Source organism: Dermacentor variabilis, chromosome 6, assembly GCF_050947875.1.
Source record: "Dermacentor variabilis isolate Ectoservices chromosome 6, ASM5094787v1, whole genome shotgun sequence".
Lineage (NCBI taxonomy): Eukaryota > Metazoa > Arthropoda > Arachnida > Ixodida > Ixodidae > Dermacentor > Dermacentor variabilis.
In genome coordinates this window covers 96458580-96530668 of record NC_134573.1, presented here as the reverse complement: position 1 = coordinate 96530668, position 72089 = coordinate 96458580, and the positions used below count along the sequence as shown (strand labels likewise).

The 72089-nt window shown below is 46.3% G+C and overlaps 1 long non-coding RNA gene across 1 annotated transcript; it reads right to left on the bottom strand.

Annotated features, from left to right (window-relative positions):
* Positions 1-27840: 27840 nt before the first annotated feature.
* LOC142584277 (uncharacterized) lies at positions 27841-68170 on the bottom strand. Its single transcript, XR_012828747.1, has 3 exons — positions 67990-68170; positions 37278-37433; positions 27841-27957 (listed from the first exon to the last, which is right to left on the bottom strand). It is a non-coding gene; the product is annotated as an uncharacterized LOC142584277 (long non-coding RNA).
* Positions 68171-72089: the final 3919 nt, after the last annotated feature.

Sequence of the window (72089 nt, the reverse complement as noted above, 5' to 3'; positions counted from 1 at the left end):
GTTACGACGCGATGACACGAAGCTATGAGACAACAAGTCGACGAAATGCTGCGCGCCGACATCATCCAGCCGTCGAAAAGCCCGTGGGCGTCTCCGGTTATTTTAGTGAAGAAAAAGAACGGAACCCCACGTTTCTGCGTCGATTACCGTTCGAATGAACAAGATCACGAAGAAGGACGTATACCCTCTTCCGCGGATAGACGACGCATTGGATCGGCTCTGCAACGCTAAATACTTCTCGTCGATGGACCTCAAGTCTGGCTACTGGCACATTGAAGTCGACGAGAGAGATCGCGAAAAGACCGCCTTCATCACGCCAGACGGCCTCTACGAGTTCAATGTCATGCCATTCCGACTGTGCTCGGAGCCTGCAACGTTTCAGCGCGTCGTGGACACGGTGTTAGCAGGATTGAAGTGGCAGACGAGTCTTGTTTACTTGGATGACGTCGTTGTCGTCGCCGAAAATTTCGGCGACCACCTTAGGCGGCTTCCGGCAGTATTAGAGGCCATCAAATCATCAGGGCTCACTCTGAAGCCGGAAAAGTGCCGCTTCGCTTACGATGAGCTTCTGTTCCTAGGCCACGTCATCAGCAAATCCGGAGTACGCCCCGACCCGCAGAAAACAACTGCCATCGCAAAGTTCCCGCCGCTCACCGACGAGAAGGCAGTGCGTAGATTTCTTGGCATGTGTGTCTACTTGTCAAGGACTTCTCACGCATCGCTGAGCCGCTGGCACAGCTAACTAAATGTGACGTCGAGTTCAAGTGGGAAACGCCGCAGGCCGACGCATTTCAAGAACTCAAACGACGCATGCAGTCGCCGCCCGTACTTGCGCACTTCGACGAGCACGCCGATACCGAAATACACACTGACGCCAGTAGTCTAGGCCTCGGTGCCGCCCTAGTCCAGAGAAAAGATGAACATGAACACGTGATAGCTTACTAGCCGTTCGTTGTCAAAAGCGGAAGGCAATTATTCTACAACCGAAAAGTAATGCCTCGCCATCGTTTGGACCACTGCGACATTTTGCCCTTACCTATATGGCAGGCCATTCAAAGTGGTCAGCGATCATCACGCGTTGTGTTGACTAGCTAACTTAAAGGACTCTTCAGGACGGCTGGCACGGTGGAGCCTCAGGCTACAAGAATACGACATCACTGTAACATACAAGTCCGGACGAAAACACTCAGTTGCCGATTACCTATCACGCGCCCCCATTGACCCGCCGCCGCAAGATGACGAGGATGACGACGCCTTCCTTGGAATAATAAGCGCGGAAGACTTCGCCGAACTGCAACGAGGATACCCGAAGCTAAAAGCCCTAGTCGAGTATTTGGAAGGGCAGACCGACGTTGTCCCTCAGGCATTTAAGCGTGGATTATCTTCGTTGACGCTTCAAAACAACCTACTCGTGAAGAAGAACTCACCAGCCCGCGCCAACTACCTTCTTTTTGTTCCGTCGGCGCTGCGGCCAGAAGTACTGCACGCCCTACATGACGACCCGACCGCTGGACACCTCGGTTTTTCCCGGACGCTATCGAGGATACAGGAAAGGTATTACTGGCCGCGCCTAACCGCCGATGTCACCCGTTACGTCAAGACATGCCGCGACTGTCAGCGACGCAAGACACCACCGACAAGGCCAGCGGGATTACTACACCTGATCAAGCCTCCTTATCGACCATTCAGCAGATCGGGATGAACTTGTTGGGACCGTTTCCGACATCAGCTTCCGGAAATAAGTGGATCGTCGTGGCGACGGACTATCTCACCCGCTTCGCTGAAAATAGAGCTCTTCTGTTAGGCAGCGCAGCCGAAGTGGCGAAATTTTTCGTCGAGAACATCCTGCTGCGACATGGTGCTCCAGAAGTCCTCATCACGGACAGAGGAACGGCTTTTACAGCAGAGCTCACCCAAGACATTCTGCAATACAGCCAGACAAGCCACAGGAGGACAACTGCCTACCACCCGCAGACGAATGGTCACACGGAGCGCCTCAACAAGACCCTCGCCGACATGCTAGCAGTGTACGTCGACGTCGAGCACAAGACGTGGGACGCGGTCCTGCCGTACGTAACCTTTGCTTACAACACAGCGGTGCAAGAAACAACACAGGCACGCCATTTAAGCTGGCTTACGGCAGGAACCCGACGACGACGCTCGACGCCATGCTGCCGCACGTAACTGACGAAGAGAATGTTGACAGCGTTAGCTATCTCCAGCGCGACGAAGAAGCCCGACAGCTCGCTCGCCTACACATCAAGAACCAGCAGCGTACCGACAGGCGACACTACAACCTCCGACGACGCTTCGTCGAGTACCAGCCCGGTGACCATGTTTGGGTTTGGACACCGATACGCCGACGAGGACTCAGTGAGAAACTACTTCGACGCTATTTCGGACCCTACAAGGTCATTCGATGTATTGGCGCACTGGACTATGAGGTCGTGCCAGACGGCATTTCGCATTCATAGCGGCGCCGCCCACGATCCGAGACGAACGTGGTGCGTCTTAAACCATTTTTCGGACGCTGACGAACTTTCCTTATGATGTTTTCTTCGCTAAGAGTGCTTCTTTATTAGTTTCGTTTGTTTGCGGCATCGGGTCGATGCTTTTTTAAGAGGGGGGTATTGACACGTGTACTTATCTTTATCGGGCGGCCGCGTTTCGTGGCCTGACAGGTGTTGTCGCACGGCGCGGCACGCGCCTACGTGTGTCCGAAGTTTCTGGAAAGTTATCGATGCTTCTATCCGCTGTCTGTTCTTGCCGAAGCTTGTGTTATATGATTTCATCGCCGGACGCGAATGGTGTAGAACTCTGTGGAAGGCACGCGGGTCCCAAAAATTAGCCTGGAATATTCGACGACTATTGTATAAAAGGCGACGCGCTTGACCCGCTGATGAGATTTTCGACAATCGCCGACCGTGTTCGCCGCTATCGTTGTGCTATAAGTTTAGCCTGTTTTGTTGGCACAGATTCGCCCAATAAAAGTTAGTTTTGTCGTTCACGGTATTGCTACTGTGTTATTCGGCGTCACCACCCCGTGACAATATGAACTGTAACGTTATTGTTATTAGCTAAATCGGAGCTAAATAGCTAAAAAATCTGGTGCCAGGATTGTGCCCTGGCGCAATCCCTATACGACCTAGATAGGAGGACTCACATTTACATCGGACCAACTTCCAGCGGTTACTAAAGTAATTTTTTAATCAATCTGTTATCTCAGCAGATCTAAAGAAATGACAAAGCTTGTAGTGGATTCTTTGGTGTGATGCACACTCAAAGGTCTTTTTAAAGATGAAGAAAAATTACGTTGATCAGTTGGCCTTTGTATATTATCCGAAAGTGCCTTGTAATGCTTCTATTAGCTATGGCATACCTTTTCTAAACCAGTGGTGGCTCGGGTTTAGTGTGTTTTATCTTCGTGAAATGTTATAACGTGTTTAAAATAAGTCGACCATTATTTTCGAATGAGTGCTAGTAAGCGAAATTGGCTGGTAATTACGTAGCGGGGTAACATTACAGGTTTATAAGCAGGTAGAAAAGTGTAAATTATTCACAGTTCATGAACAGAAGCACGAATAAGATAGCCTATACGCCGACGAGGACTCAGTGAGAAACTACTTCGACGCTATTTCGGACTCTACAAGGTCATTCGACGTATTGGCGCGTAGTGTCGTCTTTTGAACGTGTGTCCGTTCTTTTTAGCGCTACCATCAGTTTTAAAGAATAGCCACGCGATCTACAATTTCCTCGGAATGCATATTGCAGAAGGGACCCTGTTTTATCACGGAAAGTTGGAGAGCTTTGTCTTCGTCTTCGATCTAGAAAGATACAACATGGGCATTACTGCTCCAAGAAACCAACGCTCTCCCACCTATTTCAGGGATTACAGCGAATTGCCCATCGCTCCATTTTGGGTCGTAGAAGGCCTGAGAAATTGTGCCATAAGTTTGCTCTATTGTGTTCTAGTCCTGTATCGTCGTGTCACGGTAGTTCGCACCACGTCTCGAAGTTCTCACGATTATGGTTTGCCCCCCGCCCGCATTCAGGCGTCATTACTGTGTCGTATTGTGCTTGCCCTTATGGTAGTAGCGCAGCTCGCATATTCCTAGGATTGTTATGGCACCTACGCCTACACTATCATGGAGGCCCATTCTTGGTCTCGGGAATCTTTAATGCTCCACAAGGGGATTTGATACATTTGGTGCGTCGTTTAAATGCTTGAATGATAATTTTATAGACGATAATTTAACTTTCGCAAATGTTCTGTCTTTGCCTAACCGCCAGTTCACACTGCGTAAGCGCCAATGCAGTGACCAAATTTATCATGGAAGCTTGGAAGCACGATGGTGTGAAGACTGCGAACCTGACTGTTGTGCTGGCGATCACGATTAACTTCGCCTCGACCTCTATTGCAGTGAGTCGTGTCTTCTTTGTAGCCTCTGCCATGGAGTGGACCAGAATCGCTAGCTTTCGGTATCTGAAACTCTCACTGGCGGACCCATCACTTCACCTTCGCACGCCACTTAGTGCTGCAACTAATACATCTGGGATCGACGAAGCGCCGATCCGCGCCGCATTACGACGCTAATATTATTCCACATGCGGTTAAGCCGAATTTGCGTCGGAACTGGGTTGAGCGTCAACCACAGCATTAGAGAGATTCAGCCACGTACGGCAGCATTTAATTCTCATGAACGCCAATTTGAACGAGGCCCATGACTGTATTTGTGTGCTTCTCTCGCCACTTTGCCGTCAAATGCATCGATCGGGCGTACATTCTGAGTAATTGCGCTCTCTCCTTGTGCATGTCCTGCGGCATGAGCTATGCTCGCAGCTGGAAACACACAACCTGCCTTCAACATAGCAGTGACCCCCACCTTATTTTGAGTTTTCAACATTCCCTCACCCATATTTATGACACACGCGCGCCTCCTAACCGATTCTAGCATTGCACTAACCCGGAAAGATAAAGACAATATTCAAACGCCTTTTTAGTTGCCAAATTTACGGCTGCCATAGAGGAAACCAGAGTTATCATTGCACGGCGCGTGACAGCATCCGTTATTTTCTGTAAAAAAGCGCAAAAGGCTACCCCCTTCACTTCTTTCTGGTAACAATAAAGAAAGCGCGGACTACTGGTATCATCCCTAATAGCTGGCGTCATGCGGAGGTGCTCGCTCTTCGGGAGCCTGAAGCGACTGACGAAGCTAATGCTTGATACCTACCCAAGATGGTGACGCGAGCTGTGATAATGGTACCGCCCTGCCCAAATTGGATTCTGCCCGCGTTTGGGAGCCAAAGAAGGGCTAGGGCACCTGTCGCTAAGATTGTCGCGGGAAGTCGCTCCCCGCATATTCAAACCATAGTGGCGATTGACGTACGTAAAGCTTAGAATAACGTCAGCCATGAAGGATTGGTAGCAGTCCCCTGGCTTCACCAACAAATGCGCGTGTGCACGTTCGCCAAAGCCTTCCTACACACCCGAACGCTTCTGTCTATCTGGCTGCGCATGCAGAGTGGTTACTCATCGCAAGCTGCGGTGTTGCAAAAGACTGTCTTTGCAGCAACATGTTTTTACATCACTCTAACTTTATTAATTTGCCCACTGGTGACAATTCCTGACAGTTGCTTCATCATGTAAGCCGATAATATTTCCGTTTAGACAGTCTGTCTTTATTTCTTCCACTGAGACCAGATTGGTCGCCATGTGTGTTAGTCATACCTCGTGTAGCCATTTAAAATCCCAAATGTCAAAGGATAAAACAGCATACGCAACTAGAGCAAGCAAGTAAAGTCTCATTCTGCTTTCAAAGCAACCCATTCATCCCTCCTTTACTCAGGATCCTATACAGGCCACAACTGTTCTAGTGCTCAGCCTCAAAAAAACTCAGATTGCTTCTGTCATGTATAGGTAAATAGCGCAAGTATTATAGTATTAGTCTTGAGTATTATAAATTAGAAGCTATGTGTGAGATAACTGAGCTACCACGAAAGATCTGTTTCGAAGCTTACAGGCAGAGGCTCAACTAAGCATTATTGATAAGCTTCCGCGTTAACGCGATTTGTCTTGCGTGCTCAAGCTTTCAACATTTTGCCTCAGAGCTACGCTCACTCGATACGCGGGATGCGTATTTCTTACTCAAACCTTTATTCTTATATCTGAAATAAAAATAAAATGATGATGCAGACAATAATAATAATGAGTATACAAGGACCGCTTTTCGACATTAAGGTTTAGAAGACGAACTCAAGTTGCAAACCATCAAATAATAACGGAAGAGTACCAATCTACTACTAATCTACTACTAATGTACTACGGCGTTTGGAAACGAGAACTAGAAGTCATAATGCAGCAAGTGGACGTAATGCAGTGTGCAAAATCTCCCAACCATCCATGACTATGTGGACTTCTCCTGTAGTCTTCGTAAAGACGTAACGAACTATGAGTTGTGTGTCAATTAGTGTTGTCTAAACAAAGTCACTGAAAAGGACACATGCACCTTTCTACGAATAGACAACGCTCTGGGCCAACTATACGATTTATGCTATGCCATTCCTCGTTTGCTCGGCACCTGCAACAATCTAGAGAGATATTTACACATTGTTGGCTTGCCTAAAGAGGTAGGCCTCACTAGATTACTTGGATGATATTGTGGTATTTGTCGCTAATTTTTATGATCACCTGTTGGTGGTTGTGGACAGCATACGAGGCGATGAAGTTCTCCGGACTCACCCTAAGCCAGAAAGAATGCCCCTTTGCTCACAAAGAAGTCGGGTTTCTGGACCCCTTCATCAGCAATTCTGGTGTCCGTCATCCAACTCTCAGAAGGTCATTGCAAGAGCGTAGTTCCCGCTACAGTGGCTGAGTGGCTGAGCGGCTAAGGTGCTGCGCTGCTAAACACGCAGCCGCGGCAACCGCAATTAGATGGGGGCGAAATGCAGAAACTCCCGTATGCTACCCATTGCGGGCACGTTAAAGATCCCCTGGTGGTCCAAATTAATCCAGAGTCCCCCACTACCACGTGTTTCATAATTAAATCGTGGTTTTCGCATGTGAACCACAAAAGTTATACGGTATAGTTGTGAGCTCTGGTCATCAAGAAGGCAGTTTTTTTATTTGTGCGCACATTGTAGGCGCTTTGCCAAAAACGCTTCCGGGACTCAAGAGATCAGACGTCGTGCTTATTTGAGGAACACCGTAGGCCTGAAGCATTTCAAGAACTGAACTGACGCCTGCATTTCCCAGCCAAACAGCGTGAACAAGGCGAGCGGGATTGGTACAGCCCATTACACCACCTTAACGACGGTTCAAGAAGAACGGGACGGGAGTTATCGCGGCCCGTTCCGGAGTTAAACATCCAGGAATAATGGAATTGCTGTGGCTACCAACTACCTAAACAGCCCTGGCGAAAGAGCAGTCCTCCAGAAAGCCAATGCCGGTGGAGAGGTGAAATTCCTCGCTCAGAAGATCCTGCCAGGAGAGCTTTTATATCGCAGCCTACTCAAGCGGTTCTGCAGTAAAGCCAGACATGTCGCCGGAGGACAACCACCTATACCAGCCGCAGACGAATGGTCTCACGGAACATACTGGCAAAGACCTTCATCGACATATTAGCAAGATACATCGACATCGAGCAGAACAGGTGGGATGCTATGCTTGCCTAAATAAACTTCACTTAAAAGACGGCAGTACAAGAAACAAAGAAGATAATGCCGTTCAAGATCGTATACGGTAAATACTAGGCGATGACACTTGACGTGATGCTGCCGAATGTAACTGAAGGGAACTTCGACGTCAGACGTCATCACCTACCTTCAGCGCGTGGAATAAACATGACAACTTATTCGCCTGTGCACGAAGACACAGCAAAGTATCGACAGCAAACACTATAATGTTTGACGACGCTATGTGGTATACTAGCACGGTGATAGGGTTAGGACGCCAATACGCCAAGATTATTGTTGTATTCATACAAGAGGTTGTGGCCAAGTACTGCACAAGGGCGGCCAATCCTGCTCTGGTGAGGGAGTGCGTTACTGGTTCTGGTTACCGGGATCAGGCGGAACTCCAGGCTTGTTTATGCAATTTATCAACACACGGATTATTTTAATGCGGTGGAGAATTGCACGGCAGCAGGATTGAAACCATGGTCCTCTTGCACGCGAGGCGGATGCTCCACCTCTACACCAGCACTGCTCCTGATGGGCGACTCCTGTGCCAGGGTAGGCAAGAAACAGGCTGGAGACACGTCAGTGGGAGAATATGGCATTGGCACTAGGAATAACAGGGGAGAGCTATTAGCAGAGTGTTAAGAACAGAATAATATGCGGATAATGAATACCTTCTTCCGCAAGCGGGATAGCCGAAAGTAGACGTAGAGGAGCCCGAATGGCGAGACTAGAAATGAAATAGACATTATATTCTGCGCTAACCCTGGCTTCATACAAGATGTGGACGCGCTCGGCAAGGTGCGCAGCACTGACCATAGCATGGTAAGAACTCAAATTAACCTAGACTTGAGGAGGGAATGGAAAAAACTGGCATATAAGAAGCCGATCAATGAGTTACCGGTAAGAGCGAAAATAGAGGAATTCCGGATTAAGCTACAGAACAGTTCGGGTTTAACTCAGGAAGAGGATTTTAGTGTTGAAGCAATGGGGTCTTATGGGCAAGGTCTTATGGGCATCATTAAGGAGTGTGCAATAGAAGTCGGCGGTAACACCGTTAGATAGGATACCAGTAAGCTATCGCAGAAAACGAAAGACCTGATCAAGAAACGTCAATGTATGACAGCCTCTAACCCCACAGCTAGAATAGAAGTGACAGAACTTTCCAAGTAAATCAGCAAGCGTAAGATAGCCGACATAAGGAAGTATATTATAGAAAGAATTGAACATGCTCTCAGGAACGGAGGAAGCCTAAAAGCAAAGAAGAAAAAAAAAAGACTAGGAATGGCCAAGAATAAGATGTATGCGTTAAAGAGAAAGGCGGCAATATCAATACTAATATGGATGATATAGCTCAAGTGGCTGAGGAATTCTATAGAGATTTACGCAGTACCTGTGCCACCCACGACGATAATGGAAGAGAGAATAGCCTAGAGGAATTTGAAATCCCACAAGTAACGCTGGAAGAAGTAAAGAAAGCCTTGAGAGCCATGTAAAGGAGGACGGCAGCTGGGCAGGATCAGATAACAGCCGATTTGTTGAAGGGTGGTGGGCAGATTGTTCTAGAAACACTGGCCACCCTGTATACGCTATGCCTCATGACCTCGTGCGTAACGGAATCTTGGAATAACGCTTACATATTTCTAATCCATAATAAAGGGGACGCCAAAGACTTGAAAAATTATAGACCGATCAGCTTACTGTCTGTTGCCTACAAAGTATTTACTAAGCTAATCGCAAATAGAATAAGGGAAACCTTAGACTTCTGTCAACCAAAGGACCAGGCAGGATTCCATAAAGCTTACTCAACAATAGACCATATTCACAACATCAGTTACCGCAATAGAAAAATGTGCGGATTATAACCAACCCTTATATATAGCTTTCATTGATTACGAGAAAGCGTTTGATTCAGTCGAAATCTCAGCAGTCACCGAGGCATTACGGTATCAGGGTGTAGACGAGCCATATGTAAAAATACTGAAGTATATCCATTGCGGCTCCACAGCCACCGTAGTCCTCCATAAAGAAAGCAACAAATTCCCAATAAAGAAAGCGTCAAGCAGGGAGATACAATCTCTCCAATGCTATTCACAGCGTGTTTACAGGAGGTATTCAAAAACCTGTATTGGGAAGAATTGAGGATAAGAGTTAAAGGAGAATACCTTAGTAAATTGCGCTTTGCTCATGAGATTGCCTCGCTTAGTAACACAGGGGATTAATTTCAATGCATGTTCACTGACCTGGAGAGGCAAAGCAGATGGTTGGGTCTAAAAATAATCTGCAGGAAACTAAAGTAATGTTTAACAGTCTCGGACGAGAACAGCAATTTACAATAGGCACCGAGGCACTGGAAGTCGTAAGGGAATACATCTACTTAAGGCAGGTAGTGACGGCGGATCCGGATCATGAGACGAAATAATCAGAAGTTTCAGAATGGGTTTCGGTGCGTTTTGCAGGGATTCTCAGATCATGAATAGCAGGTTGCCATTATCCCTCAAGAGAAAAGTGTGTAACAGGTGCGTCTTACCAGTACTACCGTACGAGGCAGAAACCTGGAGGCTTACGAAAAGCGTTCCACGTAAAGGAGTATTGACACAAAAAAATCCACGTGGTTCTTTCTGCTTTAATGAGCATTTAATGACCCAGTAATCACGGCACGAAACCTCACTTACTTCGGAGTGCGACAGGTAATTATTTTCAGTCTTTTTTGTAGCGACCAGTAGAAGTTTCGGTTCCAGAGAGCAACGAGACGGGAGAAACGGGAATGCAAACAAAGTGGTCACGTGTTCGCAAAAAGCCATGACGTATGCTCTGACGCGCAGCCAGCGTGCGCGACCAACTTGCTGAATATTCGTGCGACTGCGACATCGGTCGGATAACCGCAGCCAATGACAGCGTCGGTAGCGTGAACGTCATGGCCACGTGTAGACCCGCCGGGGCGGGGCCGGCAGCGGGCGCCTCGCCGCTCTGATCACGTCTGTTTTTTTTCTCTCCCTGGTCGAAACGCGAGCCTCTTTCGCCGCTGACGGGGGCACATAAATCGGCTACAATTTGTTTCTGACACGAAATAACTCCCAGAATAAAGTGACCTCGAAAGACTGCGAGTTACAAAACGTTGTGCGAAATAGTAAATCGGCGCGATTTCTACTCGGACGCTGTAAGCGCAGAAGCGCCAGCAATCGTCTGGATACGAAGAGGCTTGCCTGACTGGCGTGTTCACTCATCGCTACTAATGGCACTGGGAAAGCTAACCGTATTTTCGCTTAAGAGAAACATAAATGTTCAGGCATTGATTGCCCTGACGAATTTAGGCGCTTTATTCCGAGCTGCGTACACATCACAAGGACCCTCGGCCCCGGATAGACAGCTGGCGAGCTAGGCCTACATCATCTCCCGGCGATCGTAAGCTAGCCTGGCATGCTCGTTCGGTTCTGTCGGTGCCAATGAAATCAAATGTGCTGCAATGTACGTGCACACGTTGTGCCGACTAACATAGGCGCTGCGTTATAGGAGCTGCAAGCGATCGTGTCACAAGCACAACCGGTGTCGGATTCGATGGCCCAGCGAGCTATGCCTGCCGGCTGCTGGCCATCGGCGGCTGTCAACGGATCCGATACTGCTAACGCACCCATTGGGAAACACGTCTACAGTGCTCGCATAGACGTGTTTATATTGGCATCGTTTGTTTCAAACAAGATAGCTGTGCAAATACGGTTGCTTTCACATTCTGTTCGAAGTTACGCAGCATTCCAACTTCTACGAAGGGGCGCCGATTCTAGGCGGAGCTACCCGTCGCTCGCTCATTGGTACCATGTGTCCCGAATCGTCACATGTGGCAAGTCGCACACGACGCGCCGTACGGCAGATCGCACGGAAAATCGCACCATGTGTCTCGCGCTTTAGACGTGGCCAATCACTTAAACTTAAACTTAAACTTAAACAGGTTGAACTTAAATTGAGGACGACGCAACGAGCTATGGAAAGAAGAATGATAGGTGTAACGTTGAGGGATAAGAAAAGAGCAGATTGGGTGAGGGAACAAACGCAAGTTAATGACATCTGAGTTGAAATCAAGCAGAAGAAATTTGCATGGGCAGTGCATGTAATGAGGAGGGAAGATAACCGATCGTCATTAAAGGTTACCGACTGGATTCCAAGGGAACGGAAGCGTAGCAAGCGGCGGCTGAAAGTTAGGTGGGCGGATGAGATTAGGAAGTTTGCAGGGACAACATGACCATACTTAGTACATAACCGGGGTAGTAGGAGAAGTATGGGAGACGCCTTTGCCCTGCAGTGAGCGTAACCAGGCTGATGATGATGATGACGATGAATGACTGAGCGACTCAGATATTGCGGCCCGCGATGGCGAGGTCGAACCTCAACAAAACCCTCGCATCGGCCACGATCAATGGTAAGGCACAACAAATCGGCGTTGAAAGTTGTGGCAGCGCAGTCAAGCGGATAGTGTGGGAAATATCCCGATCGACACGACAAAAACTGCAGTTGCAGCGACACGGAGAGCGTCCCACTACAAGTCCAACAGCTAGAACAAGCAACAACAGAGGAGAAGAGCACATGTAAGCCGCATGGCAGCCAACAAAAATTCGTGAGGTAGCCACATGACGTAACGTTTTGTTGGGTATTTACAATCCCGCTTCATGTCAATGTCGCGAGGTGCTCTGTTTTGTGGTTGGCTGCGCGCACATACTTTAAAATTGATTTTGAATATGTTCTAAGCGATATTCGCCGCTGATGTTTTACAGACGATGTGTGTGTGACCAACTAAATTGATTGCACAAGTTATGTCGACTTCAAATTTCTGTGTCAGTACTCCTTTAAATTGAGGACGACGCAACGAGCTATGGAAAGAAGAATGATGGGTGTAACGCTAAAGAATAAGGAAAGAGCAGATTGGGTGAGGGAACAAACGGAAGGTAATGACATCTTAGTTGAAGTCAAGCAGAAGAAATGGGCATGGGCAGGACATGTAATGAGGAGGGAAGATAACCGATGGTCATTAAAGGTTACCGACTGGATTCCAAGGGAATGGAAGCGTAGCAAGGGGCGGCCGAAAGTTAGGTGGGCGGATGAGATTAAGAAGTTTGGAGGAACAACATGACCATACTTAGTACATAACCGGGGTAGTTGGATAACTATGGGAGAGGCATTTGCCCTGCAGTGGGCGTGACCAGGCTGATGAGGATGATGATGACGCCAAGATGGGGATTCAGTGAAAAACTTCTGCGACTATAACTCGGGCCGCTCAAAATAATCGGACGCCTAGGTTTAGGGGCTACGGGTTCATGCCCGACATTGTCAGGCAATCACAGTGACGCCGTGTACGACCTTAAGTTGCCCACGTAGTGCGTCTTGAGCCGTTCTACGTGCACTAAGGCAGTGCAAAATTTTAATTCTTCCTTTCTTTTCTAGCTCTCTCTCTTTGAGCATACTTTTTTCTGTTTCACGCTCCGTATGCAGCATCGCGACGATGCTGTTTAGGAGCAGAAGAATTGGCAAGTGTGCATTGTTTCCATTTTATGGTAGCGCTTCTTCGTGACTAGCCACGCTTACATTTATCCTTCGGCGCAATACGCGCCTTCTTTTCGATGATTTTTCTCGAACTTTGTCGCCGATTTCACAGAAAAGACTCTTTGTCGACATAAATTGCGTTTATGAAACGAATAGTTGTCTACATTCTCAAATTTGCCTAAACGATAAAATGTATGATGACTCAGGCATCAAAATCAATGCGCTTGGCCGATTAATCAAATTCCGACCACAGACATTCGTGATTTGAGTGTCCCGTGTTTTTCTGGGGGCAAGACTACTGATCAAAACTTAAGCTTTCTCTTCACGTTTTTCGTAGTGCTTTATTCTTTTGTCACGACAACGTGACAACATCAAGAATGGTGTAGTTCATAAACAATTACTGTAGGAACCATCTTAGGATGGGGCTGTCGACGTTAATGGGATTAGCAGTTCAGCAATGTAACGATACCACTATATTCCCTACACCGAAACGCGTCATGATATGGCCTGTACTTCAGCCAGGCACATCTCTCGCTCTTCCTTCTGGACATGGTGCGCCATCTAGCGGAGCCACCACGAAGTTTGTCCGTGACGCGTGTCTCAATAAATACTCTGACAAGATTTTCGGAACATATGGGTTAGGGTCTGTTGCGGTCAGCGCCAGTTCTGGCCAGAACCAGATTCTTTTTTCATCATTGAACAGCGCTACATACACAGTAGCACAGACACAGTGACCCAAGTTGTTCTAAAAGAGGTTAACTGAAGAAGCGGCCCCATATCCAGTGTCACATATCCAGTACCCCCTTATCGTGAAAGAGCTTCATTGAAAAATGGTATGGCCGTGGAAGGAGCCAAGATCTTTTGAGCGATTACTGTGCATTTCGATATGGTATTGTAGTTGCTATATGATTAAATATATTGATGAAATCAAAGTGGTATTTCTTCAAAGCGATGCGTGCAGCAAATATGAAGCAATTACTGAAGGCAACGTCAATCTTTGCCCTTAGCACAGAATTTTAACACACGTTCCGTATTTGATTTTGCAGGAGGCAGTGAATGTGATCTGCATACCTGGGGACACCTACCGGAAGAGGAAGGAACAGTGCCAAATTGTGAAGCACAACTCGAAAGTGCTTGCGGCACGAGAGCCAAATACAGTGATTTTCGTACGAACTGTAGAGAAGACAGTTAGGCCGCCCGCTGGCTTCTGCTGCAACAAGCTGTTTGCAAATGGCATACTGATTGCTGCAACGACAAATATGCTGCTGAACGTTATCCTGCATATTATCTTTTCATGTTAATTGTCCACTTGTGAGCAAGTCAACGCAGAGTTCTTTAAAGGCGAATGCTTTTGTAGTTAGAAGACATTACGAATGTTTTCAGAGTGCTGTGTATGATGATGTCATAATTGTGTGTCTGAAACTACGTGAGCGAGCTCACTTCCCCATTGGGACACCTCACTTGCTTTATGTTGATGTCTCCTGCGCTGTTGCTCTGCTACTGTAATAAGATATGTGTAGTTGCTGCCAAGCCACGATGTGAATCCTAGGTAAAGAAAAGAAACAGCTGCCATGGCATTTCTAGTTTATTTGGAGTCAGCAATTCGCCTAGGCCTACAGCTTTATGACAAGGCACTGACTGAAAGCACAGAAGGCACGCTGATACACAGCCTTCTGTTTTGTGAATAAATTAAGCCTTAGCAAAGTGCTACAAATAGGAGCTGCAGTGTTGTTTGTTTGCCTATTTATGCTTGTGTTACGCCTGTAATATTACGCCTGTATGGATGTTACGCGTCAGAATGTTTAAAAATAAAGTTCTGCAGTTCACAAGAACCCAGCCATGAAATAGGGCCTCTTGTTATAGGGGTGCCCTAATTTTATAAAAAAAGCCCACACTACGGAAGCTTTGCACTACACAGGCCGCGTATCACACACTTGAAAGAAGTTTTAGGCAGCAGATCAATATAGATAACGAAGGCTACATTAAAAACCTATAAATGCCTAAATATCACGAATGCGCAGTGTGGCAGCGATTACAGCAAAGTGAGCTTACCATACATTTGAACTCGAAATCTCCGGCGGCACAAAAACATTGTTTGCCTCATTGGTGACCTAACCATTTATCTATTGAGCAACTGCGGATTTTAGCCAAGTTATAAGAAAGAAGTACGTATGTTCCGGCTCAAAATAAACTTGCAGTGCTGCTACATCTATAAGGAGTACTAAACCGCCGCCTTGAGCTCCACGTGTTTCGGCATTGGTTTCATTGCTAAAACATAGAGTTATCACTGTCAAGCGCTAAATGCATGGTTTTATAATTTCTAACGTCGTAGATAACTGTTTTGAATACTTGCCTCTCTTGCAGAAAGGTTGCCGCGGTGTAAGGCACGCCATCAATATAGTCCGTCGAATCCTTGCTTCTTGCCGAGAACGCTTACAATATCCGCGGAAAAATTTTAACATACCAGCAGTAAAATTACTTACGAGGGAAGGTACAGTTAAATATTTGCTCGCTGTTAGCTTTACGTATAAATCTGTTCACGGACTTCTGTGCGGCGATGCTGAATACTGGTGATATGTCGCGCGCCTAGGCGACAATGCGTCACAGCTACGCATGCGCTGTGGTAGCGGCGCAAACGTTATCGCTCTGTGGTTGTGCTTCAAAGCGGCGGCATTCAAGCTGGCGCGCGCTTTCGTGCCTGTAATATAAAACCGGGCAGTTGGCCCCCTGTTGTTAAGTTGATGGCTAAATAAAGTCGTAGCTGGCTGAACTTCAAAAGTTCTGCCAGCTAGAATAGAACTGGCAGAAATTTCGAAGTTAATCAACAAGCGTAAGACAGCTGACATAAGGAAGTATAATAGGGATAGAATTGAACATGCTCTCAGGAGCGGAGGAAGCCTAAAAACAGTGAAAAAGAAACTAGGAATTGGCAAGAATCAGATGTATGCGTTAAGAGACAAAGCCGGCAATATCATTACTAATATGGATGAGATAGTTCAAGTGGCTGAGGAGTTCTTTAGAGATTTATACAGTACCAGTGGCACCCACGACGATAATGGAAGAGAAAATAGTCTAGAGGAATTCAAAATCCCGAAGGTAACGCCGGAAGAAGTAAAGAAAGCCTTAGGAGATATGCAAAGGGGGAAGGCAGCTGGGGAGGATCAGGTAACAGCAGATTTGTTGAAGGATGGTGGACAGATTGTTCTAGAGAAACTGGCCACCCTGTATACGCAATGCCTCATGACCTCGAGCGTACTGGAATCTTGGAAGAACGCTAACATAATCCTAATCCATAAGAAAGACGCCAAAGACATGAAAAATTAGACCGATCAGCTTACTGTCCGTTGCCTACAAAGTATTTACTAAGGTAATTGCAAATAGAATCAGGAACACCTTAGGCTTCTGTCAACCAAAGGACCAGGCAGGATTCCGTAAAGGCTACTCAACAACAGACCATATTCACACTATCAATCAAGTGATAGAGAAATGTGCAGAATATAACCAACCCTTATATATAGCTTTCATTGATTACGAGAAAGCGTTTGATTCAGTCGAAACCTCAGCAGTCATGGAGGCATTACGGAATCAGGGTGTAGATGAGCCATATGTAAAAATACTGGAAGATATCTATAGCGGCTCCACAGCCACCGTAGTCCTCCATAAAGCAAGCAACAAAATCTCAATAAAGAAAGGCGTCAGGCAGGGAGATACGATATCTCCAATGCTATTCACAGCGTGTTTACAGGAGGTACTCCGAGACCTGGATTGGGAAGAATTGGGGATAAAAGTTAACGGAGAATACCTTAGTAACTTGCGATTCACTGATGATATTGCCTTGCTTAGTAACTCAGGGGACCAATTGCAATGCATGCTCACTGACCTGGAGAGGCAAAGCAGAAGAGTGGGTCTAAAAATTAATATGCAGAAAACTAAAGTAATGCTTAACAGTCTCGGGAGAGAACAGCAATTTACAATAGGCAGCGAGACACTGGAAGTCGTAAGGGAATACATCTACTTAGGGCAGGTAGTGACGGCGGATCCGGATCATGAGACGGAAATAATCAGAAGAATAAGATTGGGCTGGAGTGCGTTTGGCAGGCATTCCCAAATCATGAACAGCAGGTTGCCGTTATCCCTCAAGAGAAAAGTATATAATAGCTGTGTCTTACCAGTACTCACCTACGGGGCAGAAACCTGGAGGCTTACGAAAAGGGTTCTACTCAAATTGAGGACGACACAACGAGCTATGAAAAGAAGAATGATAGGTGTAACGTTAAGGGATAAGAAAAGAGCAGATTGGGTGAGGGAACAAACGCGAGTTAATGACATCTTAGTTGAAATCAAGAAAAAGAAATGGGCATGGGCAGGACATGTAATGAGGAGGGAAGATAACCGATGGTCATTAAGGGTTACGGACTGGATCCCAAGGGAAGGGAAGCGTAGCAGGGGGCGGCAGAAAGTTAGGTGGGCGGATGAGATTAAGAAGTTTGCAGGGACGGCATGGCCACAATTAGTAAATGACCGAGGTTGTTGGAGAAGTATGGGAGAGGCCTTTGCCCTGCAGTGGGCGTAACCAGGCTGATGATGATGATGTTTCGCTCAACCGTTGCGCTGTCCTTCCGTCAGACACAACTGGTTCGTGCTGTGGCTGTTATGACGCAATCAGTTGCATGCCGACTCTCTAAAAACAAATGGTAGCAAAGCCGACAACTAATGTTTGCACCTTCCAGAGGCCTGTTACGCAGAAACATGGACGCGCGAAAGGTGTACGTAATAGTTAGAGGCGTTGCTCCACTGGTACAGATGCGATACTTGCCTCTATTCGGCCTTCATAGCCGACTCCGCACTGAGACTCGTGTTGTAGTATAAAACATATAGCATCTCGTGATCTCGCGTGCTGAAAAGCTGAATAAGGCTAAACTGCATGGATAAAACGGGGCTAAAAATTGTAATTACTTGGTGTGTCTTGGGATAAAAATAATGAGAATTCCGTTTGTGAGTGGGAGCACACCTTTGTTTATATTGTTAGTGGATACGTTTCACAAGGGTGTCTGCGTCTAATAAGTGGCGCTTGTTCGTACTCGCAGAACATTTTTCTGTTTAGAGCCCTGGCTTGGAAACGCTGCAGAAACCTGCCAACCGTAGAAATTCTCCAAGCCCGGTGAAACTTGAAAAACGAATCGCAAGAAATCGGACAATGTTCAGTTAGTTCCAACATGCTTCCAATATATGGCGAAGCTTGTTTCTTTTTAAACAATGACTTGCATTAGTGTAAATATGTGACTTGTAAACTAATTGAACACAGCTGTGCGCACAGTGTTGGAAAGGAAACTAACGGCGCTGTGCGCAGGTCGAATGCTCTAAAGCTGAAAGGAGAGCTGCTTGCAGTTACTTCTAAATTTATTGTTTCATATCGAAGTCGCTCTCTGATGCGCGTCGTCTGGATTCTTTGCGATTAGTTGAAACCATACATTGCTGTCTTTCCGCCGCATGCAATTGCACGGATAATGACACACAAAAACGTATTTCGACACAATTAGTAATCATTTTTGAATTTGTGCGCACAGTATCAAAACGATTACAGAACCACGAGGCATTCAAGGCATGCCTGGATACGAGACCCTCTTTCGCTTCAAGCCTGAACCCGGATGGGCTGTTTCATGGCGCGGCCGCTACGCAGCGAGCGTTTGCTGGAGCCGCCTCGTAGTCTCCACGTCACGAACTTTATTTTCCTAGGAGAAAGTTGCGCACGCGCGGGATCGACACGCCGAGACTGGCAGAACGAGCACCTTGGTTTCTCTGAGGGGTTCACGCTCCTCTTTGATTTTGCTGCGGTACAAGGTAATTTTGAGCCGTAGTTTACTTATACCCGCAGTGGCTGCTTAGTGGATATGGTGTTGGGCTGCTGAGCACAAGGTCGCGGGATCGCATCGTGGCCACGGCGGCCGCATTTCGATGAGGGCGAAATGTGAAAACACCCGTGTACTTAGATTTAGGTGCACGTTAAAGAACCCCAGGCGTGCTATGCAGGATGCGCTGAGTTTGGCGTAACTCGGTATCTTCTCGAACTCATGCGACACCCCAACATGAAGGCACAAATTGTGCCGAGACATAGTTTACCTTTCGACAAACCTCCAGTTTCATTGGTTTATCTAGATTCCCTCTGGGTGGCTATCATTGCTTGGGCGTTGCCTTCTGAGCGGTCGACGAACTGGGGCTCACGTGATCATACCATCGGTGGATGGTCGTACCTTCTTTCACTTGTTTGTCGTTCCACCGTGTGCATCGCATCCAGCTTTTCTGGACACGAGGGTTTAGTTCGGATGAGTGCCACCACGTGGCGAACTGACCTTAAGCTTTTGAATCTTCCCGCGGTGACGTGTGATGACGTCAACAAAACAAAAAATAATTGGAAGCTATCCCTGCGCATGGAACTTCGCCACAATGCTTCTCCCGCCGGCGTTATCGGTGTTCTTGATACAGCGTAGCCGCTCGTCGCCTGCAAATGACTTATCATCCTAAGAGCGTGTCGTTGCGACGATTGATTCGGGGCTTTTGACACAGTTCTCATTTTCTTTTCCTTTTTTTTTGATACTAAGGAGTAAACAAGCTAAGGTAATTGTCGGAGGCATAACTATTTAGTATATTGATACAAGGATAAGTTGGTTTTGCACCTTGAGGCAAAAGGCACGACACAAGTATTGTACAAACTGTTAACAACTGGCCGAAGCTGCTCACAATAATACGTCCTTTTTATTGGCCACCGGGAAAGGAGCACCTTCTTGCATTATATATAGAGTACTTCCGGTTAGTTGTGAAAGTAGTGTCCTGTTACGGTTATCCACGTGCGTGAAAGAAGACCGTTATTTAAGAATATGATGCAGTAATATATGCGGGATTTGTCTGTTCTATATAATATATCCGCAATGTAGACTAGCAGATATCAAACGCTAAAATGGCTACCCACATACTTAAAGATCCCGCGTACAGCTCCTGAAACGTTCTTGTATACAAGAGTTGTGTCTCAAGCACATCCTTAAGGAATAGTAAATAATAAATTACTGGGTTTTAGGGGCCAAGACCACGATCTGATTATGATACACGCGGTAGTGGGGGATTCCGTTATAATTTGGATCAGGTGGGTTATTTACGGTCCACCTAAATCTAAGTACACGGCTGTTTTCGCATTTCGCCCCCATGAAAATACGGCCGCCATGGCTAAGATTGGATTTCGCGGCCTCGTGCTTAGCAGCATAACACTGCATCCACTAAGCGACTACGGCGGGTAAAGAACGTTGGCAGTTCTAGGAAGGTGACAGTCGGCAGGTGAGGCAATTTGTTTGCATCATCATGGCGCGAGAATTGGTACTAGCCGTTGGAGAATGACCATAGAGTGCATTGTATTTAATGTGATGTAGTGCGCGCCCAAAATTTTATAGCCGAATCACCCTGTAACTACCCGCGACCAGGTATCTCGCTTGTAGGTGCAGTCGCCTGACAATTTCCGGGCAGGGGCATCGGCCAACAGGGGCACTGACCTCTCTACAATACTTGCCGACATTCTCGCCTTATTTCGCACCATCGGGTTTCTGCTGAACTCCTTCAACAGCCAATTTATTTGTCCGGAATTTTGGCTACAAATTTTGCTTTTTTTTATCTTTAAGTCATCTTTTACATTTAAGCTAGTACTGTCCTGATATTTCCAGCAGGTTCACCTTTCCCAAAATGCCTGCAGTTTTGTCGGCCTCTGTTCATATTTTGGGGGACTTTTATTAGACGGTGAAACCATAGCACGGCCCCCAGGCCGTGTTGCTCAAAAAGTCATTATATTTTCCTAAGGTCTCGTGCAAGCTTCTATCTTCTTGCCATTCATCAATTTCCTGATTTCGCTCTCACTTAAATCCCATTTTGACGACTACGATCCCACGGAAGTTGGGAATGATGTAATGGCCATGGGAATGAAGCCATTCTACCGTGGACACTACAGCCGCTTTTCCTCACTGCGGATGAAAAGGTTTTATTATTGAGCGCTAATCTTAACCATATAAATTCATAACCTAAAAAATTATGCGGATCCCACGCACTGTGGGAATCGATATAGGCGAAGCTTTTGTGTTGTTTGCTTTTATTCACGATAATTAGGGGTAATGCTGAGTGCGAATTCATAATTTCTTCAGCGTTTGGTGCAATATGAAAGTGGCGCGTTGATGGCAAACGTTGCCTTGCGGGCACCACTGCTTTTTGTCTGCGTAGTACACAACACACAGCGAGACGTGTTTGCTTTGGGCGTTGTTGTGCGCCATTGTTTATAAATTATGAGGGAGTTGAGCATTGTCATTGCTTGACATGGCAAAGTTGCAAACGAGTTTCTCGCGTCGCCATTCCTCTCTGCTGCGTTCCTTCTATGTATATGCACCCCCCTTCCCCCAACGCGGCGTGCAAGGCAGCAGTAGCAGCAGTGGAAAAGCCGAAACAAGAGGCAAGGAAAGCTTTGCTTTAAAAAATGGCTTTATTTGTTGACGTAATGTCGCGTGTCGCCGTGGGGTTATCACATCCTTTGCGGGGTTTCATCACTGCGAGAGCCATCTAGCCGTTTTGTCCACTAGACTTTCCGCCTTCAGGAGTAACTTGTATCCCATTGCCAAGACTCGAATGGTCTATCCAGTTTACTACAGACCTATAAAACTTTTTCTTTAATATGTACATTATTTTCGTCATCCACAGGTATACTGTGGAGGCCCGTGCTTTTTACTGCTCTGTAGTAATAAGTGAATTTGTCTTCGAGTTATATTCTCTTATAATGTTGTATTCTTGCTATCATTGCAGATGAAATGATATAGAAAACGCCATATAGACTTAACACAGGTATCACATAATTGCGTAAAACGTGGAAATTTGATCGTTGCCTGCACACAGGAAGACACAGGGAGAGAACAAGATAGGCTATAAAACATATGTTAGTACGGTGGCTACCGATTCTATCGCAATGATATTTCAGCGGTACGATGCATTTCTGCTCGAGCCATACAAATGCATAAGTTTATTCGTTGTCCGCTGGTTGTACGGCGATATCTTTATGGCGAAAAATTGTATGCCTAATTCTTCGCACTTCGCAGTAGGTATGTTAGAATAGTGTCTCACCTCATTAGAGCAAAGATGAAATATGTGACTGACTGATGCTAGAACCGAACTTCTGCAATCGAGCACAGAAATGCGGTGGTTTAACCATTGTGCCACCCATCGCACGCGTACGTCTGTCCATCTAAAGCCAGCCAGCTCTTTGAAGCGATCGACCCATGCTGCCATGCCACTTTTTCGCATTCTACTCGAGTAGTTTTCTCGAAGTTATTTATCCTACTTAAAAACCGTGCAAAATTGTGCCCACTTAATGAATGACGAAGACAATCTGGTGCTATCATTAGTTCCCCAGCGTACAAATGTCATCGTTTTTTGCCATAGACCGCACGGCCTAGACATAGGTGCGAGCGATTACAAAATACACACTTGCTGACGGCGTCATAATCTTTCTCTCGCTTATGCTTGTCCACTGCATATGTAGAATGGAACAAATGTTGTGTAGTACGCTCCCGTCTAACGACCGGCATAGAAACGTTGTCATTGCCATACTATCGTCTTCAGGGTTGTGGTCGTCTTGCTAGTGTCTTCATACAAATTCAGTACTGGGGACACGTACACACTACTACTCAAATAAAACAAACAAGTTGGTTTACTGGTGTAGCTTTGCAGAACGGCGAAACATGCTAGATAGCCTGGTTCCTGAAAAATTCGTCCTTGACAGTGACTCGAACAGTGTGTGGTGCCTGCATAATGTTTAGATATGATTTATTATACCACACTCTTCGGAACTACTCACAGTCACAGACACAGTGGGTACCAAGACAACAAATAAAAAAGAGAGACAATGCAAATCTTTGTTACAGGAAGTGCTTCATTGGAAAACAACAAAAAGGGTTGCAAAAAAGCGTTGCTCGACTAACATTCAATAAATTTTTTTTGACGAATCAAGCTGTGCGTAAGTTCCTAAGCTAGCCATTACCTTCAGTCAAATCTTCGATGCTGCAGGGGGGGGGGGGGGACATACTTTATCAAAAATTGCTTTGGGCGGCGCATTCTTTATTGCAGAGCTACGTCGTGTTGAGTTCTAACAATTGGTGCAAAAATTTGGGCGACTAGCACATAGGATGAAGGAACTAGCATATAAACATATCGCCCAGACGATCATCGTCGGGCTGAAAGCTACAAACACCGCCTATTATCATGTAATTAACGTGACAAATAAATTACTCTTTTGCAGCGCGAATGACACAGACACATAAGGCGAGAAGAACTTCAGTTTCGCCTCGTTGTTTACTGCCCAACATACTACCCGCAAATAAAACGGGGACAGCGAAAAGAACACAGAAACGACATAGATGGTAACATATGGTGAGCGCAGACTCAAAGCGGGGTATTTTATTAGAAAAGAGGTATGTCTAAGTGATTGTCACATGAAGCAATAAGTGTTAAGGGAAACAATGGTCAGCAATGTGAAAGAACAAAAAGTAGTATAAGGTAACTGACACTAACCATAAATATTTTGATACCTTCTAGTTACTGAGGTGCTATCGAACTAGTGGCACTGATCTTACATAATGCATGAGCAAGGACGGCTGCCCTCAAGTAGTCACGGCAGGGCAGGAGGGAGGGGAGGAGGTGGAAAAGGGGGCCTGGAACGCAGCCGGAGCCTGGAACCTCGTTGATAAGGAAGAGCCTGTCCAGCTGAATGAACCAGATGTCCGGCATGATATAATTCCCGGACACCCTACAACTGTGGCCCGTCTGTCGCAGTAAATTAGGCCACGTTACTCGTATTGGTAGAGTTGATGCACTGACGCTGGCATGGCTGGATTCTGCCGCCAGGGCAACCAATTCGTGGGTTGACGCTGGCATCGCTGGGCTTGGTCGTGCGGGTCACTAATTTATGGGAGGCAGTTAGAAGACCTAGCCGCCGTGGCCACGGTTTATTTAGGCCGGTCAGCCATGGTGTCGAGAGAGCTCGGGAGCGGCAAATGCCGCGGCCCCTCAGATCGAGCGCGCTAGCGTGTTCTATTCTCGTGCTACCTGCACCTGAGCCCCTCTTGTTTAGTGCTTCGAAAGCGATAGTCACGATGCTAGATTATAATGTATACCATCTGGATCATTTCACGGTTTATATGATCTTCACCGTCTACTCACACCATGCATTAGTGAGCTAAACGAGGCACCTTGTTTAGAGTTAGTAAAAATAAAGCACAGATTATGGACGAAGAACATGCAAGCACAAAGTTGTTGATAGCCTAATAATTAGGTAACATATTCAGGCGCGTCTGAGTGTTATATGTCCATTTTGTGAAAGAATGACGCATTAATTTGGCTCGCCGCGTGACCTAACTGACATGACCTGACCGCCAAGACAGAAGTTAGTGAAAATAAAGGGAACATTACCCAGTTGAAAAAGACAACAGGAATTCTCGTCGCAACTACATAAATTTGTGTCGCGACTACAGAAATTTCTGTTGTACGACAGAAGTTCCAGATGTTTCTGTAGTTGCAACAGGCATTTCTGACGTTACGACAGAAATTCGGATGTCGCAACAGAAGCATTCTGTCGCGAAGACCAAGAGTTCTGAAGTCGCAACAGAAATGTTCTGTCGCGTCAACAAGAGTTCTGAAGTCGTTACAACAGCTTTCTATCGTGACAGCGATTCTGACGTTACAACAGAAATTCTGTCGTCGCAATAGAAAGACTCTGTCGAGACGACGAAGAGTTCTGAAGTCGCAACAGAAACTTTCGGTCACGACAACAGCTTTCTATCGTGACAGCGATTCTGACGCCACTACAGAAATTCTGTCGTCGCAACAGAAAGATTCTGTCGCGACGACGAAGAGTTCTGAAGTCGCAACAGAAACGTTCTGTCGTGACAAGAATTCTGCAGTCACAGCAACTTTCTATCGTGACAGCGACTTTGACGTTACGACAGCAATTTCGACGTCGCAACAGAAACACTCAGTCGCGACGGCCAAGAGTTCTGTAGTCGCAACGAAAACGTTCTGTCGCGACCACAGGGGTGTATGAAGTCGCAACAACAACTTCTTATCGCAACAGCGATTCTGACGTCGCAACAGGAACTCTGTGTCTGGACTACATAGAAATGTGCTACATTCTGTCGCAGCGACATAAGTTCTCCTCGACAGAAGCGCTTTCCGTCGCGACGCCTTAAAATTGTATGTCAGTTTCGCATTGGTGGTGTACATTGTACTTTTCTCTTGCACGGTATTCAATAGTGCTTCTCTGAAGCCGGCAATGCTGATAGCACCGACACCGGTATTAAAGTTGACGTGGCCAGTTGTTATAATTGTGCCTTACGACGAGGCACTAGAAACGCCGTATTGCCCTCATCAAAATCATACCATCTGCGGGAATGGCTGCGTATCCGTTTTAATTTATTTGGTAAGATGTGGCACAGAGGCCTGTAGGCTTACATGTTCCGTTACACTGACACATTAGTTAATTTTCCAGAAATATTGCATTAGCTTTTGCGAAGCAAAAGTGAAGTATTGGGTTGGTCCTTAAAGTTGCGTGAAAAGCTGTCTCGCTGTGGTCTCATTATTCTGGTACAGCGCTGCCGTGAGCAGCCAGTATGCTGTCGGAAAGAACACTCATCCACGAATGTTTAGGTAGCTATTTTGCATTGAACACACGAATTATATGCGCGCTCAAAAGTGTAAAATACGGGAGACAACTGTCGAAATTAGCAGTAACAACCCTAACCGTCACCGTTGTCTATTTCTGAATTTCCTATTTAATACGGATATCGTACATCAAAATTGATGTTCTAGCACTCCATGATGTACCTGTCGATGGTAAGAACACTCTTGCTCTTCTAGAGATGTGGCAGTTGACGCGGTGGAGTGATAGCAGATCTTGGCTCTTAAAATGCAAATGTAAACATCAGCGCATCGTACTATTGCCGTGGCCAAAATGTACAATTCAAAGACACGTTAGGAGTGGTTCTACCGGAGCCAATGTACAGAGCCTTGTACAGTGGAGGCCCTGGTAGGGACGTGTTAAATCGAGTAAAAAAAATGCAAGTTGCGCCAGGGGTTAAAACCTTTCTTTAAGGTGCACACTGGAACGTTGCCAGTAAAAATGTTTTTACAGGAAAAGGGCTTATTTCTTCCATGTGGATCTCACTGCCTTATCTGCAAACAACCAGAAACAATAGATCACGTTTTTCTTCATTGTTGCGGAGGGGTATTATTTTGGGACGTACTACAAAGAACGTTAAAGAAACAATTTCCCCTCGACCCTCATGGAATACGGTATCTACCCATTACTAACGAGGATGGTTTTCCGTTTGATTTAATGATGTTAATTGGCCTCCACAGTATTTGGCGCTCTCGAATGGCAGGATACTACTGCGATCCCGACGCACGACCTACGCGAATTTATTTCCGTGAGACTGTCCATCGCTTTGTTGAGATTTTGAAGGCCGGTGGCGATACCCCCGAGTAGCTGTCAAGGATGGAGCCATTGATGGCTCTAAATGAATTTTAATGTGGCGAAGCCAGCCCCCTACCAGGCTGTTTATGCCAATACGACGTGTTCATTGTATCTTTTATGTTTTGTTTTGTGTATTGCTATTGCTGTTCTTTCTTTGTTAAAGCAAGGCAATAGAGCAAAAAAATTAGGAGTGGTGCAGTGGTACGATGCCGGGCTCGGGATCGTGAGGTCGCAAGTTCGAATCGTCGACGGGAATGTTTTATATCTTTTTTTCTTTTTTGTACTAACAAATTTACGTAGCCTTTAGGAGGTCTATGTCAATTTTTATTTAAATATTGATCAAGAACTCTAGAACTCTCTACTACAGGAGGTCACACTACAGACAACAGTAATACAGACAACAGAACTACAGAAGCAACGTCCCAAAATACGACAGACTGAAATTTCCTGTTGTGTTTTTGAACTGGGTACAACCTAGCCACGAGCCCTAAACGAGAACGGGACTAGTACAAATTGAGCTCGTGTAAAAGAAGTTATTGCAACAACTGCCTAAAAGCATGTTATTCACTAATTAGTTTCCCGATGTTCTCAATAACGGCTACAACTGAATGTCCTGAATAAAACTGTACATGATATGAAGCTCACCTTCAGTATATTGACATTTTAGATTTAGTTTCAGTGGGAAGTTAAATATTTTTATAGTTATTAAGATTGTTCCAAATAATTACTTACTGCTCTATCCAAGGTTATTTTTTTAGGTTCCATGAGACACTCGGTAAGTTTCGCCGATATTCTAGGTGAAATAAATAGTGACATTGTTTATATTTGACTCATGACACAGTTTCCGGGTGACGTAGGCAGAGTTCAAAGTACGTGAATAATTTACTGCCTTTGCAATAAATAAGCGTATATGTATCCCGGAACTCGAAGTGCGATTCAGATAAAATTTGTTTAAATTAAAGCCGAGCCGAATGCCCTGTTTAACGCTTCTTAAGAATACGGCATTCGCACATCGTTGCCTAAATTCTCTAAAGCGATGTGAGCCGGTTAGGTAGAGTAACAGATACTTAAGCTGAGAAGTAGGAAGCAGTCCGCTTGCGTGTACACCTATCTAACATTGAATGCAAAAAATTTATTATCTATTACCTTCTTATCGTCGGTGTTTTCCTATGTCCTTAGAGAATTTTCTGACACTCTGAGTTCACTTTCTGTGGAAATAGAAGCAATGAGATCACTTACGAGGAAAAAAGGTATTTTAGCATTTGTAACTTATGAACGATCGCTCCCAATAGATGTACAAACCTAAATTCTTCCCTATATTCGCGGTTGGCGCTCGTGCAGTTCTCGCTGAATAAAACGAGTAGCAAACATGCTTTTTTTTTTCAAATAAGGGGAAAGTTGCCTGTGATGGCCACACAAAATTCTAGTTGTTGGATTAAAACGGAGCACGAAATTCCACCGCTTTCCGGGGTGAATTTTAGCAGCCACATTTATCAAACTTTGTGAAAATTATTAAAACATTATAAATGAAACACATGCAAAGGTGAATGTATATGGGTGAAGTACGACATTTGTTAAAACATAATGCAAGTTCGCAAACGTGCCCATGAAAGGAACGCTTTCGAGAGGGTGGTTTTCATGAGCTAATCAAGTTCCTCGTGCACTTGTATAAAAGGAACAGCTTCGCAGTCAAATGCGGGTAATTCTGAAAGGGCCGCTATATTTTTTGCTGATTCGAGACAACCTCATACCTTATGGGTGTCTCCAGCTAGTAGCAGAGGCTTACTCGAACTTGTTTATTATACATAGGCTTTGTCGCTGAGTATCCAATATTTGGTTTCGTTGCTGCAAAAGCTGAGTTGGTGCAGTGGTTGTTTCTTGCGAAATCCACCATAATTTCTGACCACCAGTTTCATGATATCCACGGATGCAGAACTCGCTGCCAACCGTGCTGCTGCGGAGTGTATTCTTCAAGAAATATCACCGTCATGGTAGATCTTTTGTGACTCCAAGGCCGTTCAGTCGTTCCACTAACGGCCTTAAAACAACTAGCTTCGGAAGTCAGACGTCAAACCACCTGCACCGCCACGCATTCCATAAGAAATACAACATCCCCATCATTCTATACTAGGCCACAGCACCATTTCTGGTGGATAAAGCCGCCTGACAGGCACATGATGGTGTTGATTCTATACCGAGACCACTATTGAGGATACATCCTGCGACAAGGTTTAGCTCACTCATTTGTGCGGTTGCACTGTCACAATGGAGCTCAAACCTATCTACCAAAGCACACCTACACATATTAGATCCGCGTCTGCAACTCCATATTCAACCGGAGGCACTGCCAGCCGAAGAAATACCTCTGTGACCTTTGTGTTTCGGCATGGCATCAAGAAAACCCTATTGATTCTGCATTGGAATGGCTGGCATGCCTGCTTGCGACAACTATAGCAAAAACGAGTCAATCAGGTGTTTCTTTATGTTACTACCCTCGTTACAGCGTGACTTGAAATGCGCGTTCAACCGCCTTCACAAACAGGATGATCGTCCCTTCAGCGAAGAGAAATTTCTCGAAGTGGACCCGACCGAATTGAAAAGAGGAGGCTTTAAAGGCGTTCCTCCGCTACTTCAGCTGATGCCGGCTTGACTGTCTGAAACAGTTGTGCTCCGTTGCATCGTGTTAGTGTTCGAACTGCTTTAATGGCACGAGCATCGAGTGACACTCTTGTTTCTGGCGCAGCGATTCGGGTTGAGATCCTGAAATGACCCGGACAAAATTCAAAATAAGTCCGGCAAATAGAAAACATACTACAGTAAAAGAATCATAGGTTTCGTTATATATATGATTTCAGGGTATGAGTTACCAGTTACTGAAGTGTCTGGAATAGTTAGCATTAATTAGCAATCACTGATTACTGCACATCCAAGCACAGAATTGTCGATATCGGATAACCACATTGGCAAAATTTCTTGAAACTCGGAAGTAGGATACAGAAGTAATTACGCCAATAATGACGTCTCACACAGAGTGGCATGATATTTATTCGTCTAATTAATCGGAAACGGTTACCTGACATCGATTGAACATATGGCTAGCAGAGCGGATATGTCGTCACTACCTCCTCTCTAGCTTCTCATCTCCCGATGCGCACCTGCTCGCTTGCTCACTCGCATGCTCTGAACAGCTGCGCACCCGATCTCGTTACGTGCTCTTACGTCAGCACTGTAGAGCCGCGTAAGGAGTGCTTCGTGCGCCTCTCGCTGGGGGCCTACGCACCGCTTCGTGGCGCCCGCTAAGCTTCCTCCTCGCCTTCCCTCGCTCCTCGCCCGCATATCGTGCCAGGGCAAGACGTTCACTCGCTTAGCCTAAAACCCCTTAAACTTAGTAAAGTAGCGACACTCCCCTCCTCCGCCTTCACTCCTCCTCGTTTCTCCTCTTATTCAGGCTCCCTCCTCGATCGTGAAGCCGCCCACACTAATCGAGCGTAGCAACGGTGCCATCATACGCTCCTCGCCACTCCTAGACCCTCCTCGAGCAAAAGTGGCGCTGATGCACGGCGCGAAGGCCCACGTGATGCTATTAAGCCAGTAGCGACGTGGCGTCGGCCTCGTCCAGAGCGCGCGAGGAGGAGGCGGCATTCTTCAAAGCGTGTCACTACTTTCTGAAGTTTAATGGGCTTTAGCTGAACCTAAAGAACGCCAACGCTGAAGCGAATTCTACTTTGGTCACCTACGATATATTTGCTTTCCCTCACCCTTATCTATTCTATATTTTCGTCTCTCTTAGTATTAAGACACAGAAAACGAAGACAAATAACGACACATTCACTGATTCCTGCCGGTGGAATGCAAAATTTTAAAAATTCAAAATATTTTATAGCAAATTCAATACACATCTTTCGCATATTGAAATGCTTTTAAAGTACCATAAAGTGCGTAATAACCCTCCCTCGTTGCTTAGTGGCGTTTGTGTCGCGCTCGGAAACACGAGTTCGCGGCACCAAATCCCGGCCACGGCGGCCTCATCTTGATGGGGGTGAAAAGCAAGAAAGGCCCGTGTACATGGATTTAGGTGTACGTTAAATAATCACAGCCAGGGAAACGTTATTCAGAGTCGCCCACTACGGCGTGCTTCAAAATCAATTATTTGTTTGGGCCCGTAAAACACCATAATTTTCTTAATGTGCATAATAAAAACACAACAGAATTTTTTTTTTCTATAGCCTATTACACAGTTAAAGCATTGAGGCAATGCCCAAGTGATGATACCACAAAATTCAATATATATGTGTATCGAAGATTTAGTTGAAGGAAAAGAAAAGCAATCAAAAAACATGAAAGACAAGAGGAGAGGTTCACACCACAACTGTCAGTCGTTGTTGTGTGAATCTCTCCTCTTGTCCTGCGTGTTTCCTTACTGTTTTTTTTTCTTTCAACTATGTACCAACTGGCCCGGATTTCAACCTTTCTCGAAGATTTAATTTCATGTCTTGGTATCTTTAGTTGATTCACCTGCGGGCGTCGCTAGAGCTCGCGGTGGTCGCGAACTTTTTTACTGCCTAGCACTTCCAGCTCTGCACGGTACTCCGATATTCAGCAAATGACATTAATGACGTGGTGACGAAAGACCAGTGGCCGCAAAGGCACATGACCAGTGATACGTATAATTAAAGGTTGTTGCGTAATGAGCAAAAGAGCGGCAGCCTTCACCTGGAAAAGTATGGAGAACGACCAAGGAACCATGCAGGGACGTGCGCGGCTTAGCCGTGCGCGGCTGAGCCATGACTGGACAAATGGGGATCCTGGGGTTTGAGCCAATACCGCGCGTTCGGACCTTTAAGGCCCCCTGGCGGAGGTAACGCACCTCTTTGGCCCCAGCTTCACATAGCTTGCACCCACGGCCTGACCCGCTCAGTGGAAATCGGTAGTTGCCTTTCTTATGCTTGCCGCTTACGTTCTCCCTTTCCTGTCCTCTACTTACTTCTGTATAACTTCCGATTGTTCAGGCAGCGAGGGTTAACCTTGTGTTACATGAAAAACTTAGGTTATTGATATCGGATTATAGTGGGCATGTAACGCTGGCGTGATCAGAATGGAATACTTCAAGCCCTGTCTCGCCCCCTCGTTTCGCTCCATGGTGGGCAGCTGGCATGCCTGCCGAATACTATATTATTTTATGGCTAGCAGTTTTCCTGCAGTCCCTGATCGCTCCCTCAAGAGGGGGCGCACTGATGAAACTTTCATGTTCTTTATCCGACAGAAAGAAACGTTTTCCAGGTATCACGTGATGCTAGTGCGCACACAACGAAGACTGTCCGAATAATATCGCCTCTTTGATCATTTAGTGTTGCTGAATTTACTCTTTGCAATTGTATAATTTCCTTCGTTAGATTTATTGTAACTCCTTATCTTGTTTTGCATTCTCCAGCACTTGCTTTCTGCCATGTTTCCTTATATACGATTTCATTGCAGTTCTATTTGTTGCTTTAGAAAACGCATATTTATAAATAACAGGAGGTCTCGATACAGTCTTTCTCCTTCTGTATACAAATTATAGATACCGATATACAGAGATACAGATTCTCCTTCGGTATATTGTTTTTTTATAACCTGTAATCTATAATGAATAAAATCAGTTTCAATTTCAATTTTTTAGTATTCAAAAGCCTTACAAACACCTTAGGCCTTCATCTAAAGTAACGAAGACGGCAAACGGCGACCTCCCACTAGAGGTTCGTGACAAGCTGCAATATACCGAACTGGCCTACCTTGCTGCATTCGAGGACACATAGGTCTATAAATACTGTCCATCATGTCGTTTCGGAAAATGCACTGCTCGAACTGACTCAAACTGAAATGGCCGGAGGACGGAAAAATCTGAACGTTGTAAAGGTAAAAAGGATTAAACTAAGGCTCGAAGACAAGGAAATCCCATCTAAGCATTTGATTAGCATCATTGGAATTAGCAACTTGCCTGAATATATTCAAACAGGATACTGTAAGATAAATGCACGACCTTACATCCCAAACCCGCGCTGATGCTTCAGGTGTCAACGGTTGGGGCATGTGTCTCAAAGACTCTGAGGGTGTCCTACTTGTGCAAAATATGCCTCAGACGACCATACTTCTGACATCTGAACTCCTGCTGCCCATTGTGTCAACTGTGACGGAGATCACCCCACTTGCTCGCGATCATGCGCATCATGGAAAAAAGAGAGGGAAGTCATCGAGCTAAAAGGCAAATTGAACAACTTTTTCCAAAAAGTACGCAGACGTTTTCCCATGACTCACAATTCATCGAATCCATCCTACGTTGATCTGAGGTGGCGGGGGCCGCGTCCCATTCTTCAGTGGTCGTCCGAAACATACCAAGCATGTCGGCTGTTATGCCGTCAGCCCTCTAAGCGGTGGAGCCAGCCTTGTTCCGCCACCGAACAACACGAGCAAGCCGTTCTCCATGCCTGGGGGCTATACGACATCTAGGGCCTCTGTTCGAGCAGAGAAGGCAGAAACACCCAGGAGGGTATGAAGCGATCGGGTATCTATTGCGTTAGTGGAGGTGGTGGATATATCGACAAGTCCGCTGGAGTCCCAGACGCCGCAAGACCTCCATAGCTCTCAAGAGCGCGTCGAAAAAGGCAAACAAAGCACCATGGGGCCCAGGAAGGCCCTGGTGGGATAACGTAGTTTTTCTCTAGACGCGCAGCACAAAGCAACTTCACTATGGATACACGAAGAGTATGTTGGAATGTTAGGGGACTTCTCCACAATCTCGATAATGCTAAAAGACTCCTACATAAACATGGTCGAAAGTTGCTCTTAGTTCGAGAGACGTCTAAAACACACTAAAAGACTTTCTGCATCAGTGAGCGATCTTCCAAAAAATTCGCGATGAAGCTACAGCCTCGTGCGGTAGTGTAGCAATCGTAGACAAGTCTGTAGCCTGTCTCCATGTAGCCTTACACACGCCCCTTGATGCGGTGTCAGTTAGGGGGGTTATTTTCAATAAAACTGTAACTGTGTGTTCCATATATACGCCCCGAAACTGTTACCTCATATAAACAGGCTTATATAACCTGATAGATAAACTTGCGGGCCCCTACGTACTCGTGGGTGATGTTACTGCGCAGAACGCGTTGTAGGGAAACTCCGAATGCCACCCAAGAGGCCATTCATTTCTTTCTTACCTCTGGTGCCTGCCTGTTAATAAGGAGCCGATCTATGCAACAGAACTCGTATTCATCGATAGGTCTAGAAATTAGCTCTGCTTCTATTCTGCCTCATCTGGAATGGATTGTTATCAATAATTCTTTTGGAAGTGACAACTTCGCTGTAAATTTAAACATAATAACGCATCAAGACAACCTTCTCCATGTTCCTATTTTTAAATTAGCATCGAGTGACTGGGATCATTTTAAAGAATTTACTTGTTCACTACGAAATTTTAGAGACCATTTCTCTATACATGACGCTGTCGCACATTTTGCAGCTTTTATTATTGATGCAGACATAAAGTTTATCCCAGATATAAATGGTGGTTCACTCGTATTACGCGTTTCCTGGTGGAACGAGGAACGTAAAGAGGCGCAATAGAGGCAAAATTAGACATGGGGCACATCGCATAGATAGACAAAAGCGGATAACTTCACCCAATTTCAAAGCATTAAATCGCAGGCAAGGCGGACACGGCGTCAGGCAAACAGAGGAAGCTGAGTGAGGCTCCTTTCGGGTATAAATTCTTGCACAAAGGAGACAAAAGTCTGGAATGGAGTAAGAAACTAAAAGACCAGCAAATGCATCCGTTGCCTCTGGCGCACGACCAAGGAAATACCTTGAAAGACCAAGCAGACTCACTTAGGGAGCACATTAAGCGTGTGTCAAGTAAGCCAATTAGTCATAATTTCTCAAATACAACCAAATAGAATACATGACATGACATGAAATAGACATGACAGAGTCATGTAAGACATGATCAAAAACTTACGCACTGACACACAAGTTATATTATTCGCACTCTTCAAGAATATTTGGACTGATGGATAACCTCCATCCGCATGGAAAGCAGCGATTGTGATCGCTATTTTCAGGCATGCTAAAGACCCTCCCTGGGTGGCTAATTACCGCTCGATAGCTCCCACAAGTTGCCTTTGTAAGCTGTTTCAAAAAAATATCAATCGTCGTCTTCACTATTTTTATTAATGCAACAAAATGCTTGATCATTATTAATGCGGCTGCAGGGAAGATTGCTGTACAACCGATAATCTCGTGCGATTCTAAGCGAAGATACGAGTCGCGTTCGTGCATAAACAGTTGTTTTTATCTGTATTTCTCGATGAAAAGGCGCACGACACAGCGTGGCGCTACGGAATGCTGCAAGACCTGTTTGGTAATGGGCACCCGCAGGAACACGGTGAGCAGGCAAAATATAACAGATAGATTGGTCAAATAGAGGGCTAAATTATCCGATTCGGTTTCTCGCGTCAAAATCGCCAATGTGCAGCTCGGTTCCCTGACGCAAGAAGCTGGTGTAGCCCCGGGCGGCATGCTGAGCTACACGCTTTTCATTGTGAAGATGAACACACTCCCAGATCCACTACCACCATCCATTTTGTATGCCGTTTATGTCGGCGATATGCAAATATGATTAAAATCCTGTAACCTCGTATTGTGCGAGAGGCAGGTACAACATAGCTCGAACAAAGCGTCTAAGTGGGAAGACAAAAATAGGTTTAGAGTTAATCCCCAGAAATATTATTGTGTTATTTTAGCTAGAAAGAGGTGGCTAGTTCCAGAACTCAATCTTCAAATGTACCGAGAGCATGTACCTGTAACTACTGAGCATAAGTTCTTGAGCAGCATACTTGATTCCAAACTAATGGTTCCCACAAAAAGCACCTCAAGGTCAAATGCTTAAAGACAATGAAGCTGCTGGAAATTCTAGCACAAGCAACATGGGGCCGTGATAGAAAGTGCCTCATATACAAAAGCCTCGCATGTTCGCCTTTGGAATACAATGCCCCAGTTTAGCAGTCCGCTACAACGAGTGCCCTGAAAATGCTCGATCTTGTGCACCATATAGGCACTCGATTTGCCACATTAGCCTTCGGAACAAGCCTTGTGCAAAGACTCTGTGTTCAATCCAAATGGCGTTGTCGAGCTGCAAAGGTTCTGCGCTAGTTTCACGTGCTTTTTGGAAAGTACACAGAAACGCTGATCATCCTTCCCACTCAAGTAGAAATTATGTGACGTGCCACATATTTTCGTAATCTACCAGCAACGACAGAACGTTTCTCATTGCGTGTGTGGAGTCTTAGCGATGAAGTCATTGTATTATTCCTTGACCATTACCTAATGCCTCCAGCGAAGCTGTTACCACCATGGCAGTGGCAGCTCATAGAATGTGTACAATGTGACACATCGTTCACTGAAATCACTAAGCATGCCCCAATGCAACATATTAAAATGCGCTTTCTTGAACCTCAGGCAAAATACTCGTGCCCTGAGTGTAACACTCATCCATGAAGATCGCATTCCGGCGTGTCTTATGCAGAAGTAGGGCCATCCTTTTGAGAGTCTGTTGTTCTGAATTCGGAAATAATTACCCATACCCCTCAGACCTAAGCCTTAATGTCGGCGTTAAAGCACATCAAACACATTAAAAAACGCAATTAAATTTATAGACTCCCTAAGCATTCTCAAAGCTTCAGTGTTTCTTTGAAAACATAACAACCGTCTAGTAAATTATCTATTCTCGTTTCTGTGCACAATGTATGCATGTATCCAGCATGTCGTTTTGTGCTGTGTGCCAGGGCGTAGAGGCATTGCTGGTAATATGGTTGCAGACAAACTTCCTACGTCTATAACACTGAGAGCCTGGGACACAACCATAGCTATCACTCCCACACACTTGAAGCCTTTCTTGCGCGAAACCCTGAGAAACTTTTGACAGTCCATCTGGAACAGTGAAGCCTCTAATAAACTTCATTTAATTGAGGCGCACGCACAAAATTGAGCTTCGTTAACAAAAGCACGACATACTGATGTCGTGTTCTGCCGACTGAGAATCATACACGGATTCTTAACTGCTGGCTGGCAGTGAACCTCCCTTGTTTGTTAGGCGTGGTTAGAGGCTAACCATTCTCCACGTCTTCTTGGAGCGTCGGGAAGCAGATACTGAATGGGAAGAAGCCCTTTCCTCTAGCATACCGATGCCACATTCTCCTTCAGCCGGTGTTTTTTTTTGAAAGCATGCCCAGTTTTTGACAATAAATCAGTTTTAAATTTATTAAAAGGTGTCAATTTATTGCGCCTTATAAGCCCACAATATTTGTAGCACATCCTCTCACGAAAGGCTGATGCTGCGACTGTAGCATCCGGTACGGCACATGACTCCTGGCCTTTGTGCTTAAGGACATTGGAGAGGCAGTAGGGCTACTTGCAGTGGCATATTTCAGTACATCACCTCATCGTTTTTCCATAGCATATGTCATGTATTATTGTACAGTTTTATTAAGAATATACTTACGCTCTTTCCAAAGAGTATTTTTAGGCTTCTAGACAGCCGTGTTTCATCCTCTTCTAGATGATTATTAATCGTCTAGAAATGGCAGTTTTATATCATAGCCTTGGCGCTCTTTGGCTAGTTCTGGCCCTTGCACCAGTAAACACGGATCATGATCATCTGCAACGACCAAAGAAAGCTTCGTTTTCATAAAATATTGTCACAATTAGGCTTGTGTTAGGTAGGCTATTGGATGCGCAGCATTCAGTTTGAGTCGGCTTCTACGGTTTAGTTGGATCGTGAATAATAAGACTGCACTCCATAAGACGCGGCGAAAATTAGATATGGCTTCACTAATCTTTTAACTCGCAAAGCAAGCTATTCATTTGAGTATTTGTCGTTCAGGCTGCCACAATTGTGAACGCAACCTTGTTCGGCAACGACACTGCGGAGGATCGTTTTCATCAGGACCTCGTAATTGTAGATTCGACGGCATCATTCATCATCATCAGCCAGTTTTATGTCCACTGCAGGACGAAGGTCTCTTCCTGCGATCTCCAATTACCGCAGTCCTTTGCCAACCGATTCCAACTAGCGCCCGCGAATTTCCTAATCTCAACGCTCCACCTAGTCTTCTGTCGTCCTCCATTGATTTTCCTTCTCTTGGCACCCATTCCGTAACCCTAATGGTCCAACAGTCATCTAACTAGCGGATTGCATGACCTGCTCAGCTCCATTTCTTTCTCTTGATGTCAATTAGAATATCGTCTATAGCCATTTACTCTCTGACCCAAACTGCCCTCTTTATGTCTCTTAATGGTATGCCTAGCAATAGTCGTTCCATTGCTCTTTGCGCGGTCCTTAGCTTGTTCTCAAGCTTCTTTGTCAGTCTCCACGTCTCTGCCCCATATGTCAGCACTAGTAAAATGCACTGATTTTACACCTTCCTTTTTAATGATAATGGTAAGCTTCCAGTCACGAGCTGGCAGTGTCTTCCGTATGCGATCCATCCCATTTTTACTCTCTATGAATTTCCTTTCATGATCAGGGTCCCCTGTGATTAATCGACCCAGCTAAACATACTCCTTCACAGATTCTAGAGGCTGACTGGTGATATTGAACTCTTGTTCCTTTGCCCGGCTATTCATTATTATCGTTGTCTTCTGCATATTAATCTTCAACCGCATTCTTGCACTTTCTCTGTTAAGGTCTTCAATCATTTGATGTAACTGGTTTGCATTGTTGCTGAATAGAACAATATCATTGGCAAACCGAAGGTTGCTGAATTATTCACCGTCAATCTTTACTCCTAAACCTTCCCCGTTTGATAGCTTGAATAATTCTAAGCATGCAGTGAATAGCATCGGAGAGATTATGTCTCCCTGCCTGCCCCCTATATTTATAGTTATCTTCCTGTTTTTCTTGTTTAGAATTAAGGTAGCTGTAGAACCTCTGCAGATATTTTCCAACGTATTTACGTAAGCGTTCTGTACTCCTTTATTACGTAATGCCGCTATGACTGTTGGTATCTCTACTGAATCAAATGCCTTTTAGTAATCTATGAAAGCCATATAGAGAGGCTTATTGTATTCTGCGGGTTTCTCGATAACCTGATTAATGACATGGGTGTGATACATCGTAGAGTATCCCTTCATGTTCCCTTGGTTGACTAAAGTCCAGTGTTGCTCTTATTCTATTGGAGATTCTTTTGGTAAATATTTTATATAATACTGGGAGTAAGCTACTGGGTCTATAATTTTTCAATTCTTTAACGTCTGCCTTTTCGAGGATTAGTAAATTATTTGCATTCTTCCAGTATTCTGGAATTGTAGTCGATAGACGCTTCGCATAAAGAGCCGCCAGTTTTCCAAGCATTATGTCTCCTCCGTCTTTGAATAAATTGAATGTTATTGCATCTTCTCCTGCCAGTCTTCCTCGTTTCATGTCTTGCACGGCCCTTCTGACTTCCGACTTCTGACGCTAGGTATACGAGGAGTTTCTATATACTGTTCATTACTGTTTTTAATTGAGGTATCCTGACTCCTCTGGGTACTGCACAGGTCAGTATAGAATTATTCCGCTTCGTGTACTATCTCTTCGAGATTGCTGGTGCTATTACCCTGCTTATCTTTCAGTGCATTCATGTTGGTTTGTTCTATGCCAAGTTTCTTTCTCAATGATTTCAGGCTAAGCCTATTTCTTACGGCTTCTTCAGTAGTTCTCACGTTATATTTTCGAATATCACTTATTTTCGCCTTGTTTATCAACTTTGACAATTCCGGGAATTCCATCTTATCTCTTGAGTTGTACACTTTCAGTTTTTGTCACTTCTTTGTTAGGTCCTTTGTTATTTAGGAGAGCTTCCGCACTGTCGCCTTGGTTCCTTGCCTCCAACTTCAACTGCTGCCTCTGAAGCCAACCTAATAGTAATTTCATTCATTAGCTCTATGACATCATCGCCTCTCTGTTCTAAGGCTGGATATTTGTTTGCAAGTACCAGCCTGGATTTGTCTGCTTTTGCCCTTACTGACCGTAGGCTGACCTGTTTCTTCTTGACCAATTTTGCTCTTTCTCTCTTCAAATTGCGGTGCATCCTAGCCCTCACTAACCTATAATCACTGCCATTTACCTATGACTTCTACATCCTGCACGATTCTCGGATCAGCAGAAAGTATGAAGTCAATTTCATTTCTTGTTTCACCATTAGGGCTTTTCCAGGTCCACTTTCTGTTGCTACGCTTCCTGAAATAGGTGTTCATTATTCGAAGCTTATTCCTTACTGCGAATTCTACCAGCATCTTTCCTCTAGCGTTCGTAGAATTGACGCCGTAGTTGCCAATTGCTTGTTCACCAGCCTGCTTTTTCGCCACTGTTATATTGAAGCCGCCCATTGCAACAGTATACTGAGCGTGCAATTTTCTCATCAATAATTCAACATCTTCTTAAAACTAATCTACTTCCTCATCATCGTGACTGGATATTGGAGCGTAGGCTTGTACTATCTTTATTCGTTACATCTTATTAAGTTTGATTACTACTACAGCTACCCTCTCATTAATGCTGTAGAATTCATCAATGTTGCCCGATATGTACTTATGGATTAGCAATCCCACCCCGTATTGATTTTTATCTAGGAGACCTCTATAGCAGAGGACATGTACATTATTCAGCAATGTATAAGCCTCACCAGTTCTTCTAATCTCACTAAGGCCGATGATGTCCCAAACGATGTCAGATAATTCCTCAGAGTCCTGCCAAGCTAGCCTCTCTCGAGGGGTTTCAGGTGTTAAACGTTGCAAGGGTTAGTTTCCATTGGCGGCTTGTCCGGAACCAGAGATTCTTAGCACCCTCTTCTGCGTTACAGGCCTGACCGCCGCCATGGTCAGGTGCTCTGCAGCTGCTGGGGACTCAGGGCCAATAGGTTACACAAGTTTTAATGAGATTGTAGCTTCTAAAACGAAACAACAAAACTTAATGGCGGGGGAAAGGAAATGTGTAATTTTTTTACCAAATACATTAAGAAGAATATCTAAAAATGCAATATTTAAAAGAAATCAAAAATTAAGTTTGCAGTTTGGTAAATCAGGAATAAAATATATAATAATTGTGTATACTACAACTATAAATTTTGGGTAACAAAGGAAAACAATAAGGCGATACATACACAAGTGATAGAAGGAGCCACATGTACAGTATGCCTGATGAATAAATCAAGCAGGCTAGCTGTTTACTTCTCACCGCACCACTTCAAAAGGGGATGCCACCACATATAATAATAATCAGCAGCATTCGTTGTTAGAGCGTCATCGTCATGATGTAGTGGTTTTTGTGTAGTCGTCACTAAAGCTCTGTCGCCCCATTTTCGCCACGCCAACACTGTCATTGCGTCATCGTCATGTGTTCGCCGTCCTAATTTAATTAATTGTAGGGAACATGTGCTAGAACGACAACTAATTTTGAGGCATGCCGTAGTGAGAGACTCCGAATAAATTGGGACCACCTGGGTTTTTTACCGTTCACCTTAATCTAAGTACACGGCTGTTTTCTATCCTGCGACCTCGTTCTTGGCCGCCCAACACCATAGCCAATGAGCCACGACGGCGGGTGCGTTCGTTGTCCTAATGTCCTCGTGATGCGGTCGAAGTTTCTCTATTGTGGTCGTTGAAGCTTCGTCATGTGACTCACGTCATGCTGTTGTCGTCACGCCATCGTCGTCATACTGTCACCATCGTGCCATTTTAACGTGCTCACTGTCGAATGCCCTCGTGGTCATTACATTTGCATCCTTCCAGCGTCCTTTTTGGCGCTTCCCTTGGCGTTGTCTAGACATCTCTGTACAGAAGCATAAGCCTCAGATGTATAATAGGTTTTGCCACAAGGTATGTGTCCATGGTAATGATGCCGTCGTAGTCGTCACATTGCCATCATTCCAGCATTATCTTTAGATTCTGGTCGGGTCGTTGTCATGCAACTGTCAATCATTTGTCGACATAATGTCTTCGTGGTGCCGTTGTGGTCATCATATTGTCTTCACTCCAGCTTCTTGCGACTATCGTTTGTCATCGTTGTGACGCCACGGTTCTCAATGCGTCGACGTCATACAGCCGTCCTTGGCATTCCATCGTCATGATGGCGTTATGGTCGATAGATCATGATAATAATAAATTCATAATCGTGCTCGTAAAATGGCTGTCCTCACTTTGTTGTCGTCACGCATTGCTCATACCATTGTCGTCATGCCATCGTTGCTAGAGTGTCATTTAGCCATACTCATCAATTACCAAACGCCAACCAAATGTCCTCATGCCGTCCCTAATATAATGCGTATGTATTTCTATTGAAAGTATTCTGACTTTTTTGTTCTATCGTAAATTGGCTGTCGTCACGAAATCGTGATTATTTCGCTGTTCTCATAGCATCTTCTGCATCAAGTCCTCGTGAAAAAAATATTTTGTGTAGGATATCTGTTGCCAATATGGAGTTCATGAGAGGGGTACGTTGCAATTTAATTCCTATGCTGACAGCCCATCTACTTAAATGTAACAAGCACAAACACGAATGTAATTACGCTATAGACACTTCAGAGCTATAACCAAAGAGCTCATGTGGCTGGTAGTCAAACATTAAAGCGTATTCCATCTTCATCATAATAGTCAGGAGTGTCGTTGTCTTCTCTGTTCTCACATGGCAGTAAAAGTATAATAAAATGACATTATAGCTATGGATTATTTCTGTACATCTAGCGATAGCTCTACGATATTTTAAGAGGACACACATGCGAGGTTAAATACGTAAATTGCCCTCGTTGAACAACTACGTCACATTTACTGTCAGCAGGGTGAGGCTTATAGACAAAAAAAAGCTACCTGCCTCCAGAACAATTCATCGTGAGCATGTTCTTGACGTAAGCATCCCCTCACTTCTTGGCCGGGTAGGAATAATTTAGGTAATGGTTCCAATTCGGAGTAGCGTTTAGGCCAGGAATCCTCAGGGTACAGGGATGAGTAGGTCCGGTAGTTGAAGTGACAGATATAAGGTTCATTTTGCATCATATACACTGGCTCCACAAATTTCGAAGACCACTTCATGTAGGAGCAATTTAAATCTCTCAGCTCACTACATACCTGAGTACGCATCAGTACACGTCAGGACACAGACGTAAGCATATGTCAGTACCGCCACTCCTGCACCAAATGTGTCCGCTTATAAAACAGTCCTCTTCTCTAGGTGACTAGAATTGGGAATCTGATTATTGTCGCGGTCCATACCAATCGTCTAATCGTTCTCAAGATCCCGCCAATGGCGTTGCACTGTTTCGCCTTACTCGGCCTTCTATGTTGCACCGTCGCCCCCACATACGTCGCAACCACATCGCAATCTTGGAAATTCAAGCCGACACCATTCTAACACAAGTCCTCGACGTTTGAGTTTGTAATCATTTACATACTGCATACACGCAGTTTCACATAATTGGTTGGGGCCTTGGGACGGCGGTCGTTGTCGCTTTTAAAAAATTAGTGGGCTTTCTGTCATGCTCCGCTTATCAGGGTCAAGTTCAGCCAGAGAGGCCTTCGCGGTAATTACCACTTCAACGGACGGTGGTGGCGGTTGTCGCCTCGAAGCAAGCTCTTTGTTTGTGCGTCACAGTCTATGCGGGGCCCCGTCATCTTCTGGGTGCGCACCGATGAAAGAACTACCACGTGAGAACTGCCCAGGGATTGCTCATTGCTGTTTTGAGACGTAACAATACGAACACCCAACAAAGAAAAGCGGCAGTCCTAACAGCTATGAGGCGAATACCAGCGTATGCAGAGTTCTGCGCAGATGGAAAGACTCGTTTGAGCAATTGTGCGCCGCTTGAAGAGTGGTTTTCACGTTGAGACAAATCTATAAAAATACGAAAACTAGCAAAATAGGCAGAATGAATTATTGCTTCGTTAGCGCACCAACTACGAAACAAGGCGCTGCAGCCTTGCCGATTGCAGAAGAGTTACCGAGAGTCCGTCCATAATGGAGACAGTCCTGTTGCATAAAAGCATGTTCATTGGTTTGTACAAATACAGAAGAATCTAAGGTAAGAGAAAGAAATACACGCCGATTATTTTCTGTTCCCTTTTATAATGGGATTGTATCTCTGCATAGAGGTGCATTTTGACGTGAGTAAGAAGTTTCTAATAAATATTCCCTCTGAAACTACGACATCTTGAACAATAATGGTGCAGCATAGATATTGCTTGCACAAAACATGACTTCTCCACACTGGACACATTAACCAGTAGGAGGCGTCATAAATTCGAGCGCAATGCATACATCACAAATTCGGATTTTACGCGGTTTTTGTACTTACATTATCCATTAGCTTGCTTTCAGTGTTGTATAAAGTAATAAGCAAGATGATTTCCAATATAATCAGAGTTACTCTTGACTTCAAAGAACCAAGACAACAAGCTCACTTCAGGAAAAGATGTTCTTCAATGAATCACGTGCATGTCATCAAGCGGGCAATTCAGACATCTGCGGAGTACAGTAAACCTCCCTTGAAGGCTTTCGTGGAAAATAAGAAGGCATTTGATTTAGTGGAGACACCAGCAGGCATAGAGTAATAGCGTAATTAAGGAGTTCAAGGAGCATGTGTAAATGCATTGGGAAATATCTACGAAGATTCCGCAGCTTCTTTGTTCGTGATAAAAATAGAAAATTACTGTTAACCTTACTACAAAAGAGAAAAAAATATTCTCGAATGCTATTCACTATGCGCTTACAAAAAGTATTCAAACCTATCGACTAAGGCGGCTTAAGAGTGAATGAACGGCGAATTTTCCTATCTTCGGTTAGCGGGTGACATTGTTCTCTTCAGCAACACCGGGGAGGAATTCCAACAAATTATTGAAGAGTGTAACCGAGAAAGTGCACGAGTAGTATGTTTGAAGATTACTGTGAAGAAGACAGATATATTTTTCAACAGCCTGACAAGTACACGAGAATTCATGACCACCAGTCAGTCTCTGGAGTTTGTAGAAGAATACGTTAATCTAGCTGAATTACTCATAGATGATTTTGATGATGAGATGGAAATGTACAGAAGAATAAAAATTAGTTGGAGTGCACACAGGAGACATTACGAACCCTGGGAGTTTACGACTGTCCTTGACAGTAAGTGTAGATTCATTTCTTTGTACAGGTGCTAATAATAGAATAGACACTTGCGTAGGCAGCGCTCCCTGAAAAAGACAATCAAATTCTTACAACCCTGGCTCCTGCGTTAAGCTTGTCGTCGTTTGGCTCATCATCTAGAGCAGACCGTTCAAGGTTAACAAACCTGGAGAAAGAGTTAAGGACAAAGCAAAAAGCAATGGAATGAGTGAAAATTTTATTCTAATTGTGTGGCAATAAGGGCGGGGTGCTGCCATAAATACCCTAGCCGATGTGACGGCATCGAATAATTCGGTACCGGCGGCTTCCTTCGCATGCCCGACGGCCCACAATTCATCGGCAAGGTCATGGTTAAATATGGCCGCCCTCAATCGCGCCCCTCGGTTCGAGACTGCCATGTCAACCGCATTCGTCGGGGACTCCTGCTGCTTGCTGCCGGTACATTCCCACAGCATGTGCTGCAGCGTCCCTCTGGCTCCACAGGTTTTACACTTATCGGATGAATAAATGTGTGGGTGGCAGAGGTGAACGATCGCCGGGTTCAGATTCGTGTGTTCCTGCGGCGGCCTCCAGGCAACCGCTGTTCCTTCTTAAAGGAAAGCTTTAGTGGCCGCGAACTTGCGATTTCGCTGTGGCGGTGCTCCGAGGAGGCACATGACGTCACAACGCGCCCCTCGCAGCGGGTATTTCTCTCACTCTCGCTCCATAGTCACTACTGCGCTTGCGGCACTTGTAGCACCGAGTCACAGGTGTTCCGCCGCTTCGCAGCGCCACTCCTTTCCGGCAAAGCTGTTTGGTATGACGTCACACCGCGTTCCTCGTCGTTGCGCTCGCCTCCGCTCATATCGACAGCTGCGTTGACTGCCTGGTAAGGTGTTGGAGGATGAAAAAAAAAGAGCTCGCGTGCGCCGCAACCACAGTTGAGGCGCCAGTAAGGACGGCGACAATTCTGATAAGCAGGAGGAGGCCTGGAATCGACATGGAACAAGATGAAGAGATAACGAATCGCCCAGGAAACAGACGAACAGCGCGCCGAACGACCGGCTAAGCGCCGCAACATAGCTAGACAACCAGACTAACTGGCACTTGCAATCAAGAATAACCAAGGTTAACCATACTATGCCTTAGCTTTCACTACGTATATCTGGCATAGCCGAGCTAAGCCACTGTCAATTTATTATTTTAGCGTGCGGCAGGGAGTATTTGCATCTGTTCAATGCATAGTGCTGCGTGATGTCTCTGAAAGTAGTCATTCCTGCATGGTCCACTCAGCGTCGCACTCTCGGTGGGCGAGACAGAATGAAAGCGGTGTGATTAAGAGAGCGAGCGGGTATATCAGATAATCTAGTTGACATTACACAAAAACAATCAAGCTGAACGGGCGATGTAATGCGTAGGGCAAATAACCGGCGGACAACTAGAGTCAGAGTGACTGCCAAAGGAAGGGAAGGGTATTCAAGGATGGCCAAAAATTAAGTTGGGTCATTACATTAGGACACTGTTAGTGGCAAGATCGAATTATCTACCACCGTACAGTGGTAATTCTAGCCCGCTGGGAGAGGCTTTCGTCATGCAGTGGACATTGTTAGGATTGTGGGGTCAATCCCATTGCTCGTAACCAGTTGTCAAGATTGGACTCGGGCATGAATTAGGTGGTAGCTGGCCCATGCCGTCGTCCAACTTATTCACGCTGAGGACGTTGTTGAAGGGAAGGACTGCTTCATATCGAGAACGAGGAATATGGGTATATTTACAGTATCTACATAAGGACGTTGCAGTTCATCAGTCTAGCATGATTGCGATAGAAAGTTCACTGAGCAGCCGCACAACAGCGGTTTATAAACACTTGGTCCCCCCTCGATGCCAAGATGAGGGAAACGTTCGACCAGTAGACGAGTCGCCTGTCTGCGCGAGGGATTACACACACACACTTCCACACAGGTTCACGGTCCTCAACCGACGTCAGACGGTCTTTGCATAACTCGGACGAGGCTTTCGTCAGGAAAGGCACATTTTATTCCCCGAGCTGACCCCCGCAGCGCGGCCGCCGGTTGCCCATTGTCTTGTGTCTTGAACGGCGCGTGGGAATGGGCCTCGAACTACGTTCGCTCTGGGATTCCCTTGTTCACAGCCGACCAGATCGGCGATGGCGGGTTCAGGCACAAAGCCTGCTTCGTCGAACTCATCTTGGCTCCAGCGACGGAGAGTCGAGTACGCGCGTATTCTCCACACACAGTCGACTTAGTGACGCCGTGGCTAGAGGTTTACGGTGGCGTTCCAGGAAAAGTTGACGCCGCTGTCACAACATTAACAACATTGTTGTTAACAACATTCAAATTGGCTGCTATTACTACTGATGATGATGTTGGTTACATACGACAAAATGAAAAGCTTGTAGCCGGATCCTTCAAGGGATGGAGCTGAAAGATGAGCGAATAAGGAGGTCTAGAAGATAGGCGATACAGGTGTCAGTGTACTGTTCAGATGCGATGTTATCCTAGTCAATGGACCTGAATGTAAGGTCCAAAGCGAAAAGACAGGAAGCCACTGGAGGCACGTGTGCACAAGAGATAACGTCAGCATCCGATTCTTTGCTACTAGAATGACACACCTCACAATTCGTGAATACGAAGAGCTCAGCTGGCTAGTCGCCCGGAAGGATCTTTCATTATTGCCAACGAGAGGAGCGCATAGTGGTGATGGGTTAGGCCAATGTGGTTGCCATATAAAGAAGGAGAAAACTCCCCGTATGCGCAGATGATGCCTAAAGACTTTCTTGTGCTACGCTTTTGATGCACTCAGCTTTGGTTACCATGGGGCGTGCATATGGTGGACGTCCTTGACGTTATCATTATTTGACTGTGCAAGTATTGCGGCAAGGCTAACGTAACAAGCGTCTGTGTCGACTTCCGTATCCGTAGTGGGGTCTAAACTTCGTAGAATAGGACGTGGCGTGAGATTATGGCACAAGTGTTGGAGGTGGCATTGCCAGCAAGCAAACACAAAGAAATGTCACTATTTCCACAAAGTAACTGCGGCAGACGCGATTTGAAAGACGCGTAATTGCTGACAAATTGTCGAACATAACAACGGAAGCATAGTAAAGTACGGAACTACTTAATCGTCGTTGGTTTCGTGAGCTCAGTGGTGGTACAAATTTTTTCGGGGTCTGTTAGGATACAACATATAGTAACGCTTTATACGAGAAGCACAAGTTGGCTCATCGCAACGCGACATTTCTTTAAGTTACATTGTAGTACCAGAAGCAGTCAGGCATCTCAAAACACGCTGAGGCGCCGAAGATATGTGAAGAACTTGGCCACGCACTTCACGCCACGCGCTACACTGTCCTTCATCCTTTCGAAAAATGTTAATGCGCTGAAAAGATTGAATAATCTAACAAAGTCGCGTATGCTATCAGGCATAATGCTGCTTTAGAGTGATCTATTCCCGCTTTTTGAATTTGCCACTATCTTGACTTATAGTCGAAAGATAAATAATACTGGCAGTGGCTTAGCTCGGCTATGCCAGGATATGCATAGCGAAAGCTAAGCCATAGCATTGTGAGCCTTGTTTAATCCAGATTTCAAGTCTAGGTTAGTCTGGTTGTCTAGCTATGTTGCGGCGTTTAACCAGTGGTTCGGCGCGCTGTTCGTCTGTTTCCGGGGCGATTCGTTTCCTCTTCATCTCGTTCCGATGTAGGTTCCAGGTCTCCTCCTGCTTATCAGAATTGTCGCTGTCCATACTGGCGCCTCAACTGTAGATGCGGCGCACGCGAGCTCTCCTCTACAATCCTCCAACATGTTATCAGGCATGCGACGCGGCTGGCAAAGGAGCGGAAGCGATCGCAACGACGAGGAAGGCGGTGTGACGTCATACCCAGCGGCGGCGGCGGAGAGGCGCGGCGCTGCTCAGTGGCGGAATACCTGTAGCTCGGTGCTACTAGTGGCGCATGCGCAGTAGTGACTTGGGAGCGAGAGAGCGTGACTACGGTGCTCCGTAGCTGACATGTGATAGGGTCTCTGGCTCAGTGGGTGGTGGTTGTATGCCTCATGTGGTGCGTCACATCGGATGTGCGTCCTCAGCAAGGCTGATAAAAGTCGTAGGATGAGCACAAGGTATGGAGCGCACGAAGAAGCTCAGCGCGTTGTTCAGGCCTGAATTCGTCAGCGATAGAAAGACCTAATGCTACCTCAGTCACCTGCTTCATCAGGGATGGAAAGTGAAGTAAAAGAACTGACATCGGCGTAGGATAACCTATTCAGTGTAATGTTTTGTAGCCGCTCGACACGCTTGACGTGCCAACGCATTTGTGTTAAAATAAGGCAATCGGAGAGGCACGTTTGTTGCACACAACAACTGCGCTGGAACTGACGGTGATGTTAAGTGGGGCGAAAGACATGGGGAGACCTTTTCCAGAAAGAAAACCTTGATGGCATCACGAAGACCATGGCGTGCCTTAAAGTGGCACAGGGTCTGGGCCCCAGGGCGCTTGAGTGAAGGGAAATGTCAATGTCGTCACGAACCACAAGCATCGACGCAACAGGAAGAACACAATTCAGTGTGGTGTCGCATAACGGAGAAAACCCTACCTCGGCACGCGTGTAGTCATTAACGGCTGTGTGCTGCGAAACAAGTCCGTACCGAGATGTCGCGTCAACCCAAAGAGCGATGAAGTCGTTGGTGTGTAGGACGTTTCGAATACGCACTCAGGCTGCACACATCAATGGAGGCTGAATTACCCGCTAGTTTTCCGTGCACAAAGACACGCCAGAAAGAGGGCAGCAACTGCCAGGGCGCGGCAGCGCGCAGGCTTTGGGAACAGAGAGGCCCAGCAGCTCGTACATGTGCACGTGCTTTGTTCTCCCCGCTCAGTTCACGTTGAAGCGAAAGACACTGCGAAGGTCCCTTCGCTCGCTGGAGGTGCAGCCAACGAATTACACCCCGGTGTTTTCGCGTGAGTGTCTGCGGTCATCGAGTGTGATGTGCGCATGTTTACCTGCGCGTTGACACCATGCTTGTTAATTTAGTAAGCGACTGTTTATAAATTTAGAGCATCCATAAAACTGCTATCCTTACTAATTGTGGCTGTATACTTATTTGCTAACATACTGGATGCTTCGTCTTTCGCGCCAAATGGCGACTTCTTAATTGCGACCTCTGTCCACCATGTCTGACTTATAAATTACAAAAATCAATTGTGGGATTACAAATTGTATTGCATTAGTGTTATGTCCTGATTATGGTAATGGTATTTATACTTTGGTTTTCGTAGTGCGGAAGCCTGTAGGGCTCTACAGCGCCATTGTAGGCGTTGATGATAACATCACCGGTCTTCGTCAGTAAGGTACCTCTGTTTTGATTGAGTAGGGCTATCCTTGCAACTTTCCCCTTTTAAAGACTGTCCTTATCCTTTTCAATTATGCTTTAATTCTAATGTCCATGGACTCTTCTCTATTGTCTTTCAATTATTTCTTCCTATGGATGATTCTGGATATTTCGGCTGTTCTATATAGCCCCTTGCGAAAGATGTCAATGGAGAGCGAACGAACAGTTCATCTGACGTCGCCCCCCGGGTGACTTCGCGTCGCACTGAGTAGCGTCAAAAATCACGGCGTAAGAGCTCCCTACGATCGAGTGCATTCGCGGCCCATTTCAGCGCATGGAAAGTATTTTGTGCATTTCATATCCGTTTCAGTGCATGTCATGGCAGTAACAATACGGAGAACGGGTGCATTCTGTGTACTAATAGCGTCATATGTGGCAAGCCAAGAATAGCTCGTGGTTTTCAGAGCGCGATAACGCTGTACCACGTAATATATGACAGCCAATAAAGAAACGTAACAGGCCTGCACAGCACAGTAACAGTGTAAGCTAAAGGAGGGGGTCCATATGAGCTACATTTTCACCACCACGCACTGCACGGTCTTCGTGGCGACGTCTTTTAGCGACGTATTCACGAGAACAATGTGAACTGTCCGTCTGGCGTCGGCGACCAGATGCCAGCTTGTGCAGCGGCTTGTCCTGCTCTCAGCACAATGGTCTGATGAGCGCAATGTCGCCTGGTTTCATCCGCGCACGTAGTTTTATGATTTGCTTCTTCATCGGTGGATCTTGCTTTGCGAGGAGGTGCCGTAACGTGTACTGAAAGCAAACACAGGTATCCAGACTACGTTTCGCACATGTCAATCCCTTGTCTCGCGACAGTGTATGTTGGTGTTGATGAGGATGGTAATTAAGATGGTTAATTGTTATCTACTTCGATACTATGTGGTGAAAAATAGTTACCAAGCCTGCTTGAGCTAACCAGGTCCAGCTACATGCAGCATGCAATCGCTCTATGGGACGGCTACATGTCGGGATACCTCTTGGAATATAATTACTTAACTCCAATGGAAAATTTGTACATATCGACACTGCGCGGCGAGCAAGTTACTTCACGTGGCAAATGGCACGATACGGCAGTAATGATGACGATGATTTATTGGCATTCCCTTTGAATCAAGTTGGCGACAGTCACCTAGCCTGATTGGATCACCTAGCCGTACACGCATATATATATATATATATATATATATATATATATATATATATATATATATATATATATATATATATATATATATATATATATATATATATAATTTACGTACACGTATATTGTAACGTAGATTGTAGGCGGAGTCTTGCAAAATCGCTGCTTCTCTTTAATTGCGGGCCCGAACAAGAGCGTGCAGCTTACGCATTTCATCGTCTGTCGTGGCGCCGGCCTTTGCGCGTGCCATCCTGAGATGCGGGAGCCCCACATCTCTATGTCAGTTGCCCCCCATGCGAAAAGCATCCGTCTCGGTCGCGTCAAGAAGGAAGAAGAAGAACCATGGAGATGGATGCACATCGCGTCAGCTCCGCATTTTCTTATGATTCTCAGCGGAAAATCGCATTTTTGGAGAAATCCATTGATCATCAAAAGAACAGGGGCCAAGGACCCCAAGGATACCATTCTCTACCAGGTGGGCCCGTTTTTCAGCCGTCAATCGTTCTTTCCTCACGCTACGCGTGGCGGGACATCTACGCCTAACTCGAACGCCTCGACACCTGCGGTGGCTGAGAGAGCTCGGCATACCATGCCGACGGAGATACCCAGGCCCTGCTCCACGATGGAAGTCGTGAGCGTGGAAGGCGAAGAAATGCAACCGAAGGAGTTCGGAAAAGAATCAGGTTGGTGCAAGGTAAAAGAGGCACATAGAAGCAATGCAGCGCTGGGGCCGGGTTGGCGGGACACAAGCAGCAGGGAAGAACTTCCGCCGGCGAAGCAACAAAGAGAAACAACTGCAAGAACGAACGCAAGGTGCGACAAATCATCAAAGCAAGTAGGCTGCCTAACCTGCCAAAGGAAGACTACAGAGTTATCGCGTGTCAATGTGGCGGACCTAACGTATCAGACTGCAAGTTGGATCGCATTTACTACTGCCTGCGCAACGCTGCCGGGATCGGCCGAGAGGTAGCGGAGGAAGACAGCATATGCATAAACAGCAAACAAAATATAGTGGTGCTAAGTACGCTTTCCGAGGACCAAGCCAGGAAATATGGCGCTATCAATAAGCTACGCCTTGGAGAACAAGAATTCGAAGCAAGTGCTTACAGAGCAGCTTCTGATAACACATCCGAGGGTCTCATCGCAGGAATATCCCAGGAGGAGAGTCCGGGTGACATAGTAACCAGTCTGGTCCGGCCACGCTATCCTGGAGTCTTGCACGCCAAGAGAATGGGCAACGCAGACAACGTGATCATTTTATTTGAAGGTTTTCACGTCCCAAGATATGTGAGGTATGCAACGATGCTTATCCAATGCTCCTTGTATTAAAAAAAACTTATCGACATATGCTATGGATGCGGAAGAACAGGACACAGGGCTTAGTGTGCCCCAACCCTGAAGACAAGATTTGCCGAGGGTGTGGGTGCAACAATCCACAGCAGGAACGCAACTGCGGCGCGGAGTGCCAACTATGCGGCAAAACCACCTCACGGGAGACAAGAAGTGCCAGGGAAGATGCAAGATACCGTACCTGGTCAGGACACGCCGCTGGGAGCGACCGAGGAGGGAAGAAGAGGCCGAAGAGGAAGAGTACAGCTACCACAACTACAAAGAAACCAGAAGGAGCAAGAACAATAATCATAACACTGTATCGAGCAAGCAGCCCTCAACCGACAGAGAAGAAACAAGCAGAAAAAACTATGGAAGAGACTGCTCCACTTCCTTCCCGAGACTGCCAGGGGAAGCCGGTCGCGGACGCTCCAGGTCCAGGGCGAGATCGTCGACTAGTTCAAGGTCGACGTCCGGTTCAAGAACTAATCGCGAGGGAGACGGGAGCAAAGCACAGGTGAGCTGGGGAAGCGAGGTCTCCGGCACTGCTACTCAATCGCCTAAAATTAAAGGGTCTGCCCTAGAACAGGAAATGACAGAGATTAAAAACATGTAAAAACAGATTATCCAAGAGAATGCAACGCTTAAAGATGAGATCAAGCAGCTTACGGCAGAAAACGCGAAGCTTCAGCAACAAAAAAAGAATGGAAATGCACCCTCCGCCAGTACGACGTCTACGCCTAGTTGGGCTCCAACGCCCGTTCCCACGCAAGCGAACGGAGATGCACCACCACACAAAAGGATGGCGCAAGAAACTGTTGAAGAAAAGAGTGCCTGTGCAATCAGCGAGGTTATGGGAACGTTTAACGGAATGTTCGGTGGGTTACAGCAACAAATCACAAACATGTATGTAGAGATTAAACAACGATTCGATGAAATTAGAGAATAGAGTAGCGGCCCTAGAAAGCACACCAAAGGATATTAGGCCGGCAGGCGCAGGACCGGATAAAAGTAAACCGTATAGCAGACGGAATGCGGTAGAAAATAGCAAGGCCACCGGGGAAGAACAGATAAATCAACATGGCGCCACGTACCCAATATGCGATTTGGCAATGTAACTGCCGCGGGTATCGTCGCAAGCGAGGAAACCTGCTGCAGTTTGTAGCAACTAAGGAGGCGCCAGATGTCATCGCGCTGCAGGAGACCGGGGGGATCGCAATATTATCGTGGTATAAATCTTAAAGTGCTTCTGGTGACAAGGCAACCGTCACGACGCTGACATACAGAAACCTCTCGGCTGTCGAGGACGATACCTGTGTGCGCGGCATAGACCACGTCCTGATGGAAATAATCTCCTCCCGTAAAGAAGAGGGAAGTCTATTTATTCTCAAGATATACAGTCCACCCCGACAGGAACCCGATTCGGTCCACTCTTCCGCAAAGTGTTGAGCGTATCGCAAAAGCAGGCGATAGTCGTGGTCGGCAATTTTAACGCGCCACACGCGGCTTGGGGATACAGCATAGAGAACATTAGGGCCGAAGCCTATGGGCAGACGCTCAGCACGAAGGACTAACGCTCATAACTGACCCTCAGGCACCAACCAGAATAGGAATCAGCGTAACCAACGACACGACACCAGATCTCACATTTACGATAATGTAGCAGATTCTCAATGGAAAAACATGCATGAGAACTTAGGTAGTGATCACTACATCGTCGCCACAATTTCTACAAGCAGGCCCAAGGAAAAAGTGGGAAGGGAACTGAAGCTAGTAGAATGGGACTCTTTTCGCAAAATCCGACGAGAAGACGGGGAAGACACCATAAAGGACATTGAGAAATGGGCAGAGAAACTGCAAGAAAACATTAAACGAGCTACCAAAACTGTTCCAGAGGAGGCAGGTATAGAGGAGATGGATAGCAGATTATTGCACATGTGGGATGCGAAAGGTAGCATGCTGAAGCGATGGAAAAAGCAAAAACATAATGGGAAATTAAGGAAGATAATTGTGGAATTAAACAAGGAAATCGAGATATATGCAAATAGGTTAGCTCAACAAAAGTAGAAAGCCACGTGCGACTTGGTGGAAAGGCAGATACGAATGTCCAAGACCTGGAACATTCTTCGATGCCTCTTGGACCCCGGCTGTACAAGAACCATACAAAGACACAACCTACAGAAGGTTATAGACAGCTGCAACGGTACAGAAGGAGAGCTTTTTCGAGGGCTCCAAAAAATGTACGTTGGAGATGCGGATAGAGAACTACTTCCGGATTGCCTAGGTAACGAGAATCCTGATCTTGATATCCCTATTACGGAGGCAGAAGTCAGATATGAACTTACCAGGCTCAACTCGAAATCTGCACCAGGACCTGATGGGATAAGCAACAAAACACTCAGGAACCTCGACGATGTATCCATCGGAGCTCTCACGGACTACATGAATAACTGCTGGGGGCAAGGCAGCATTCCAAGTCAATGGAAATCAGCCCAAATCATTTTCATACCAAAGCCAGGAAAGAAACCACACCTGACAAACTTAAGGCCCATATCGCTGACATCCTGCGTGGGTAAACTCATGGAACGTGTGGTTCGCACACGTCTCACGAGATACATGGATGAAGGAGGACTTTACCCGCATACCATGGTTGGATTCCGACCAAAGTTATCGACGCAGGATATTATGCTCAAACTAAGACTTCAGATCATAGATGCGGGTGAGAAAAGTCTTGACACTAAGGCAATACTAGGTCTAGATCGAACTAAGGCCTTTGACACCGTCACGCACAAGGCCATACTTCTACATCTCCAAAAGATGGATGTAGGACGTAAAAAATACGCGTACATCAAAGACTTCTTGACAGATCGTACCGCAAAGATTTCAATTGCAGAATCTAAAAGACGCGCTCAAACTAGGTGATAGGGGTACCCTGCAGGGTTGAGTCTTATCTCCCTTTCTATTCAACGTGGCAATGATCGGTCTTCCTGCGAGACTCAAAAAGATAGAAGGACTCGGACACAGCCTCTACGCGGACGACATCACCCTTTGAGTAGCGGGTGGAAGCGATGGGCATGTGGAAGAGATCCTTCAAACAGCAGTAAACGCGGTGAAAGACTACATCAGAGACAAGGAACTGAGATGCTCCTCGCAAAAATCAGAACTTCTGCTCTATAGACCCACTTGCCGGGGTCGAAAAAGCATTAGGGAAAGGCCGGGCATTTTGATCACAGTAGAAGGCACCACGATTCCGGTAGTGGAGAGCCTGAGAGTACTGGGACTCCGCATATCCGAAAACGGCCATAACGGAGAAACCATTAGACTACTTGACAATAGTGTTCAACAAGCATTCAGACTAATAAAGCGGATATTCAACAGGCACTATGGCATGAAAGAGCACAATCTCATCCGATTAATAGAAACATCCGTAATCAGTCGTATTGTATATATGGTTCCTTACCTAAAGCTCTACGCTGCGTAGAAAGCCAAGATAGACTGAATTATTAGAAGGGCGTATAAGCAAGCCTTGGGACTTCCGGCAAATACGTCCAAGGAGAAGTTCTTGGCGCTCGGCGTGCACAACATATTAAACGAACTTATTGAGGCCCAGAGAGTAGCGCAGTATGAAAGAATTACACAGAGTTTGACGGGGAGACACATCTTAGATGACATCGGAATAACCTACGAAGCACAGCACTGAGTGCGGAGAGACATCCCAAGGAAAATAAGCGAACATCTATCAATACCCCCAATCCCCAGAAACATGTACCCGGAGTTTCACCAAGATCGTAGAAACGTAAGAGCGAGAGCTCTCCACAAGAGATTCCGTAGTGCCAGGGACATGGTCTATGTGGATGCGGTGGAGTACGCAAATGGACAAAGTATGTCGATAATTGCTACGAGTCTAGAGGGTGACTGCAGAGTTAGCGGGACGGTAAAAACATGGAAGGCGGAGGTAGCGGAGGAAGCTGCCTTAGCACTGGCAACAGCCTCCACGGAGGCTAACTTCGTAGTAAATGACTGCAAGACAGCCGTCAATAACTATGCAAAATGAAGAACCTCGCCGGAAGCACTGAGGATTTCAACCAACTTTTGTGAAGATCGCGACATTCTCATTATACGGGCACCCGCCAATTCCTCCCTTCCCGGGAACGAAATAGCGCACAACCTGACTCAAGAACTGACAGGCCGAGCAGGTGACACGCAACAAATACTGGGAACGGAGAGAGACCGGATGACCAGCTTTAACGAGATCACCAAACACTATAAATTGGAAAGGGCCCATTTCCCCCCAGCACACTCCTCGCTAAGTAGACGGCAAGCGACGGCATGGCACCTCTTACAAACAGATACATATCAGAACCCGGTGGCCTACCACCGCTACTACCCGGACCTTTACACGGATAGATGTAGATCCTGTCAGGAAAGGGCGGATCTACAACATATGGTTTGGGCTTGTCCTCGTATACCCACACTGAATAAAATTAATAAGGCCTTAGAGCAGTGCGAGACCACGTTACTCAGCTGTTCACCGGAAGACCAACTCAAGGCAATCCAGCAGGCCGAAAATGCCGCCAAGGCCCAAGGGCTCGAGGCCGTCATTTAGGTAGAGAGGCTTAGGTCTTAAATCTGCTGGGCACAAATAATGTTTATTCCTCCTCCTCCTCGGTCACATCAAAAAGTTATTTCAGCTACATAAGAAACGGAGGTCCTCAGGTGCATCTCGGCGTTGTCGTTCGCGCGTAGTATGGTTTTATGCGCACGACGTGAACAACTTCAGCGCGAGGACGACGACGGAGTGAATCGGGGTCAGAACTGCAGGAGACGACTTCATAGGTCACGTCACTAAGGCGGCGTGTAACCTTGTGGGGACCAAAATACCGGCGGATCAACTTTCCCGAGAGTCCACGGCAACGGATGGGCGTCCAGACCCACACGCAGGCGCCGGTATTGTAATGGACGTCACGTGAACCCTGGTTGTATCGAAGGGTGTCGGTAAGCTGTTGGCTCCGGATACGATGCCGAGCAGGCTGGCGTGCCTCTTCGGCTCTTTGTACGAACTCTTCCACGTGTTCGCTGGTTGGGCTATTATCAGCCATAGCGTCAACTGTTGATGTGACGTGGCGCCTGTATAAAAGTTCGAATGGCGTAAACTGTGCAGTCTCCTGTACAGCACTGTTACACGCGAAAGTCACATACGGTAAAATCTCGTCCCACGTCTTGTGCTCTACGTCGCCATACATGGAAAGCACATCAGCCAGCGTTCTGTTCAGACGTTCCATTAATCCATTGGTTTGAGGGTGATACGCAGTGCTCTTGCGGTGAGAGCTATGCGTCAGCCGGAGAACGTCCTGCATAAGTTCTGCTGTAGATGCTGTACCGCGGTCAGTGATGAGAACAGACGGTGCACCATGTCGTAGGACGACGTGGCGTACAAAGAACTTGGCCACTTCATGCGAATTCGCTTGCTGAATAGCCTTGGTTTCGGCGTATTGGGTTAAGTATTCGGTAGCGACGACTATCCATCTGTTGCGCGGTCACTGGGAATGGCCCAAGTAGATCCATTCCTATTTCTTGAAAGGGTGCTTGAGGAGGGTCCACAGGATGGAGAAAGCCAGCCGGCTTAACTGGTGGTTTCTTGCGACGCTGACAATCGCGGCAGGTCTTCACGTACCGCTGCACAGAAGAATAAAGACGGGGCCAGTAATACTTGTGCCGTATCCTTGCTAAAGTCTTAGCGAATATCAGGTGTCCCGCGCACGGCTCAACATGGCAGGCTTGCAGAATGTCTTGGCGTAGCGCCGACGGCACGACAAGGAGGTACCTATTGGGACCGCTTCCGCAGTTTTTCCAGTAAAGGATGTTGTTGTGCAAGTAATATGATGATAAGCCGCAAACGAGCGAGCGGGGTAAAACACCTTCAGCTCCTTGGAGGTGTTCGATCAGCGGCAGCAGCTCAGCGTCAGCGTGCTGGTGCTCAGCCATCTTTATTGCGTCGATAACACCGACAAATGGCAAATCATGGTGAGGGTCCGATGACGTCGTAGGGAGTGGTGCGCGTGACAGTCAGCGTCACTGTGCTTCCTTCCAGGTCGGTAGATAACTGTAATATCGTAATCTTGTGAGCACATGTTCCAGCGGGTTAGTCTGCCTGAAGGATCCTTGAGGCTGGCAAGCCAGCACAGTGCGTGGTGATCGCTGACAGCCTTAAAGGGTCTCCCGTACAACTAGGGTCGGAATTTACAAATTGCCTACACAACCGCTAAGCATTCTTTTTCTGTGGTTAAGCAGTTTTTCTCAGCCTTGGTGACACAACGGCTTGCATGAGCAATGGTGCGTTCCGCACCAGCTTGCCACTGCACAAGAACTGCGCCGAGACCCGCTTTGCTGGCGTCAGTATGAATTCAGTGTCAGCGTCTTCGTCGAAATGAGCAAGCATTGGGGCCTCTTGCAAACGCTTGCGCAATTCATTGAACGACTGCTGCTGCGCATCGGTACAAATGAAAGACGCATCGTCGCGTGTATGCCGTGTCAGAGGCTCAGCAATGCTCAAGAATCCCTCGACGAAGCGCCCATAATATGCGCAAGAACCAAGGAAGCGTTGGACAGCCTGCTTGTCTGTGGGTGTGAAAACTCGTTGACGTCAGCTAACTTGTCGGGGTCTGGTCGCATGCCTTAAAGACCAACGACATGGCCAAGAAATTTGAGCTCTTGTAACCCGAAGTAGCGTTTTTCAGGCTTGATAGGGAGGCCGGCCGTATGGATCGCCGCGAGGAGACTCTCGAGTCGAGCTAGATGTTCGTTAAATGTGCTCGAGAACACGTCGACGTCATCCAAGTATGCGAGGCAGGTTTGCCATTCAGTTCAGCAAGCACGGTATGCATCATCCGCTAAAAGCTGGCAGGTGCGGAACAGAGAAGGAAGGGGAGAACTTTGAACTCATAAAGCCCATCAGGTGTTAAAAACGCTCTTTATTGACTATCATCTTCATCAACTTCAATTTGCAAATACCCTGATTTAAGATCCAACGAAGAAAAAAACTCGGCATGTTGCAGACGATCCAATGCGTCGCCGATTCGTGGCCATGGGTAAACATCGCACTTGGTGACACGGTTCAACATTCTGTAATCTACACAGAAGCGTCGTTTGTTGTCTTTTATTCTAAAACTACAGAGGAGGTGCACGGGCTGGTGGACGGCTGGATCACGTCGTCTTGGAGCATCTCTTTCACCTGATGCTTGATCGCTTCCCTTTCCACTGGAGACACTCCGTAAGGATGCTGACGAACAGGACGGGCGGACTCGTCCGTAATAATTCGGTCTTTGTGATGGACGTGCGCCGCACTTTGGATGGTGTTGAAAAACAGCCCGCAAATTCATTCACGAGACTGAGTAGACGGTTTTTCTGATGGTCCGCAAGAGAGGCGTTAACGTTAATCCATTCTTTTAGGCTGGGTAACTAAGATTGCTGAGAGGATGCGGTTTCAAATGTGGCGATGCGAGTAACATCAGTGATTTCGCGAAGAAATGCGATTGTCGTTCCTCGCGTTACATGCCGATACTCGTTGCTGAAGTTTGTTAGCAAAACGACTGAACATTTATTTCGCACCTGAAGAAGCCATGCGGATATGCAAATGTGACGCTGAAGAAGCAGGGGCATGTTTTCCTCAGCAATTCCTTCCGCGTCATCCTCCACGTCGCTTCAGACAAGGGTAACCACGCTGCTCTTGGGTGGCAACGGGACGTGATCGTCAGCTACACGAAGCACGATGTCACGGTCGTTGTCATTACTGTTCGCCATGGCTTGCGTAGTAGCGAAGCTGACTCTAGACTCTTGCAGGTCGATGATGTCACCGTTCGCCTGAAGGAAATCGATGCCGATTATGAGGTCCTTTGAACGTTCAGGAAGAATGATGAAGTCGCCGATATACGTGAAGCCCCGAATGTTGACTCGGGCCGTGCACCGGCCCATTGGAGTTATGAGATGCCCTCCTGCTGTACGAATCTGAGTTCCGGTCCATTGCGTTGAAACTTTGGCCAATATACGTGCGAGATTCTGGCTCATAGCAGACATGTCCGCACCCGTGTCGATTAACGCTGTGAGTTCGTGCTCATCTATGGTAAGTGGTACGTCGCAGGATACTGACACGGAACTACACTGTTTTCTCTGCGTCTCAATCACGTCATATCGCGGTCGCCGTAGTGGAGGAGCTTCAGCGTTCGCAACGTCAGCGACCTCGCCTCCGCATTTCGCTGGACTCAGTTCTCCCGGGAGGCTGGGCTGGGCGAGCGACGCCTCGTTGCTCTCAGCGTCAACAGGGGGCTGGAAGACATGTTTAAGACGGGTGACTATGACCGGGGTTCACGGAAGCATGGAGCAAAAAAGTCCTGGCGTCCGCGAGGTAAGCTTAAATCTCCAGGGGGCGTTCACCATTGCGCGGGCATGATGCATTCAGTGAAAATCCACGGAGCCCAGCTCGGCGGTTAGACACGCCCTGTAGAGGTGAACGGCTTCACCGCAATGAAAACACAAGGGCCTCCGGCCTGCGGTGCGTCATACGTCGCTCTTGCGGGGTGGTCCTGTTTCAGCCATGAATGGCGTGCGGCGAGGCCTGAAGTCGCCAATTGCTTGTTCAACGGTGCGCACACCGTGAAAGTCCGGGACGTCGCTCACATCGCGCACCTTCCGCATACGACATGCGAGGTTGTGGCTGCCGTACCTCATGCTATGGTGTCTCGCTTCGCGCTGGGACTTGGACTGCCTAACTTGCCGTGGTTGATCAGTGGCTACGGTGTTGGGCCGCTGAGCACGAGGTCGCGGGATCGAACCCCGGCCACGGCGGCCGCATTGCGATACGGCGAAATTCGAAAACCGCCGTATACTTAGATTTAGGTGCACGTTAACGAACCCCAGGTGGTCGAAATTTCCGGAGTCCTCCACTACGGCGTGCCTCATAATCAGAAAGTGGTTTTGGCACGTAAAACCCCATAATTTAAATTTTTTTAGACTGCCTACCGGATTTCTTACCGGACAACCTCAGCCAGAACTAGTCGCTACACCGATGCTGGAGCCACCTGAAGCTTTTGGAGCTCTTCTCGAACGATAAGCCTATTGGGCTTCCGCAAGGCGCCGGTATTGTCCAGGGGTAGCCAGAGAGTCACACGATAGGGTCGACACGTCGCGGTTGTACAACCTTGTTCGCTGCTGCAGTGCCATTTCCATTGATACGGCTCCCGTGAGAAACTCTGCAACGGTCTTTGCTGGGCTCCGTATAAGGGCACCCAATAACTCTTGCTTGACACCACGCATCAAGTTGCTGAGCTTCTTTTCTTCCAGCATGGACGGATCCGCGCGTCGCAAAAGTCGGCACATATCTCCGACAAACATTGCGACGCTTTCGTTCGGCCTCTGTACTCTCGCCTGAATTGCAGATTCAGCTCGCTCCTTGCAATCGAGGCTGGTGTAGGTGCCGATTAGCTGCAGCTGGAATTCGTCCCATGTCGATAGGGCCGCCTCACGATTCTCAAACCATGTCCGCGCATAGTCCTTGAGGGCAAGGTAGGCGTTGCGTAGCTTGCGCTCTGGAGTCCAGCCGTTGAATTCTGCGACACGCTCAAAGTGATCGAGCCAGTCCTCTACATCCTCGAGGGTGTCCCCATGGAAGGACGTGGGGATTGGTGGTTGGTTGAGGATGACCTAGATCGGCGCGGTCGAAGAAAAAGATGGAACCGATGTAATCTTCCGTCTGACGATTCGGTAGAGGCAGATGCTCAGGCGGCATTCCTTGAAGTCGGCGGCTTGTCCGTACGTGCAGAGGAGTCAGCTCGACCGGACTTCGTATTGGGCTTGTAGACGGTGTTCGATCTGGGAGTGGTAGCATATACCCCGAAACCTCCACCAGAAGAATGTTCCGTAAATTGGAGACGCAGTCTTGCAAAATAGCCGCTTCTCTTTTTTTGGGGAGGCAGAACAAGAGCGTGCAGCTTACGCACTTCATCGTCTTTCGTGGCGCCGACCTTTGCGCACGCCATCCTAAGGTGCGGGAGCCTCACATATTTGTATCAATATACATAAAGTCCTGAGTGGCGCTCTGTCCTGTTGTCCTCTTTTGCGTGCTGTGTGTCGTTCTTTGGCGCCATATAAATAGATATAATAGTCACCTAGCCAGTTTGATATAATCAGGTATACGTGTTTCTTTTTCTTCTTTATATCAGTTTTGCAAACATCTCGTCAACCTATTTTTCTTCCTCAAAGCTTAGCTATGTACCTTGTACTGTCATCTATGCAACTGCTACATGGCGTGCCACCTGGTGTACTATTATGTAACCGCGATGCATAGTGTGCACGTATAGACGCTAGGCGGATGTCGCATCTCGTGTCTCCTAGCGAGCTAGAACACGTTTATAGGACATGTTTGTGCTACAAGCTAGCGAGTGCTGGCCTGCCTTAGCTGCGACAGGCCCGCTTCGCTGACTCTCGCGCACCGAACCTGGGTTGGATGCTGGCGGGAACTTGGTATTTTTTTCTTATTCACCGTAAGCAACAATTATCGCTCAGCGAGCCAGCGAGCCCAGCAGGCCAGCTCAGACGCCACTGCGCATGTTGTACTGCGCATGCGCACTGGTGTCTACGCTGGCCCGCTGGCTAGCTGAGCTATGACATTCTAATAGCTGCGAGGGTCACCGGCGGCGGCGGCCACGATCAACACCGCCAACCAAAACAGCTATTAGAATGAGCCCATAACTGCTTACGCCGTAAAAGACACCAGGTTGTTTTAGGTGAGCGTTAATGGTTCTCTCCGCAAGGACTGGCTAAGACCGACGTAAAAATTTCAAATAACGTTTGTTCTTCATTGGATGATATGAAAATTAATATAGAAACCAACCTCGAACTTTTTTACTACCTCCACAGCTTGCACTTTGCTTATCCTAGCTTAAATTACTAAAGGTATATTCGACTGGTCATTGCGAAACACTCTGAGCCACTCTCGCAAACAGCGTTGCCTTCGACTCGTCGGAAGAGAGTGAGCGCCTTGCGTTCGGCTGGTTCTTTGCGATCGCTCCGTCGAGTACACTCAAGTGCTCCGAGTCTCGTCGCAGTATCAAGAGCGCTTCGCGCCACGTAATCACAATATAGCGTCGCCGCTGTTGCCGACTGTCCACATTAGCGTAGGCAACGGCATCTCAACAACCGGCATATCAACGAACGACAACTGGCATCTCCCATGAATGATCATGCCGTCAGCAGGTCAGGCGGTTTACCCGGCGTCGCCGGGAGCTTTCCTTAGGTGTAATCGGACGTTTGCTGTTCTCACGTCGTTACCGCCGTGCGATTCCCTCCTGAAAGAGGGAGGCATACTTTTGTCTGGCGGGCTTGTGCTCTGCCTCCGGGTTCGAGGAACGCTTGATCTGGCTCTCTATAGAGGCAGCTAGTCGAAGATAATGAAAGTTATCTGTAAGATAATCTTCGTAACGTAAGATAACCTTCGTAAGGCGTAAGATAGAGCGCACAGACTTTGTTTGGAACCCACATCAATCTGCCATTTTAAATGCACTAAAAGCATTTCAATATTCCGTTACGTGTTTCAGTTATTCTGATTATTAATTTAGCATTATTGTATCTCTGCTAAAACGAAAAGCGAAAATTCAAAAGCTCTTTCAGAAGATTGTTCCTGAAATACGTCCACCCAACAATTGCTCGACTCAAGTGAATCAACTTCTATAAATAAAAAAACGACGATGATATTTTTTTGAGTTTGACCACATGTTGCGGGTAACATATAAACAAGTATACGACGAAGATATTTTATGCCATAGTCATTTACTCCAACTATGTTATTATACTATGATAACCCAGAAATACTGATTTATTAAATTGCTGAATTCCCTCCACCCCTTTTTTAGATGACATTGAATTACGAATTCAACACGAAACCAGCAGCTCAGACAAATGTACGTGTAGTTAGAACACCGCTTAATGTCAGGATGAATAACGCGAATGCTTATGTTGCAAGAGATAATAAGATTCCTTTTGTCAATAATTTACTTCCTAGAATTTTTGACAATTTTACGTCTTGCAGATGTTGAACACACTTTATTTAAAAGGAAATTTCAGTTTTCTGAGACAGCGGCACCCCACCATTTCAGAATAACTCTTTAGTCGAAACACTCATATATAACCTGCGCTTGGTACAGGCAACAGCCGCTGAAAGAAACAACATTTTTGTAGAGCACCTCAACCAAGTATGCACTTCGTCAAGCTGTAAATGTATGCATACCGGGGCTGTGATCACGCTAACTCCAAGTAATTATCATTGTTATGAAAAAAAATGTAGACCCAGGCGATTTAGAATACTCAGGAAGCAGCCAATAAAGCGGTAAGTCTAGCTTAAACCCTGCATCTTCATTGTCGTATCGAAGTATGTGATCGTTTTTCCAGTGCTAACAAAATCACTATCATTTAAATAAATGACATTACCGTTATAACTGCAGTGCGACGTCAACCACATTCCAAAAGGGTGAAAATACTCAGACATACCACACTCATTAGACAGTGTAGTCTCACGGAACACGTACGTCAGAGCAGAGCGACTATAAAGAACAAAGTATGGCAGTAATGAAGTTGTCACCAGAAAAATTGGCAAAACAAGGCACTAGCCTGACATTTTTTTCGCGCCCGGTCATTGCCACCACGCAGGAAAGGTAAGCGCAAGAACACCGGTGTCGAAAGAGCGGCTGTCCTTGGAAGGGACAGGCGCCTACAAGCGCACGGAAAGGTCAGCACAGATGGTAACAGTCGCTTCACTGCACAGCACTACCAGAGAGGGCTCTAGGGAGGCCCACATGCGTATATTAATATACGGAATTATGCGCTGAATACAAGACTGCGTCGTTACCTTCTAAACGACAAAACACAGCGCCGAATACTTGCTTAATACAGATGAAATGAGCTAGAACACACCGTATAGACTGAACACAGGTATTGCATTATTACGGACAAGCATGGAAATGGACCGTTGCATGCACACAGAAAGATACAGGGAGAGAACAAATAGGCTGTGGAGTATATGTTAGTGCTGTGACTACCACTTATATCGGAATTATATTTCAGCGGCACGAGGCATTTATGCACGATTCATACAATTGTATAAGATTATTTGCTACCGGCTGTTTGTACCACGATATTTTTAGTGCGAGACATTGTATGCCTAATTCTTCACACTTCGCAGTAGGTAAGTAAGAATCCTGTCCGACCTCATTTGACTAAAAATAAAATAGATTACTGACTGAATGATGGTGGAATCGAACGTCTGCAATCGAGAACAGAAACACAGCTCTCCAACAATTGTGCCACTCATCGAACACATACTTCCTTCCTTCTGAGTTGGCCAGATCTTTGAAACAATCGACATATGCGTCCCATGCCACTTTATCGTCTTCTCGAGCACTTTTCTCCCAGTAGCTTACCCTACTGAGAAACTATGCAAAATTTCACCCACTTCACGAATGCCCGAAGGCAATCTGGCGCTACCATTACTTCCCCAGCGTACAAATGTTATCGTTCTTTGCCATACACCGCATGGCCTAGACATAGATGGAAGCGATTGTAAAACACGTATTTGCTGGTGGCGCCAAAACCTTTATTTTTAACGCTTATGCTTGTCCACTTCGTATGTAGGACGTAACAAATGTATCGCAAGCTCCCATCTAACGACCAGTGTAGAAATGTTGCCATCGGCGCTATGCTAGCTTCTTCAGCGTAGAATGGCGCTGACATGAGATTGATTAGAACAGAGGATGGTATTTGCATAGTGTTTATATTTTATTTATTATACAACCCTCTTGTGATCAAGCCATAGTGCAGTGGGTACCAAGACGAAAAATAGAAAAATAAAGAGTCAATGGACATCTATTTATTACAGGAAGTGCTTCGTTGCGAAATAATAAGGGTAACAAGAAAGCTTAGATCAACAAACAGTCAATAAAGTTGTTTTTTGATGAACCAAGCTGTCCATAAGTTCCTAAGCTAACCATTACCTGGAGTCGAATCTTCCATGCTTCAGGGGGAGGGGGGAATACTTAATCAAGAACCGCTTTCGCTGGTGAATGATTTAGATTATGGCTACGCCTTCTTGAGTGTTAACAAAAGGATGGCTGCCCTCAAGAAGTCAGGGCCGGGGTAGGCAAACGGAGCCTGTAACAAAGCCGGAGCGTGGAACCTTGTTGAGAAGGAAGAGGCTGTCCAGCTGAATGAACCAGGTGACAGGCACGATAGGTTTCCCAGAAACTCTACAACTGCGGCACGTCTGTCGCACTGCATGAGGCCACGTTACTCATATTGGTAGAGGGGCTGCGCTAACGCTGGCATGGCTGCGTTCTGTGCGACCCACAACCAATTCGTGGGTTGACGCAGGCATCGCTGAGCTTGGTCGTCCGGGTCACTTATTCTGGGAGGCAGCTCGAAGAGCTAGCTGCCGTGGCCACGGGTTTTGTGGGCCGGCCAACCATGGTGTCGAGAGATCTTGGGAGCGGCCGATGCTGCGGCCGCTCAGGTCGAGCGCGCTAGGGTGTTCTATTCTCGTGCTGCCTGCTCCTGAACGCCCCTTGTTTACTGCTTTGCATGCAGTAGTCCCGACGCTACATCTTAATAAATGCCATCTGGATCATTTCATGGTTTATGCGATCTTCGGAGTCTACTTACCAAATGCATCAGTGAGCTAGAGGAGGCACCTTGATTACATTTAGTAAAAATAAAGGACAGAATATGGGCGACGAATACGCAAGTGCTAAAATTGTTGATAGCCTAATTAATAGGCAACTTATTCAGGCGCTTCTGAGTATTATATGGACATTTCGTGAAAGAAAGACGGAATAATTTGGCCAGTAACTTGACCTAACTGACGTAACCTGACCGCCAAGATAGAAGTTAGTGAAAATAAAGGCAACATTACAACTTAGCAACGACCCTAAACGAGCACTGTGCTAGTATAAATTGAGCTCGTGTAAAAAAAGATATAGTAACAACTGCTTAAAATCATTTTATTCCCTAATTAGTTACGTTTCCCGATGTCCTCGATAACGGCTACAACTGAATGTCCTGAACGACAACTCTACGTGACACAAAGCTCACCTTTAGTGTAATGACGACATTTTATATTTAGTGTCAGTGGGAAGTTAAACATTTCTATAGTTATTACGAATCTTCGAAATAATTACTTACCGCTCCCTCCAAGCTCAATTTTGTATGTTCCAGGCACTCGGTCAGTTTCGCCGATATTGTAGGTGAAAGAAATAGTGACGTTGTTTATAATTGTTTAAAACAGCAAGCAGTTTCCGGGTTACGTAGGCAGAGTTCGGAGTGTGTGAATAATCTCTGCCTTTGCAATAAATAAGCGTGCAAGTGTTCTGGAAAGCAAAGGGCGACTGAGATAACATTTGTTGAAATTAAAGCAGACGTGAATGCCCTGTTTAACGATTTTTAGAAATGCGGCGTTTGCATATTGTTCACTACATTCTCTAAAGCGATGTGAGGCTCATAGGTAGAGTAAATGAGGCTTAAATGGAGAGGTTGGAAGAAGACCGCTTGCGAGTACACCCATTTCACATTGAATGCAAAAAATAAATTGCCCATTTCCATCTTATCTCCGGTGTTTCCCTATGCCCCTAGAGAATTCTGTGTCACACTGAGTCAAGTTTCAGTGGATATGGAAGCAATGAGATCACTTATGTGGAAATGAAAATGTTTTAGCTATTCTGATTTAGCTGCGATTCCTCCCAATACATATACAAACCTAAATCCTTCCCTATATTTACGGTTGGCGCTCGTGCAGTTCTCGCTGAATAAAACGAGTAGCGAAGATGTTTTTTCAAATAAAGGGAAAGTTGTCCGTGATGGGTACACAATATTCTCGTTGTCAGGTTAAAATAGAGCACCAAATTTTGCCGCAGTCCTAGATAAATTTTTGTAGCCACATCTATCAAATTTGGTGAAAATTATTACGACACCCTCACTGACACACATGCAAAGATTAATGTATATGGGCGAAGTAGGATATCTGTCAAAACATTAGGCAAGTTTGCAAAAGTGCCCATGAAAGGAACGTTTTGAAGTGGGTGGTATTTCTGGGCTAATGAAGATCCTCGTGCACTTGCTTAAAAGGAACAGCTTTGCAGTGAATTGGGGGTAATTCTGAAACGTCTTTTTTGCCCATTCGAGACCACCATATACCTTATGGGTCTCTCCAGTTAGAACCAGAAGCTTACTCCTACTTGTTTATTACACATAGGCATTCTCACTAATAAGGCAAATATTTGGTTTCGTTTGTACAAAAGCTGAGTTGGTGCAGCGGTTGTTTCTTGCGAAATCAACCACAATTTCTGACCACCCGTTTTATGACATCCACGGCTGCAGAACTCGCTGCCAACCATGCTGCTGCGGAGTTTATTGTTCAAGAAATATCACCATCACGTTAGATCTTCTGTGACTCCATGGCCATTCAGTCGTTTCACTATGGGCCTTGAAACAACTAGCTTCGAAAGTCAGATGTCAAACAACCTGCACCGCCACGCATTCCACAACAAATATATCCTTCATCATTATATACTACGCCACAGCACCATTTCTGGCGGGGAGAGGGTGGATAAGGCCGCCCGACCGGCCCATGATGGTGTTCATTGCATACCAACACCATTGTCGAGAATAGATGCAGCCACAAGGTTTAGCTCGCTCATGGGTGAAATTACACTGTGAAAATGTTGCTCAAACCAATTTACGAAAACACATCTACACACCTTGGATCCGCGCCTGCAACTCCATATTCAGCCGGCGGTATTACCAACTGAAGAAATACCTCTGTGCTGTTTTTGTTTCGGCATGGCTTCATGGAAAGCCTATCCATTCTGCATTGCAATGGCTGACATGCCTGCTTGCGACAGCTTTACAAGAGGCGAGTCAATCAGGTATTTCTTTATGTTACTACCCTCGTTACAGCTTCACTAGAAATGCGCGTTCGACCGCCTTCATAAACTGAATGATCGTCCCTTCACGGAAGAGCAAATTCCCGAAGTGGACCCGACAAAATTTAAAAGAGGGGGCTTTAAACGCGTTCCTCCGCTTTTCAGCAGAAGACGGCTTTTTGACTGTCTGAAACAGTTGTGCTCCGTTGCATCACTTTAGAGTTCGAACTGTTTTATTTGCACGAGCATCGAGTGACACTCTTGTTTCTGGCGCAGCGATTCTGGTTGAGATCCTGAAATGACCAGGGAAAAAAATTTAAAATAAATCCAGAAAACAGAAAACACACTACAGCAAAACAATCATATGTTTCGTTATAGATATGATTTCAGAGTATTAGCTACCAGTTACTGAAGTGTCTGAAATTGTTAGAATTAGCAATCACTGATTACCGCAAACCGAAGCGCAGAATTGTAGATATGGGAGAACCACTTTGGCAAGATTTCTGGTAGCCCGGAGGTAGAAAGTGGAAGTAATGACGTCAATATTGACGTCACACACAAAGTTGCATGATATTTACCTGTCTAATTAATGCGAAACTGTTAACTGGCATCGACTGAACATCTGTCTAGCCGAGCGGATATGAGGTCACTCCCTCCTCTCTCGCTTCTCCTCTTGTGCTGCGCACCTGCTCGCTCGCTCGCTCGCGTGCTCTCAACCGCTGCGCACGCGCTCTTGTTACATGCTCTGACGTCAGCACCGGAGACGGCATGCAAGGGGCGCTTTGTGCGCCGCTCGCTAGGGGGCTACGCCCAACCTGGCGGCGCCCGCTGCGCTTCGTCCCCGCCTTCCTTTTCTCCTCGCCCGCATATTGCATCATGGGCAAGACGTTCGCTCACCTAACGTAAAGAACGCCAACGTGGAAGTCTGAGTTCTACTAAGACACCTAAGTCGAAGATTAGAGTCACCAACGATTTATTTTCTTCCTCTCACTCTTTGCTATATTTTCGTCGCTCTTGGTATCATGACACAGAAAAACGAAGACAAATAAAGACACATTCACTGATTCCTCGCGGTGCAATGCAATATATTAAAAAAATCAGGATATTTAAAGCAAATTCAATACACATCTTCCGCATAGTGGAATGATTTTAAACTACCGTAAAGTGCATAATGACCCTCCCTTGTTGCTTAGTTGCTTTTGTGTCACGCTGGGGATCACGAAGTCGTTGAACCATATCCCGGCCACGGCGGTCTCATATTGATGGGGGCGAAATGAGTAAAGACCCGTGTACATGGATTTAGGTGTACGTTAAGTAATCCCAGCGTGAAAAACAGAGGGCCACTCACTGCTTCATATTCACAGCAGGCACGTTCTTATATATCGTACACGTACACCATGTATACATAATATAAAAAATATAAATGTATATGTACACGTACCTATATCTTCTCTCGTGTGCTGTGTGTTGTGTTTATGGCGCCTAATAAATAGGTGTAATATTCACCTAGCCAGCTTGATATAATAAGGTATATATCTATATATTTTTCTTCTTTATAGAAGTTTTGCATACACCTCTAGCTTATTTTTCTTCCTCAAAGCTTCGCTATCTACTTTGTACTGCCATCTATGCAACTGCGATATGGCGTGCAACCTGGTGTTATATTATGCAACTGCGATGCAGAGTGTGCATGTATAGACTCTAGGCGAATGTCGCATCGGGTGTCTCCTAGAGCGCTAGAACACGCTTATAGGGCATGCTTCCGCTGCAAGCTAGGGAGTGCTGGCTGGGCTCAGCTGCGACGGCCCCGCTGAGCTGACTCTCGCGCAGCGAACGCGGGTTGGATGCTGGCGGAAATTTCGTATTTTTTTCTTATTCCCCACAATAGACAGTTATAGCTCAGCGAGCCAGCGGGCCCAGCAGATCAGCTCTGACGCCACTGCGCAGAAGTACTTCGCATGTGCACCGGCGTCTACGCAGACCCGCTGGCTCGCTGAGCTATAACTGCTTTAACCCTCTATTACCTGCGATGGATATAGGCGGCGGCGGCCGCGGGCAACACCGCCAACTAAAACAGCTATTAGAATGAGCCCATAACTGCTTATGTTGTAAAAAGACACCACTTTGTCTTAGCTGAGCGCTTACGGTTCTCTCCGCACGGACTGGCATATGCTAGGAATGTGCGCACGACTGCTCAGCGAAAATGCCAGTGCGCTTGCGCGAAACGTGCGTGCGGACAGCGGAATGAAGCTCGCTTCCATCGCTTCGCTTTCAAAGCCGATTGAGCGGAGACGTGAGAGAACATCTACTTTGCTTGTTGGTCGCTCTGCAGCCGATCTGAGAGCGCATTGCACGGTACTGGGA